The sequence below is a fragment of the Macaca fascicularis genome, chromosome 15, assembly GCF_037993035.2.
Source record: "Macaca fascicularis isolate 582-1 chromosome 15, T2T-MFA8v1.1".
Lineage (NCBI taxonomy): Eukaryota > Metazoa > Chordata > Mammalia > Primates > Cercopithecidae > Macaca > Macaca fascicularis.
In genome coordinates, this window is record NC_088389.1 from 100,403,840 (window position 1) to 100,475,928 (window position 72,089).

The 72,089-nt window shown below is 36.9% G+C and overlaps 1 protein-coding gene across 16 annotated transcripts; it reads right to left on the reverse strand.

Annotated features, from left to right (window-relative positions):
* Window positions 1–342: 342 nt before the first annotated feature.
* Window positions 343–49,847, reverse strand: PTAR1 (protein prenyltransferase alpha subunit repeat containing 1). Of its 16 annotated transcripts, none has more exons than XM_074017630.1 (9): window positions 49,747–49,847; window positions 40,739–40,908; window positions 31,765–31,831; window positions 30,690–30,745; window positions 25,408–25,512; window positions 23,400–23,613; window positions 14,509–14,813; window positions 9,535–9,569; window positions 343–9,450 (listed from the first exon to the last, which is right to left on the reverse strand). In XM_074017630.1, the coding sequence occupies exons 2-9, from the start codon at window positions 40,753–40,755 to the stop codon at window positions 9,227–9,229; spliced, it is 1,023 nt and encodes a 340-aa protein (XP_073873731.1). In that variant the 5' UTR covers window positions 40,756–40,908; window positions 49,747–49,847; the 3' UTR covers window positions 343–9,226. The 16 variants fall into 16 exon arrangements, with proteins under 16 accessions (XP_073873731.1, XP_005581949.1, XP_005581948.1 ...); XM_074017629.1 differs by having other exon boundaries at window positions 9,012–9,453; XM_005581892.4 differs by lacking the exon at window positions 30,690–30,745.
* Window positions 49,848–72,089: the final 22,242 nt, after the last annotated feature.

Sequence of the window (72,089 nt, forward strand, 5' to 3'; positions counted from 1 at the left end):
AACCGAGTAATTCTGTGTGCTCTACAGTTTCATTTGAAATAGGTGGGAAAAAGCACATCTAGTCATAATAACTTTCACAAGGCAATTAGTCACTGTTAATGCAATTTAAAAACAACTGTGGCAATTTCTCTAATTTGTTTTTGACATTTCTTTTATGTTCTAGACATAGTGGCATTTTTATTCTTTCTACAAATGTAGGTCATAAAGTTATTGGTTTCATTTACACAACAGTTCACACCTCCACCTCCCTACCACCATCAAAGCAAATAAAATGGAAAGCTTGGTAGACTAGATTCAAGTTTAAAGCACCAAAAGTAAAAACAAAATCACACTTAACACTCATTTTAGGAGATGAAAGGTTTACTTAGAAATTGCAAACATTTAGCAAAGGTAAGACAAACACTATTTTCCATATTCTACAGAAATACAATAATTTATATCTGGCTTGGTACATGGTCACATAAGAACAAATCTAATGGAAAAAGAATATTTTATTCTACTTTTCTGACACTTATCACAATGTGGTAAGTGCCAGTAAGTCCTGGAAGACAGCTGCAGAGGAAGATTAGAATCCCAGGGCTGTTTGTTAATATACATGATTATATTGTAAGAATAATATAAAAACAAAATAGGTAAGATATACAATTAACATGCAATTTAAGCTATATTATTTTGAAGAAACAGGACAGAATTTAGTGAACGCAACTTGAAAATTTGTTAATAATGTATTATAATCAGCATATCACAGTATTTTACATGGTATGGAATTATTCCTCCTTAAATAATGCTTGGCAAATTGGAACAGGTTGATCCTACTTCTAGAGCATATTAAAATGAAGATGAAGGAAAACAAGCGGATAATTCTATTAGATGCTTTTCTAACTATTTTGAATTTTTAAAGTACCATAAATACATGCCTACCTCACCATCTCCAAAGTTAAAATAAAGTCATACTTTGTACTCTATGAATCTGTACTGTCCGGTATAGTAGCCCTTAGCCATATGTGACTATTGAGCACTTAAAATGCGGCCAGTCAGAATTGAGATGTGCTGTGAGTACAAAATACACTCAAATCTAAGACTCAGTATGGAAGAAAAAGAAGATAAGGTGTTTCATTAATAATCTTTTATATTGATTACATGTTGAAATGATATTTTTAATATACTGGGTTAAATAAAATGTTATTAAAATTAATTTTGCGTGTTTCTTTTTTAATATGGCTACTAGAAAATTAAAAATTATGTTGTGGTTCACATTATATTTCTATTGAACAGTGTGGATATAGAAAATCTATAGTCATTATATTAGCCTTAGAATTTAGCATCATACTTTAAGCACTCTGGGGTACTAACTCGAACTCCCAGAAACCCATAAGCACACTCTGCATATAAATTATTGCAAAATTCACTCTTATGTCTCTGCAAGATATGCATTTTAAGTGAAAAAAGAATTCACAAAATATTGAATCCTTAACAAATGTCAATTAGTATATGGAGAGAGCTAAAGGACTTCAATGTAGACTGTTATACTGGGGAAAAATAGATCAAGAAACATAGCAGTGCAACAGAGGGAAGACCATTAGTCTCTTCAGTAAAGTAAGTTAGCCAAACTTACCTTTAATGGCCAAGGCCTGACCCTGCACCACAGATTATATACATAACTTTTCCATTTAAACATAAACTATAAGAAAATCTTAAAACAATACTGATGGCAGCTAACTTAAATTTTCAAGCAATGTAAAATTAACAGGCATGGTGAATTCTAATGGCAGAATATAGTAGCTGAGAACTTCTTTTAAATGAAAGCTCCTCCATGTTAAATTATGCAATTGACTAGTGTCCAAAAAATTTGAGTAAAAAAAAAAATTAGACGCTATTAAAAATCATAACTGGCCTTTGATATTTTTTCTTCCTCTCCTTTTTAAATATTTTGTAGTGTAAAAGTATTTGGCATACTTATAATACCTTGTCTTTTATTTTTTCTAACTCAAAAACAGTAAGTTAATCTAAGAATGCATTCCATTATTTTCCTAAAAACAACATATGCCAAAATACAATACTCACAGTGCTCACCTCAGTCAGCAGCCAGCATCATAGTCATGCATCAAGAACCTCGCCAGGAGGCAATGCCTAATTACATTTGTATTATACACTCTGTTCCTCACAGTTCAGGTAGGAATGTTTATTTGTGTTTTATAAAACTGTTTAATCTTTTTACATTAGGTAAACTCTGTCAAAAATGCTTTGAAAACCACAAATTAACAGATGCTGAAACTACTGTATCATTCATAAAAAGTTCTCCCTCATGCCAAAGATGTTCGGAGAAAACAAGCAGAAGTTTATTGTAACTTCACATTTTACCAGTACCACTCTTAAGACGCTAGAAACAAGTAAGATTTAAGGAAAAATAAAAAGAACCTAAACCCCGATAGTACTGGATATACCAATACAGAGACTGATTGCAGAAGACTACAGTAGTTCTCTCTAGAGTTCAGCGAACTGCTTAAGACATTTAATTACATTTATTAATATGCCTTGCATAAGAAAATACTACTTAAACTTTCACATCTCCTATCTTTCAACTATGTTGTGTATAAATAATATTTTTATTACATGTTACTAACTCCAGCCTAAATAAGCCTCATAAATCATGTCAAATGATATAATTTTAAAATTCCACACATATATTACTCTACAAATATACTCCTTGGTGGAAAGATGTCAACAGTCTCCTTTCTGAAAGCTGTTAGTTTGCTGTTAGATCAATCACTGACTAAGCATTTATTGAGCATCTACTATAACTGTACCCAGTCTTCAACTAATAAGAAAAAAATACCTGCTCCAAATGCAAGATGAAATAGTATTTGTAAGGGAGGATAATTTACAAACTTTTCTAATAGAATGCTCTTTGAATCAACATCTGAACATATGAAATTATGTGACAAATAAACCTAAATTTATTACGTATCACTTTATAAAGATAAATAAGCAATCGAAAGTGTGCTGCATAGTACCTTGAGGAAAGTGACTGCCATACATAAAATTAAGGCTGATTCCTTAAAGGTATGGAAGAAAAGCCAGAATGTTATTGTTTGTAAATGACTAAAGACTTAATATGAAAAGTTTACATAACTATCTCGTTAATTTGGGCAAATGAGCACTTATGTTAGGTTTCTAACTTTGCTGGAAGATGTTGCTCTAATAAAGAAAACTGCTTTAAATAGGAGCACTTTAAATAGGAGCATACACAAAAATAAAAATCCTTTGTAAATTTCACTTGCAATGTTGTGCAACTGTATATCTTTGCCTTGTGCATTTGAAACTGATTATGTATTTTATGCAAAATGGTATATTTTTCCCAAAGCTAAGAATATGGACAATGATGATAAGACAGCTAAGCTAGTTTTATCTTTCTAGCTTTTATAAACTCTGACTTGTTGAATTCCTACAATGTGCAAGGCAGTATGCAATGTGTTGAACATATATGAAGTCTACACATAAAACAGAGGGAAACTGAAGTCTTTGGAAGCAAAATAGTTGTCAATTTGAAAACCAACAGTAATCATTTTCCTCAACAGTATTTCTAAAAGTTGAGAATGATGTCAACGAAAACAAAATACAATTATTCCCACCTCTACCAAAGATGGAACTGTAATACAGAAATCATTTCCACAGAAGACACAAGAATGTTCATACTAGAGCCATAGGGACCAAAGCAGCAAGATGAACAACGAGGCAGTCACAGAATATCTACTAGCTACTGTACTGGTAATAGTTTATAAAAAATACGATCTATACTAAAATTTAAGAGCTAATAATATATTTAGCATATTTTTGCCTTTGCTTTTTGCCACTGAATATAAAATTTGTCCTAAATTTACTAAATCTTCTACACCCTGAGGAATAACAACAGACTAATAAAAGTAATGTCAGGGTTAGCCTTCTGGACCATTCTATTGTCCAGAAAGCACAAATTATATATAGCTAATATTCTTGGAAGCACAAAGTTTCATCAGCAGACTAAACTACTGCCCTGTATTGTTCTTAGCAAAGAGTTTGGTTTTACAGTGTTAACATGGCCTGGTGAGAGTAGAGAAGTCAAAGTTGGGAGCCTGAGGTTTCCTCTCCCACCTAAGATCCACAACTGATACACTGGTTTTCTGTCTTCACCATGAACATGGCATATTGCTGCCCTTTAGGAATATATTATTCAACAGTTCTCTGTAAAAGCACTTTGGAATCTTTAGCTATATATTTCTATGAAATTATAGTTGCTATCTTGAAATATGGAATTCCTATCCCTCCCTTCTCCAGATACAAACAGATAAAATGATACATTTAAAATTTCATCTATGCATTTACTTCTTTTCCTCCAGTATCTGAAAGAAAGCAAGTACTGTTTTCACCCTTTCAACTATATTACATTATGCCTGAATTTGAGAGGGAAGGAAGGTCCTAAAGTAAGGCAAAGGATTCATTTAGGACAACATTCTGGCCTTTATTTTAGGGCAGAGTGCCACTGTTTCCCGTTGGACACAGGTTTCAGACTAATCTATTTGTGCACACACCATCCTCTAAATGGGATGCCTCCAACCCCCAAAACATTAGTTGCCAGAAAGAAAGAACTAAATATTGGTAGGGTCCTTAAAATGATAACTAATGGAATAATCAAAGCATCCTGCCTGCTTATATCAGTCTCTCACTGAAGGATAAAATACCCTATGGGGCCATGCCTAGCGATGGGAATAAATAAAACAATGGGCCACAATCAACTGTTTGATAAAACTTCCATCCTGTTTTCTTAAACATTAAATATAATCTTGCTCCCAAAAAAGTAAGAAAGGCACTCAAATTAACACAGTCCTATAGCTATTTTTTAAAAGACACTATGTGACAATAAGGAATTCTTGGGGTTGATTTTTCTTCTTCATTAACTTCCCAGTGCCTCTACACATCTCTCCATTAACTGGGAGCTTATTACAGAGCATACCTAGGTGTGGGGAGGCAGCAACACATAAAGTGCTAGGGTTTGCAAGTTCTATTTGAGAAATTTATTCAAGACAAAAGGTTCAGTTGTTATCAGGTTCAAATTTTCTAGCACACTTTAAATATCTTTAAGTTTTAAAATATAATTTTCCAATAGCAAGATAATAGTTAGCTTAAAACAGCTTTTTAGAAAAAAAAATCATGTTACTTCCCTTTACAACTAAATCTTTAGCATCTTCTATAACTCAGGGGAACTAGGGTAGGGATTATTAGATTGTTATACAGTAGGTGGTATCTGCCATCTTGTGCTATATAACAGAAAATTATTAAACTGATAATTTGTTTGCTTCAATATTAAAAATTCTTTTTACACGCACATACATGTGTGTGTGGCCTAACAAGAATAAATTGGCATGACCTGAACATACCTAAGTGGCATATGATCTACTATGTATTTGCTTTCCTGCAAACTACTGCATAAAAATCCAAAAACTTTTGTTTCCATATCTTGTATCACATAAGCCCTTATTTGAAAACTTAAGTACTTTTAGAGATAACCTGTATGTATTTAACCCTACTAATAATTAAGCCTTTAAGTGAGAACTGTACCATAGGAATAAGAAATATGACTGAAAGTCTGGGCCCAGAGTTTCTTAAGACGTAATAAAATGCTAAAACCTAGAGAAGACAAAGGGGACATTAATATGTATCAAATCCCTAAGCTTACAAAGTACTCACACAGATTTAAGAAATACCTGAAAGAGTCACAGTTCAAGTTGTGGGGAAACAAGGAAAAGCATAAAATGATGATACGTGCACAGGTACAGATCAGTAAGTCACTGAAATCAAAGAATTTCTTCAGATGACCAAAAGCAGTTCTGCCTCTGTGTGCAGGATCTGTCCTCTAATACCGCAAATGAACAGAAAGTGGTGTTCTTAATGCAAGTGGGTTCTTCAGCTCTACAATTTTTAGTATATGTTATAGTACAGTTAATTGACAATTACAGAGCTGCATTTCTTGGCTGGGATTTAACAAGTTTAAACAAGGTAATGAAATGAAGAAAAAAAAGTCTAAATCAACTTATTCTATAGGCGATAGCACTTCCCACGTATTATGAAACTAGAAAGCATCATTCATTCACAATCCATTGCACTAATCCATCAATTTCTCAATCATCACTCATTCTTATCACTCCCAAACAATCTTTCTCTTCTTCTGTTAGTCATTCATTAATTTAATAAATATTTAATGACTCCTCACAATGTGCAGGGCACAAGTAGAATCTGAAAAACACCATATTGCCAAAACAGGTACACTAAAGTACACTAAGGTACACTAAAAGTGGGGTGAAGGTGGTGGTGGAGACAGTTACAGAGCTTAATGCTTTTTGCTTGTCAGTAGTATTCTTAATCCACAGTATGGTACGATGACCCACTGTTCTTTCAGTGAAAGTTTAATAAAATACATGTCAATAAGCCATCTTTTCCTTTTAACAATTAGTTATAGAAAAATAAGTGAAGACTAACAAGTCCCAGAAAATAGACACATCCTTTCTACTACATGAGCTCAGTCAAAGACATTATCATGCTACAGCTAGCGGGTTTAAATATTAACCACTTAGGAAAAAAAACAACCATATAGGGCAATATTAGGATTTTCTGTGAATGAACAATTAAAAAATGCAAACTCTAGAAATAAAGCAGCACACAAAAGTTACATACTAACAGTATCCTTTGGGTATTTGTATTTTTGCTCTCTACTTAAAACTTTTAGGAAGAAACCAAGACATATTAAAGGACTGCACGGCTTCAAAAGAGTGGGTTAAGAGCCTTAGAAGATATGAAAATAGTTAACACCAAAGATGGGCAAGATCATCAGTGGAAGGTACACAAAGGCATGGAGCACTATAAAAATTTAGCTAGTGTTTCATAGGGTATTGTCACTCATTTCCTGATATTTTTTCACATCAAAGCATAATAAGCCCTATTACTCAAAATGTGAAAAATGATTTTTAGGAAAAAAGGTAATACTGAGTTCGGCCAGAATCTGGCGACATATTTTAGTGGAATGGGTTGAACCACCCATGTCTTTTCTGTGTAGTTTGCCCCCAAACCCTCACAGGAGCTAAAAATCATAAACTTATGATTTTATCCATAGAGGTCTAGGTGGACCTTGAGGTATTTGATTCAAAATATGTTTTGTACACAAAGGACCATGGAATTATGTTCTTAATGGCATTTTTTCATCTAAATAATATAAAAGCTACAAAAAGGTAATTTTCGACTTGAGAGAAGAACAAATTCTGTCTACTGGGGCCAGGCTAGACAACGTTTCTGGCATTCTTAAGTCTCACTCACTTAAACAGTCTGCCACTCAACAAAACCAGGATGCCCAAGAAAAGGACATATTTCTGCTTTTTTAAGGCGATGTACCTAACTCAAGTCCAGGCTTTCTATAACAGTGAGACAGAGAGGTTTACTTTCCCTACATCTTTATCCCCACTTTGCAAATCACCTAGCCAGTAAAAAGCACAACAGGCAAAGCATGGTTGTCACACTTATTTCTGCCACTGTGACTCCCATTCTGCACAGAGACAGGACAACTGACAGCTTCCATCATTAGGGAAACTTTTGGAAGGGCCACTCTTGTTGATATTTCTGGTATATCAATGTATTTTAGATGAGGTATGAAATTCATTGCAAATAGGGGGTAGAAATCTTGAAGACACACCCCTGAAGTAAGAAAGGAAAGATATACAAAAATGACACATGGAAGTGACAAAAAATATGTAATGGATTGGCAAAACAGAAAGTATATGAAAAGAAGAAACACAGACCATTTACAAAAGGGCAAATATAAGAAAGCAGACATTACACGGCCCATTCCCCACCCTCACCCCACCTACCTGAAAAACTCAGCCCTTGTTATTGAAAACATAAGATACAGCTATAATGTGGATACTTTGGTACCTCATCCCTGATTAAGTTCAGTATAAAAGTGTTTTGTTTTGCACATACTATTCCTTCCCCTGGCATTTGCCAGTAAACTTTAATAGTCACTTCATGATAATTTTGTAGTCTCCATAGTGTATCCTCAATAATTTAGATTTTTAAAAAGGAAGATTTTTATGGATATATTTCTTTATATATTTCTCCCATTTGTTATAAGTAAATTTGAAATTAAAAAGTAGTAATAGCTAAAAACAGCATTCCAGGTTTTCAGAAAGAAAAAAAAAATCAACTGTATAAGGACTGACGTGTTTTGGCATATACCAAATTTGAGGTAAAAATAATCTATCAAAACTAGCAATAAAAATAATTTTCCTTTACTGCAATTACATAAACTCTTAAATTAGTTTTTTTTTTTTTTAAATAACCATTTAAAAAATGGATTACATTGGAAGCATTTTTTTCATATAAATTCCAATACTTCTGACTTTGGTAATTGGGTAGAACAGGCTAGAGAAAGAGAACTAGTTTATATTTTTACACATTCACCCATCTAGCCATTTGATTCTTAAAACAATTACATCAAGTTATTCAGCATTCATACCAACATTTCAGCATTCATACCAACATTCTTAAGTTGAACTGCAACATAAATGTTTATTTTCAACTTGTTTTAGAGACAGGGTCTCAACTCTGTTGCCCAGGCTGAGTACAGTGGTGCAATCATGGCTCACTATAGCCACAAACACCTGGGGCTCAAGCAATCCTTCTGCCTCAGCTTCCTGCGTAGTTAGGAACACAGGTGCATAGCACTATGCCTAGCTATTTTTTTTTTTTTAACTTTTTGTAGAGATGGGGTCTTGCTATGTTGCCCAGGTTGGTCTCAAAGTCCTGGGCTCAGGAGATCCTCCTGCCTAGGCCTTAACTTTTTAATTTTTAAAATAATTTGCCTATGCAGCAATTGGACTGAGGTGGGTAGAGGTGTGTATGTGAACCAATCAGGAAAACCAAATGAGAAGCCCCACTTACAGAAATACAAAGGGTGAGAAGTTCAACAGAAAATTTAAGACACGTTGTTTAGCACGAAGGAACTATACAACTATTTTATCCCCACAGGAATGCCAGTTATTAACAAAATAAATAAAATGAAAGATTTACTATGGACTTTCAACCTAAAGATGAAGAACATATGGTTAGCCAATAATAGTAAATAGTTCATGCAACTATGTAAATAATAAAAGAAAGCAATATTGCACTAAAAGGGGAACCTTGTAGGACTAATTCACCTCTTTCATTGACTCAAAGTAACCAGCCATTTCCTGTATGCACTGGCAAACCTGGCTTGCTCCACGTTCCGACAGGTGGACAATATTTGATCAATGAACCTGTGCTCCATTTCTAGGCCTAGAGAGTCTGGAGCTGGTGTCCGCTTCAGGCGTTTGGTTTCCTGGGAATAGCCTTGCTTGCTAGAGTCATTCAGTCCATCCACTTCCATTGCCTGAGACAGTTGGGAGCCTGCTGGGATAAGGTGCAAGTCACTCAAAGTCCCCCCAGGGCTGTCTGCAGGTGACAACTGGGTCATGCTGTGAGGAAACCTACCATTTAAGTGATGCTGAAGGTAGAAAATATGCCGCCTGCGATAGAGAGGGGAAGGAAGAGAATAAAGAAAATCACATTTTTTTCACATTCCGGAAAAAAAAGTTTGCAATTTCAAAACATACAGTATTCAGTTCACTGTCCACTTCATAACCAAGTTATACAGGGGAAGGAGGAAAAACAGCAATGATGTTCCAGGATATTTGGACAAAGAAAGTCTTATAACCCCAGCTTACAGGTTTGTTTGTGAGAAAGAATACGGTCCTAAGGTTTTTCATAAGCATTTACTGAGATGACAATGACTTGGAGATGGTGCTCTATGGTAACTATAACATAAAACTAGAAATATGTGATAGTCTTATTTCTGCTACAAATTATAAATATAAAACAAAACCAAAAACGAACCTCATTGATATCCTGGAAGAAAAGTGATTCAGAAATAAGGGGATTGAACAGTTCCTTTAGAGGCTGAATCTGTGGCCTCTATCAAATACTTTAATAAAAATAACGTATCTGTTGTAGGGGGTCTTATTCCCTAAAAGTCAACTGAACTTTACCCTAAATCCATCACCAACTACAGTTTTAAACATCCACATGCACTGGGGATGTGCTGAGCTCTGAGCACAACATGTTAAAAGATACAGTTCCTGTTCTCCCTTTGAGAAGAGCAATTCTCCTGCCCTTAGAACCACCTAGAATTGTTTGTTAAAAATGAAGATTCCCGTGCCTAATCTCCAAAAATTTCAATTCAGTGGGGGCACATCTATGTACAATGAACTGTATAAGCTCTAGGTTGTTATATCTCATCATTCACATTGGCAACTCTAAGCCCTTAAAAGAGAATTCTATTCATTTTCCTTGCATATTCTGAAGCAGACAGGGAGCATATAATGTACCAGTTTTACAAGGGGTAAAACTTAAAGGCCAGATAAGCTGCCTAATGACAATGAGTCAGCAGTAGAAAACTGGCCTATGGCACAACTAGTTTATATTATGCTTTGCTCTAATGTGCTTTGCAGATATTGTTTTTTTTTTTTTTTTTTTGAGACAGTCTCGCTCTGTCACCCAGGTTGGAGGGCAGTGTGGCACAATCTTGACTCACTGCAAGCTCCACCTCCCGGGTTCACACCATTCTCCTGCCTCAGCCTCCTGAGTAGCTGGGACTACAGGCGCACACCACCATGCCCAGCTAATTTTTTGTATTTTTACTACAGACGGGGTTTCACTGTGTTAACCAGGATGGTCTAGATCTGACCTTGTGCTCCACCCTCCTGGGCCTCCCAAAGTGCTGAGATTACAGGCCAGATATTGTATTTTTTACAAACCGAAGGTTTGGCAATCTTATGTCAAGCAAGTCTATCAGCACAATTTTTCCAACTAAATGTGGTCACTTTTTGTCTGTGTCACATTTTGGTAACATTCCTAATATTTCAAACTTTTTCAAGATTATTATATCTGTTATGTGATCTGTGATCAGTGATCTTTGATGTTACTACTATAACTATTTTGGGGTGTCACAAACACACCCATGTAAGATGGTAAACTGAACCAATAAATGTGTGTGTTCTGACTGCTCCACCAACCAGCTCTTCCCCCATCTCTCTCCCTCACCCTAGGCCTCCCTGTTCCCTGAGATACAACAATATTGAAATTAGGCCAATCAATAACCCTACAATGAACTCTAAGTGTTCAAGTGAAAGGAAGAGTCACAGATCTCTCACTTTAAATCAAAAGCTAGAAATGATTAAGCTAAATGAGGAAGGCATGTCCAAAGCTGAGACAGGCTGAAAGGTAGGCCTCTCATGCCAAGTTGTCAATGCAAAGGAAAGTTTTTGAAGGAAATTAAAAGTGGTACCCCAGTGAACACACAAATGATAAGCAAAACACAGTCTTACTGCTGATATGGAGAACGTTTTAGTGTTCTGGATAGAAGAGCAGATCAGCCACAACATTCCCTTAAGGCAAAACCTAATCCAGACTAAGGCTCTAATGCTCTTTAATTCTAAGACTGAGAGAGGTGAGGAAGTTGGAGAAAAAGAGTTTGGAGTTAGCAGAGATTGGATCATGAGGTTTAACGAAAGAAGCCATCTCTATAACATAAAAGTACAAAGTGAAGTAGCAAATGCTGATGTAGAAGCTGCAGCAAGGTATCCAGAAGACCTAGCTAAGATCCCTGATGAGGGCAGCTATACTGACAAGAGATTTTCAATGTAGATGAAATACCCTTCTATTGAAAGATGCCGTCTAGGACTTTCATAGCTAGAGAGAAATCCATGCCAAGTTTCAAAGGACAGTCTGACTCTTGGTAAGGGCTAATGTAGCTGGTGACTTTAGGTTGAAGCCAGGGCTCATTTACCATTCCAATAATCTTAGGGCCCTTAAGAATTATGCTAAGCCTACTCTGCCTGTGTTCTATCAACAGAATAACGAAGCCTGGATGAAAAGACATATGTTGACAGCACGTCCATTTAAAGAATGGTTAACTGAATATTATGAGCCCACTGTTGAGAACTGCTGCTCAGAAAAAAAGGATTCCTTCCAAAATATTACTGCACACTAACTATGCACCTAGTCATGTGAGAGCTCTGATTGAGATGTACAAAAAGATTCATGTTGCTTTCATGACTGCTAACACAGCATTCATTCTATAGCCCATGGATCAAGGAAAAACTTCAACTTTCAAGTCTTGTTAAGAAATACATTTCATAAGGCTGTAGCTGCCACAGATAGTGATTCCTCTGATGGATCTGGGCAAAGTAAATTGAAAACCTTCTGAAAATGGTTCACCATTTTAGATACCAATTAAGAACGTTTGTGATTCATGGGAGAAAGTCAAAATATCAACATGAACAAAACTCTGAGAGAAGGTGATTCCAACCCTCATGGATGACTTTGAGGAGTTCAAGACTTCAGTGTAGTAAGTCACTGCAAATGTGGTAGAAATTACAAGAGAACTAGAATTGGAAGTGGGGCCTGAAGATGTGACTGAATTGCTTACAATCTCATGATAAAACTTGGATGGATGAGGAGTTGCTTTCTACGGATGAACCAAAATAAAAAGTGTTTTGTTGAAATAGAATCTACTCCTGGTGAAGATGCTGTGAAATGAACATTGTTGAAATGACAACAAAGGATTTAGAATATGACACAAACTTATTTGATAAAGCAGCAGCAAGGTTTAAGAGGACTCCAATTTTGAAAGAAGTTCTACTGTGGGCAAAATGCTGTCAAACAGCATCACATACTACAGAGAAATCTTTCATGAAAGAAGAGTCAAACTTCATTGCGATCTTATTTTAGGAAATTGCCACAGCCACCCCAACCTTCAGCAACCACCACTCTGATCAATCATCAGCCACCAACACTGAGGCAATACCTTTCACCAGGAAAATACTGCAACTTGCCGAAGGGTTGGATGATCGTGAGCATTTTTTAGCAATCTAGTATTTTAATTAAGATACATAGTTTTTTTTTTTTAGACATACTGCTGTTGCACACTTCTTAGACTACAGTGTAATGTAAAAGTAACTTTTATATGCACTGGGAAACAAAAAAATTGTGTGGCTTACTTTATTGCTTTATTCACTTTATTGCAGTGGTCTGGAACTGAACCTGTGGTATCTCTGAGGTGTGCCAGTAGCTTAAAAGATCTATCTTCTCTCTTGAAAACATGAAATAAGTGACTTGGTTTTAAGAGAAAAAGAGCATTCTCTACTAATGAAGGTGCCAAAGAGGGGAGATAATCTTTTGTTATGAATATATTTAGTAAGGAAAAGCAGCTGACCAGGTCTCCTCAAATAACCTACAAGATAGACTAGACTGAAGAAAGAAAGAAAATCTCAATAACTTTAGAAATAGGCAATTTTAAAGAATGCCTACCTCCTTCCTGCCTAGTGCAGGCAAGTCTTTCATTTACAAATACAATGCTATGGCCTAAAGTAGAATCTGTATTTATGAAGATGAAGACGCCTCCAAATAAAGGAAGATCCAAAAGAAATGAAGCTGGGAAGGGATCACATACGTGACTTCATTCCAACATACTGTCAAATGTACTCACAACTGAAGTGGATAGATTGCTAACCCTTTTTCACTTTTTGCTACCAGACTTTCCCCTCTCTCAAAGATAAATTCTCTTACACTTTAAACAAAAAGTGTCAAGAGATTATACTTCAGGTAAGTTAATTTGCAGACCATCAGGGTTGGAAAAATGATAAAGCATACCTTATTCTCGGGGTCTAATCAAATCTCAATCCTGACTGTGCATCAATATTATGTGTTGAGTTTTTTCTCAAAAAAAAAAAAAAAAAAGGCCAGACATGGTGGCTCACGCCTGTAATCCCAGCACTTTGGGAGGCTGAGGCAGGTGGATCACCTGAGGTCAGAAGTTCAAGACCAGCCTGGCCAACATGGTGAAACTCCATCTCTACTAAAAATACAAAACTAGCCAGGTGTGGTGGTGAGCGCCTATAATCCCGGCTACTCGGGAGGCTGAGGCAGGAGAATCTCTTGAACCTGGGAGGCTGAGATTGCAGTGAGCCGAGATTGTGCTATTGCACTCCAGCCTGGGCAAGAAGAGCGAAACTCTGTCTCAAAAAAAAAAAAAAAAAAAAAGAGAGAGAGAGAGAGAGATGGCAGCAATTCATCCTAGATATGCTAAGTATTAGTATCTCCAAGGAAGGAGTCCAAAAACTTTTGATTCTGTTTTATTTTGGAACTAACACAGGTTATTCTACTGCACAGTCAAGGCTGACTATCACCATCCTAAGCTGCAGGCAGAGATCTACATGAGCAATCTCTTATTAATGATGATGATGATGATGATGACCCAAAACCTCTTGTATTCACTCAGGCAAAGCTCAACAATCAGATGACCATGTTTACCCAAGCAGGCAGGAATCAGGTGTAACTAACACCTTCTGCAGCTCTCATGAGGACACGCATAGTTTTGTGTAGAAAATAGATTTTCCCTTTTCTTACCTATGACACCAAAGGGTTTCATGTCCTGGGTAGGAATCAATAAGATCAGTGCTGAATTCAACTTCTTCTTCTAGAAGATGGTGAAGATTAATCCTTGGTTCCTCTGTTGAAACTGCTGCTTCTTCATCTTTTGGAAGAACTAGCGCTGGCTCACTTCTCAAAGGATTTTGCTCCATCACAGAACTGTCTATCACAGTTTGGCTAATCAAAGACTTTAGCAAAAACTGGCGGTAGTGAAATCCACTGTGGTCTGAAACGTGCATAGATGCCCAATGTTTAGTAGAAGACAGTTCATCAAGAAGAATCTTGTAAGAAGAAAAAAGGGAAGTAAGAAGAAGAGTTCCGAAAGGTTCTTCTTTCTCCATTATTGCCTCTGATTTCTCTTTGATTTGTTCCTTTTTTGACAAGACCATTCTTACCAATATTTTGTACACAATGTCCAGCACAGTGCTCTCACTTAGTGGAAGTTTAATACATGCAAATTTTCTCTTCCCCATATAAAAGTGATAGATTTTTTTTTTTTAAGATTAAAGAATTTAAGAACTCATTTGTCATCCTTGCCTTAGACCTTGACTACTCACATTCTGATTGATACACACAGAGAAGGAAAGACAAATTCTAAAATAATGATGAGCATTAGGGTATTCATTTACAAGTAATGCTGATGTAAAAGGAAAAATATAAACTCAGATTACTTTCATATAAACTTTATTTTACATTTAATAAATGTGTATAATATCTAACTTATTCTGTCTTCAACAATAGGCTCAGTGAAATTATTTGTTCTTCAGTATAAGTGCCATGAGGGCAGAGACCATGTTTGTCTTGTTCACTACTTAATTATAAGGGATTAGTAGAAAAACATGATGCACTAATAATAAGAATGTTTCAAGAGCTCGTGACTTTAACTATTTGTCTCAAACTTATTTAACAATAATAAATGGGTTTTAAAAGAAATGAAATAAAATTCAGCAGTAAATTGTTTAAATCTTTGTGATACCAATATCTTGCAAACTGAAGAATTTCAAATGAAATGCTTTTTTAAAAAGCAGCACTTATGCAAAAATAATTTATTTGAGAGTGTCTTGGACAGGTAGCAAACATAAATCAGTGAAAGGTATATCAAGTGCCTACCACGTTCCATCAGAGGATTTTCAGACCAGCTAAGGAAAAAAGATACACATTTGTGAACAGTTAACAATATAGACAGCATAATGCTGAATGCCACCTTTACCTGTCTGTCAAAGGTCCCAGACAAATGCCTTCTCCTGTACCATGATCTTTTTTCCATTTCTTATACCATTTTTCTTCCCCGGGAATCTTTCCTTTTCCTGAACCCCCACAGTACTTATGTATTGCATCACATTTATTAAAGAATTTCAGTGCATCTCTTCATTCCCATTAAACTCAGTGAGTGAGGGCTTTAAGATATTTATTCATTCCTATTTGATACTTCAATCCTCCTATACCTACTGACATCAGAGTGGATACATAAATATTTTATGAAATGAATGAATGAACAATTTAATAAATAAGGCAAATAGTATAATGGAGTAAGATTACTTCCAGCCAAGACAGTCAAGTTGTATCAGTGATATGTTTTAAACATCTCCTTTAAGTTCCAATGAGTTTATTCACAGCCACCTAAATTTATTACAGAGGTTAGAGCTGGCAAGTCTCTGAGAAATGGAAAACAGTATCTTTATTTGATTTTAAAAGGCAAGCAAAAAATAGTACCAGATAAACTCCTACCTGAAATAAAAACTAATCTTACGTTTATTACATTTTTGAAAAGTAAACCTGTAGAACATTCTGGCTATAATACAGCAGCTTTTTTATTTTGGCATGGCTTCTTAGTATGGATTGAAAAGAGTACTCTACTTATTTAAAGTGAACTTATATAATATGAAAAACATTTAGATTATTTCTAACTGGATATTTCTATGTATAAAATTGCAGTTTATTATTTAATTTTGAGGCAAAAATGGCACATAAATAAAAGATGTTCTGGCTGGGTGCGGTGGCTCATGCCTGTAATCCCAGCACTCTGGGAGGCTGGCGGATCACCTGAGGTCAGGAGTTGGAGACCAGCCTGGCCAACATGGTGAAACCCTGTCTCTACTAAAAATACAAAACTTATCAGGGCGCAGTGGTGCATGCCTGTAGTCCCTGTTACTTGGGAGGCTGAGGCAGGAGAATAACTCGAACCTGGGAGGCAGAGGTTGCAGTGAGCCAAGATTGCTCGACTGTACTCCAGCCTGGGTGACAAAACGAGACTCCATCTCAAAAAGGAAAAAAATATACATATATTTTCAACAAAATCACTTTCTTAAAAAAATTATTAGGCTTTTAAAGAGAAAATTCACTATATTCTTTTCCCTAAGACATAAAGATGCATATTAAATGAAAGAAGAAACTTTAACTGGAATTTCAGGGCATTTTCTTGTTAGAATAAAAAGATATAAAGATATAGGGAATGATTTTTTTTTAAAAAGACAGCAATTACTTTTAAGTGATCCAATTAACTTTTAAGTGATCTAAAGATACTATATAAAGATATGGCTTTAATGTACGGTACTGATGGGATAAATGACCTTTATGTGATATACCTTAAATATCTTCCTTTTCCTATTTCCATATGAAAACATGAGTAAGTGAGTAAATAAACTACAAGAAAACTGCAGATGCAGGGCTATGAAAAAGAGGGATAACATGTTAAAAATGAAAGACTACTAAAAATACATATGCTGTAGGTCCTGTAAACTTTTAAAAATAACATTTGGGCTTTCTTCTGATTATAAAAGTGATACAAAATGATCAATATAGAAAATTCCAATAATACGGAAAAATATAAAAAAGCAAACAAAAATCCATTATTTTGCTGGCCAGAGATCACTACTTGTAACATTCTGGCATAAAACAATCTTTCAGGTTTTCTTCTATGTATGCACATGCACAGAGTTTATTTTTAACAAAAATCTGGGATATTCTTTTGTACTAATTTTATTCCACTTCAATTATAAATATATTCCTATGGCATTAAATATTATTTTATAATTTTTAACTCATAAAATATTTCACCCTCAGGATTATCAGAATTTAACCATTCCCCTGTTTGTTTCTACTCTTGTTTAAGTAACACTCATATATAAATCTATGTACATATCTAATTATTTAGGAGAAATTTCTAGAAATATACTTGCTGGAACAAAGAAAAAAACTTTATAAGGTTCTTAGCACATACTGTCAAAGTGCCCTGCAGAAAGGCCATATAATTTATACTCCTATTGGAAGTACATGTTAATGCTTATTTCCTAAATTCATCATCAATACTTTAATCTTCACTAATTTAATAAGAATCACGTTTCATTTTAATTTACATTTCCTTAATTATCATTAAGGCTAAATATCTTTTCTTGTGTGATTACTTTTCCTTTGTTTCTTCATTTATGAACTGCCTATTTTGCCTAATTCCCTACTTTTATGAATTGTCTAATTTACTATTTGTGATAGTCATTATTTTTCTTATGAGTTTGTAAGAGGTCTTTACATATTAAAGATACTAAGTCTCTATTTGTCATATGTGTTGTAAATATTATTTCAGTATATTACTGCAACTGATTTTTAAAATTCTTTTCTTTTTTTTAAAGATTTGGAGTCAAGTAAAATTCTTTTTTTTCTTTTCTCCCTCAGGTCTATTGAAGTGTAAATGACAAATTAAAATTGTGTGTGTGTGTGTGTGTGTGTATATGTATATGTGTGTGTATATATGTATATATGTGTGTATGTCACATATATACACACATATACATACATATATACACACACACACACACACATATATATGATGTACGGCATATTGTTTTTATGTATACACTGTGAAATGATTACCACAATCAAGTGAATTAACATATCCATCACCTCACATAGGTTATTTTATTTTTTGTGATAAGAACATTTAAGATAACGCTCTTAGAAATCTTTAGGTATACATTATTAACAGTAATTACCATGTTCTACCATTAGACCTCCAGAACTTACTCATCCTAACTGAAACTTTGTACCCTTTAACCAGCAACTCCCTATTCCCTACCATAACCCTACTCCTGCAATCACCATTCTACTCTCTACTTCCATGAGTTCAACTTGTTTAGAGTCCACCTATGGGTGACACCATGCAATATTCATCCTTCTGCGCTTGGCTTATTTCACTTAGCATAATGTGAGTCTCTTTTTTCTTCATATGTTTTTATTCCATTTAAAGTTCAATTTGGTATTTTAGATTAAAAAAAAAAAAACCTAACTTTCTATTTTCTAAAAAGTCAATCAATTTTACCAGCATCACAAATTGAACAAGGAATCCTTTCTCTAATTATGTGAAATGCCATATTCATCATTAATGAATATGTACATATTATGTACTGGAATTTGTTTCTGGACTTTATATTCTGTTCCATTACTGAGTCTATTTTTGAAATAGCATCACAATTTTAATTATTCTGTCTTATTAAACATTTAAGTATCTAATGGTAGAGTGTTCCTTATCATTTTTCCTAACAATTTCTCAGGTATTCTTTAAGCTTTATTCTCTCTAATGTACTTTAGAATCATTTCTGAAGTAAAAAAAAAATCAGTGTTTTTTAATATATTCACAGAATTGTGCAATCATTGCTGTTATCTAATTTCAAACGTTTTTACCACCCCACAAAACCCTGTTCCTATTAGAAGTTATACCCCATTCCCTCCTCCCCAGCCTCTGGTACCCACTAATCTGTTTTGCCTATTCTGAACATGTTATATAAATGAAATCATACAATATGTGGCCTTGAATCTGACTGCTTTCAATCAGCATGTTTTCAAGGTTCATCCACATTACAGCATGTATCAATAGTTCCTTCCTTTTTTATGGCCAATATTCCATTGCATGGATATTCCACATTTTGTTTTCCATTCCTCAGGTGAGGTGTTACTTTTTGGCTATTATAAATAATGTGGCTATTAATGTTCTCATACAAGATTTGGTATGGAATGTGTTTTCACCTCTCTTGGGTATATACCTAGGAGTAGAATTACAGTGTCATATATGGTAATGCATGTTTTTCTCCAAGAATATGATATATATAAACTGTAGTTTTATTAATATATAGTAATTCTATGTTTAATTATTTGAGGAAATGCCAAACTGCTTTCCACAGTGGCTATACCATTTTACATTCTTACTAGCCATAAAGAAGGGTTTCAGTTTCTCCACATCCTAACCAACATTTATTATTGTCCATATTTTGCTGTGAAGTGGTATCTCACTCCCTGTGGTTTTGATTTGCATTTCCCTAATAGTAAAGATGTTGAATATCTTTTCCTGTCCTTATTGGTGACGTGGGTATGTTTTTTTTGGAGAAATGACTATATGTGCTTTTTTTATGTGAAGCCCTATATTAACTTGTAATTTGCCAGTAGTAATAAACTACCTGACTATGAGTCTTTCCTGCCACACTACCCTCAAATATAAATATTTTAAAATTTACTTAAATGTCTGTTTAAGCATGCAGACATCAGAGAGAACATAAAATAGAAAATTAGTGTCATAATTCCACCCCATACTACTTTTAATCAATCTTTATTCTTTAACTTTTTTCTGACTAGAAAATGCTTTTATAAAAAATACAAGAAAAAAATCTATAATATTGTTGTGTGTATGTATAAATACCTGTTGAGCATTTATCATGTGCCAAGCACTGTTCCAAACACTTTAAAGTATTTGCAGTCTCATTCAATGCTAATAAATACATTAAAAATTGTATTAGGCTACTGGGTGCGGTGGCTCATGCCTGTAATTCCAGCACTTTGGGAGGCAGAGGCAGGTGGATTGCTTGAAGTTAGGAGTTCAAGACCAGCCTGACCCACATGGCAAAACCCCATCTCTGCTAAAAATTAAAAAATTAGCCGGGCGTGGTGGTGGGTGCCTGTAATCCCAACTACTTGGGAGGCTGAGGCAGGAGAAGTGCTTCAACCTGGGAAGTGGAGGCTGCAGTGAGCTGAGACTGTGCCACTGCCCTCCAGCCTGGGCGACAGAGCAAGACCCTGTCTCAAAAATAAATAAATAAATAATAATATTAGGCCTACCCTAATATAATCTATTGTGAATATTTTCCTTTAAATCATCTTCTAAAATATAATTTTTAGTCATAACAAAATATTCCAAAGTGATGGACTGTAATGTAACAACTCCCTCATTATTGAAGGGCTACAGATTTTCTAGTTTTTCACTACTATAAATGCTACTTTTATACATCAAACTTCTATATTTAATAGCCAGTGTTTATTGAGCACTTAGTTAAGGCACTTTGATAGCCACTTTATATGAATCCTCCAATTCAATTTGCATCACTCAGTGAGATGGGAATTATCGTCACCCTCTTTTTCCGGATGAGAAAACTGAAGGTATAAGAGGCTAAGCAACTTCCTCAAGGCTGCACAGCAAATTGGTGGTAAAGCCAGAATGCAAAGCAGGTCTACATGACCACTGAGTGAAGCCTCTAATCATTCTACCATACTTCATTTTCCATTATTTCTTTATGATGAATTCCTGGAAGCAGAACTCTAAAAATAACACCCTATTTTAAAAAGTGTGATAAGTGCTGCCATGTTGCCCTTCAGTAAGATTATAACAATTTGAATAATGCTTATTTTCATACTCTTACTAATACTTGAGGCCAGCACTTTAAAAAGTCATTTTCAATTTTTTAAGTTAAAAAATGCCCGCTCATTTCATATATATTTTTAAGCTGATCTAGACTACTGGTATTTTTGTGATTACTTCCTGTAATAGACAAAGCATAGCAGTAAATGTTCTAGGTGGGCCCAATGGCTTATAACAACAGAAAGGGGATTTGGTAAATTTAGGACTCCTTACTGATAACAAGAGCAAGAGATGTTGCAGTGGCAAGTGGGGAATGGAAGAATGGTAAGTCCTCCTCCAAGGGCAGGTCAAGGAAGGGTGATGACATCTGAGCCCAAGAGTGGACCCTGGCAGCTGAGCTCACCATTAATGAGTTATCCTTACCACCAGATAGTCTCAAGTAACCAAGAATTTCACTTTGGCCCCTTGTTCCTGATTTTATGGAAATGCCACTTGAAAAGGTTCACATCACGGCAGAAAAATTTCCAAAGACTTCTCAGTCAACCTGTGCCTTCCTTTTTATCTCCAAGCCTCCTCATATCTTTTTCCTCTTCCCACACACCATCAAGTCATAGATCTGAGATGACCACCAAGCACTCCATATCCCTGACTACCCACCAAACAACTTGTAATCACGCCTCCCGACTCAATATATCTTCCTTCCCCCGGCAGCTATTTCCAACAAGCCCATCCTAGATGAAGAACCATTTTTCTGTGCTCCCATTGTATTCTGATGTTTTGTAATTGCTGGTCTACTTTCTCCACTAGATTTTCAATTTGTTGAGAGCAAACACTTTTGTCTTACTGCCATACCCAGTATACAGGACAGTTGGTGGGTATGATGGGTTTTATACTTTTTCATGAATAAACTGCACTGAGTTGATCAAGCAAACTGGCAGCCAATTTTCTATCTCTAGAGGAACAGAGAAAGGAACTAAAATTGAGTGAACCTCTATTAGATGCCCAGTAATTTACATCCATTAACTCAATTAACTCTCACCATAATACACTGAGGCAGACAGTAGAGTCCCTATCTTATAAATGAAAACAATAAAACCTTGCTTTCCACATATAGCTGGTGGGGCCAAAATCTGAACCTAGGTTGATGTGATTTGAAGCCTTTGCTCTTTCTATTCCATTAGGCGGCCACCCCTCCTGAAACTCAAAGCCACATAAACTGGAAGTGGAAGGCTTCTCTTCCAGAATTATTGGCTTAAAATCCTCTGGAAGTAAAAAGTCTCCTATTTGTCCTCGCCAGGAAACAAAGAGGGAAATGGGAGCATGGGAAGAGGGATGTAGGAAGAAGAGGGTGGTAAGTTAAAATTATGTAACACTTCCCCACTTATCTGAAAGCACCAGCTGGGGCACTTCGATCTTCAACTTGACCTCTTTTAACTGTCTCAAGCCTGAGAAGCTTTTTAGATGAGCACCCTAGATTCTTATGGCACTGTGACACCATCAGAAAAGAAAAACCTGAGACACTGTAGTATATTAAGAAGGAGCAAAAGGGACACCTGGCTCTCATTCTGATGAATAATAAGTGGTACAACTGTAGCTAAGTCTAAGCCATTAAAATTCTCTGGAAATCTCCATCTCCTCATTTCTAAACTGAAAGGATTAGGCTGTGAGAGTTTGCAAACTGGCTCTGCATTCAAATAACCCTGAGTCAGTGGAAAATACTGATCTCTAGATCGACCCTCATTCTGTCTTAGTAGGCTTGGAGTGGGACTTAGGAATCCCCAGGTAATTTACAGGCTCAGCCAATTTTAAAAACACCTGGGTGAGATCGTCTATTCCCTGCCCTCCTCTCCCTCTTTTCAGAGGACGAAAGTGTGAAAAGACAGCCAGCTGACTTAGTATATTGTCACATAACCAAACACTACCAAGAAATAGCAATTCCAGTTCTATAAGGCTTAATAATCCCTTCCTGTTTCAGGATAAATTGAGTTATGCTCAATCTTCCTCAATTGGTTAAACCTGCCTTTGCTTTACCACTGCACTAGCCTTAAGACTGCCAAAAACAGCACTGGTGGGGAATGCAAGATTTTCATTTAATTACAGGGTTTCTCCAGAGGTAGCAGCTGTCACGATTCTCTCAAGTTGCCAGACCATCAGTTTCTCTACTCCTTCAAAGCTCTTCTGAGGATGAACTACTACCAGAAGATTTTAAGGGCAGACAGGCAGTCTGCCCAGGAGACAATAATATCCCTACCTTGACATCTAGCTTGGCCAAGTGCTGTAAAACCCAGATGCGATGGGACCAAGCATTATAGTTGCTTGGGTATCTCCCTGCTGCTTCACCACAGACCTCCATCTCTTCTTGTATGAGTCGCTGTGCCCTTTCTGTGGGAATTGTTCCCAAGTTTCCTTTGGTCATAAAGGAAGGCAAGGAGGTTTCCTGAATTAGCTGTTGTAGCACCCATCGCCTGTTAAGGTAGCATGTGGGAAAGAGAACACAGAAAGAACATAAACCAGAGAGAAAAAGAACCAGTTTTCATTGTCCCTAATTTAATTTCCATTCAGAGACAATGCAAAATAATACCTGTTTATAAGTCCAGATTTTTGGAGATGGGGAGGGGTTGTTTTGTTTACGATGATATTAAATTTAGCAGTATGGATGAAGGGTGGAAAATGGATAAACAGGAAAATTAAAAAAAACTTTAAAATCTGTAATACAGAGAATGTCATTACTTCTAAAATGACAATCCCAAAACTCCACTTGGCCAGGACAGGTAAAGGCAATTGGTGTGTGTGTGTGGTGGTGGTGGTAAGAGGTTATAAATTAATGGCTGATAAATACTACAAGGAGTCATGATTCACATCTTTAATTATATATGCATGCCTCACCCTATGTGCATTTGTTTGCAAACAAGAAGTTGCATTCTGATAGCTTTCACTCAGCAAAATTCTGTATTTATAGTATAAAATCTGGAAAGTAACAAATACAATTCATTAAACCATTAAGGAGGTGTCAAAATATCCTTAACCACAAATTCTCCCTTTGTCTATTTAAGATTTGCATTAGCATGTATTTACATAAAAAACACTAAATAGTGTTTCAAGCTACTTAATGGGTTTCGTTTGTACCAATAATTTACTGATACAAAAGCATTTTTTAGACTAAAGATTTCAAACCCAAAGGTACAGGAAACTGAGTAAGAAAACTCATTTTGTCATTTTAAAATAATGGAATTTCTTATTTAACAAAACATTGCTTGATAAAAAAATTAGACAAGGCAATAAACTGATGGATGCATATTTGACAGTTCCTTTCCTCTGCCACCATCCCTTTCCAAACCCCCATACACACAGTCATACACCTTTCTGTGGTATACTACCTCAATTTCTAGTCATGAAGAAAATACAACTGACTATGTGGTTTGGAAGAAGCTGACCTGCAATGTTAACTAAAGGCATGATTACCACTAAAACACCTTGCACTGACATAAGATCCTAAAAATGCCCAGGATTTAAGAAAAATTAGAGTGGCTTAATAAACTGAGAATTTCAGAGTAACTTCTTTATTGGTATTGACCAGCAAGCCCACACCATCCCACTTTGATCAAATAAGAGTAGTTACACAGGATTCATCAGGAAGATGCTTCCAGGTGGCCAGGATTTTGAGAGACCTAAATTGCATTCTGGTTATCTGTCCCAGGCTTTTAACCTAAAAATGTTCTTTGCATGTATGGTTTTTAGCAACTTTAGCGCAGCGTACACAGCATTCACCTCAGTTGCCCTTAGCTTTCTCTGTAAGTTAATTTTAATAACCACAACCATCACCACCACCATCTTTACCAGGAAAATAACCAAATGCTTTTAAAATCCATGTTGCTCATTACAGTTGAGTATCTATAAATGCAATCTCCACAACTGCTTCAAAGAGTTAATAATAGCTAATATTTATTATTTAATATGTGCCAGGCACTGTGGGAGTGTTACATGCATTAACTCATGTAAACTTGACTGTTAACTATATGAGACAGGTGTAACTATTATTCTCATTTTACACACGAGAAAACTGAGGCTTGGTGAGTTAAGTAATTTCCCATGAACACTTAGGTAGCAAGTTATATAGCGCCTAGATTTAAACTTAGGTAACCTGACTTCAGAATTCATGCTCTGGAACCAATATGTAACCTTGCCTCTCACATGTCATGTTTCTTTCTCCAGCCATTCTGAATCCTAAGTAAGAGTACTATGTTTTAAGTTAACCACACCTGTGAATCCAAGTTTCTGGACTCTTTGGAAACTTAGTTAAGGCGAGTTTTCCCAGATGTAAATCCTTAATTGGATTTAAAGTGCCAGAGAGGATTAGCTCTTTCCTGTAAAAAAAAAAAAAAAAAAAAAAAAAAATTAAACATTACTTTTTTCTTACAGCCAAAGGTTCTACATGGCTTTTAATATAGCCTCATTGTGAAGTGAATGTCTAAGAATTTTAAAACAAAAAAAGAAAGAAAAAAAGCCCAAGCCACTCTGGGATACAAAACACTCATAAATGTGACATGCAGTAATCAAGAATGTATTCTCATAATCCCAATATAACAAATTAATAAGCAGAAAGAGAAGGTCTTAAATCAACAGGTGAAATGTTAGCTATTTGTGTGAGGGCAAAGGGGTTTTCTGGCCTATCTCATTTCCGAAAGTTATGAGACCTGATAGTCGTATCTACAGGGCAAATCCAATACCAATCAAGAATTGGTCTAGTTTCCTAAATAGGACTTGACATCATCTATTTCATTACAAAACCACACATACAAGAAACACAATATGGTTGGGGAATCACTATTCTAACCAAATTACCATTTTTTATTTTTGAATTTTCCCTATCACACATACATTTTAACATATAATTGTATATCCTGCTCTCATTATATCTTAAGAATTTTCCCATGATTCTATATAATTTTTGTAATGAACATTTTAAATGATCAAATAGTTTTCATTCAGTAGCTATGCTTTTCCCTTATTGTTAGACATTCAGGTTGCTTCAAACTTTTTGTTATTTTAAAACAAATCGGGGGGCGTGGGGGGGAAAAGCTTTGTGCTTATGACTTCTTTCTTTTGTATTCTTACTTTGGATAAGTTTCCAAAAGAGCTAACAACAGGGTAAAATACTTACATGGCCCTTGATATACTAGGCCATTCCTTTTAAAAATATTAATATAAGCAGAAGTAAAAGCAATGTAATGTTTTGGTTGTTTTTAAAACTGTTCAAGCCCAACTAAAGCTTCAATGTAATCAGTTGTCCCTTGGTATCTTGTTGGGGCTTAGTTCCAGGACCTCCCACGGATACCAAAATCTGCGAATGCTCAAGTCCTTGATATAAAATGTGTTGCTATATAACCTACATACATCCTCCCATATACTTCATATCATCTCTAGGTTATTTATAATACCTAACACAATGTAAATGCTATATAAATAGTTCTTATATTGTTCAGGGACTAATGACAGAAAAACAAAGTCTGAATATGTTCACTACAGAAAGCAATAGTTTTCCCAAATATTTTCTATCTGCAGTTGGTTGAATCCATGGATGCAGAACCTACGGATACAGAGGACCAACTATATAAAGAATGTCATACAAGAGCTTTCCAGGCCGGGCGCGGTGGCTCAAGCCTGTAATCCCAGCACTTTGGGAGGCCGAGGCGGGTGGATCACGAGGTCAGGAGATCGAGACCATCCTGGCTAACATGGTGAAACCCCGTCTCTACTAAAAATTCAAAAAAAAAAAACTAGCTGGGCGTGGTGGCGGGCGCCTGTAGTCCCAGCTACTCGGAGGCTGAGGCGGGAGAATGGCGTGAACCCGGGAGGTGGAGCTTGCAGTGAGCCGAGATCGCGCCACTGCACTCCAGCCTGGGCGACAGAGCGAGACTCCGTCTCACAAAAAAAAAAAAAAAAAAAAAAAGAGCTTTCCATACCTGTTTCTCAGGTAAATACAATTTACGTTTAATTTCTCAGGTAAGTTTTTGATAAGTGCTGACATTACACTCTCACTGAATTCTCAATGTATCTACAATTTTATAATAAAATCAGATCATTTGTTATTATTTATTAATCTTAAAATGTCCTTCCTGTGGTAGGGCTGATAATTCGTTTATTTTAGAGAAGTTTAAGCCAGAGAAAACCAGAATCCAGCTCTTACACCATATCTACTTAGATGAATTTAATTTCTAAATACCACAATACATTTTCTTTCCAACAGTGACATACTATTTATAAAGTTTTATATCATAAAGAAAACAACTATTTTCCTTCAATGTTCAGGAAACCAATTTGTCATTATGTATATAAAATATATATATATATATAAAATACATTTTTTTTCTTGGAACAGCCAATTGCTTTTGCAGTCTTGGATTCTTTTCCTTCTGAAATCAGTAACATTTTGTTCATACAGTAAGTCAGGATATCTATAAAGTAAAAGGAGGAAAATATTGCTCTATGTAATTTTAACCACTTTTGAGAGCAATGTTTCTCAAAGTGAACCCTGACTGCAACATCAGCATCATCTGGAACTTACGTGAAATGCAGAACTCAGGCCTCAGCCCAGACCCCACTGAGTCAGAAACTCAGGTGGGCACAGCAATACACGTTTTAAAACAAGCTCTTTAGATGATGCCCATTGACTGGGCATGGTGGCTCACGCCTGTAATCCCAGCACTTTGGGAGGCTGAGGCGGGTGGATCACGAGGTCAAGAGATTGAGGCCATTCTGGCCAACATGGTGAAACCTTGTCTCTACTAAAAATAAAAAAATTAGCTGGGCATGGTGGCGTGCACCTATAGTCCCAACTACTTGGGAGGCTGAGGCAGGAGAATCACTCGAACCCAGGAGGAAGAGGTTGCAGTGAGCCGAGATCGTGACACTGCACTCCAGCCTGGCGATAGAGTGCCACTCCATCTCAAAAAAAAAAAGATGCCCATTAAAGTTTAAAAAACAACTACTATAATGAATTGATTGTATTAGGCTTAATTTCCATTTGCTAAATTTAAGACCTCTTATTTATAACTGCCTACCTTTATTCCCATATATAAAGGGAGATAATCAAAATTTTCTTCAAAAAAGAGGCACTTACCCTATAACTGAGTTTTGACAAAGTTTCTTAACTTATGGGCACTCCCTTGGGCGACCACTGAGGTATAGAATTTAAAAAAAAGAAAAAGAAAAAAAATATGGGCACTCTGGTAATATCTTTATTTTGAATTAAGCAGCATTTTTGGGAAGACATCTTAGCTTGAAACAACCTCAATCAATGTTAATATATGGACACTGAAAAAGATCACCCGATGGCATCAAGCAAAATTTTTATATCAATGTGATAAACATTGCTAGGGGTAGTACTGAACATTTGTAGGTGTTGGATATTGATGAAACAAGTTTTTCAAAAACCATTTAATTCTAGCACCCACATTTTGGTTTCTAATACCATTCTTTAATGATGTTAGAAATGGCTGATTCTAGGACCAGGACAGGAAGTACACAAGATGAGCCTGGAGCATCTTATAGAGCCAGAAAGTAAGGAAGTGCTCAAAAATACATGGTGGGATATGAAAAAGGGACATGGGGAGCAACCGAAAGAGCTTCCAGTGGCCACAGCTGGAATGATTTCAGCAACAAAATAAATAACATAGTATTGGATTATGCCCCAGAGTATCAAATGGCTATCCATCAGCCCACTGAAATGAATGAATATATAAATAGGAGACAATAGACAAATATGATAGGTGGTAAAGTTAATAGCAATCACATAATCGTTTTTTATCTATAAAAAAATTTTCCCTAATACCTCAATTTTTTTTTTTTTTTTTTGAGACGGAGTCTTGCTCTGTTGCCAGGCTGGAGTGCAGTGGCACGATCTTGGCTCACTGCAACTTCTGCCTCCTGGGTTCAAGCGATTCCCCTTCCTCAGCCTCCCAAGTGGCTGGGACTACACGTGAGCGCCGCCACACATGGCTAATTTTTTGTATTTTAATAGAGGTGGGGTTTCCCCATGTTGGCCAGGATGGTCTTGATCTCCTGACCTGGTGATCTGCCCACCTCAGCCTCCCAAAGTGCTGGGATTACAGGTGTGAGCCACCACGCCTGGCCAAATACCTCAATTTTACAGACGAGGAAACTGAACCCTGGAGAAGTTCAGTAACTTGCTCAGGTTTCTTAGCTCAAAATGTCAGAACCAAACATCAAATCTGCATTAAATAAAGTTACCAATTTAAACCAATAGGCTATGAGTACAGAACATGAATCACTGGAGTTTGGCATCAACTATTCTAGTTGCTCAAAGGTGTTTTGCTTACTCTAAGTACAGAGACTGATGAAGAAAATAGGACATTATTACTAAGTCAATCTCTTTCATCAGGTAAATCACCAATTTTCAAAGCAAAAAAAAAAAGTAGCAGTCTTCTTTCTTTAAAAAAAAATAACCAGCTAAAATTTTAAATTATGTGTATCACTCACTGTAATCACAGGAGGTTAGTTCAGAAACTTATTTTTGCCTCTATTTCCTTCCCCTAAGATTGCAATATCCACAAATTGAACTAGACGTCTATTGCATTATCCTTTAGCAGTTTGAAAAATGCAGTCAAAAATCACTCAATGCCTTCCAGGATTAATATAGAAGAGATCCACTAACAATTAAAAATAAAGTTCTGTGTATTTGATATGCAATAGAGACCGTACAGGGTTAGAGAAGTTTCCTATGAAGTTAGCAGTTTGTTGTTCAGAATGTACCTATGATTCGATGTCTTTATATGTCAATCAATCTTACTAATACATATTAAAATTTACTAAAAATATCCACAAAGGATTTTTAAAAAATCAAGATTCCCTTTCTACTCATCTAGCACAAAACCTTACTAATCATCTAACTAGAGTAATTTTCAGGATGAACCATCATAAACACCCCTCAAGTTCGATTTATGGAGCAACTTCCCTTCATAAGAACAAACCACACATATTTTTTTTTAAGTTTAATAGAATCATAAAAAAATTCACCTAATTCAAATCTTTTATTTCACAGATAAAAAAACAAAACTCTTGAGAATCAGAAGTTATACTCAAAGTCGGCTGCTAGTTAACTGATGAAACAGGACTAAGTTCCATGAATCTTAAGACCAGGTTTTTTCCTCCTATGCTCAACTGGTTTATAGGATATACAATGAATAACATGTGTGTATACACATAGGTATACAGGTGTGTGTGTGTGTGTGTATGTACCTATCTATGCATACATGCTATGCTAGTGAGAATTTTTTTGTTGAAGGAATTTTGAATTCCTCTCTATAGGTGAGGAATATAAGAACATGAATAAAAATGGCATTCCTACTTCCCTATTACTCTGATTTTTTTTTCACTGAATTTGATTTCTGTGCCCAATTTGCAAACTGCATATCTATTATGTACAGGCACTAGAGTTAGATGCTAAGGAAACAAAGGGGGAAAAAAAAAAAAGACATGGTCCCTACCCTTAAAAAAGCTCTGAATTTTAAGTTCATGGTACCTTCCTAAAAGTCTCCTTTGCTGATTCTTCCTCATCTTGCAAATGCTAGAACGGTGCTGTCCAATAGAAATATAATGTGAGTCACAAATGCGAGTCATATATGATTTAAAATGTTCTAACAGCTATATTAAACACAAGTATAAATATATTTAATTCAATATATCCAAAATATTATAATTTCAACAAGTAATCAATATAAAAATTATTAATGAGATATTTCCATTTTTTGCTAGTCTTCAAAACATGATGTGCAGTTTATCACTTGTGGCACATCTCAGTTGAGACTAATCACATTTCAAGGGCTCAATAGCCACATATGGCTTTGTGGCTACTGTCCTGGATTGTGCAACCCTAGAAAACTAGAATGTCTCAGGGCTCAGTCTTTGAACTGGTTCTTGTCTCTAGCTATGCCCACTCTTTTAGTGATCTTAAAACAGTTTCATGGCTTTAAAACCATCTATATGTTGGTAACTGCCAAGTTTACATCTGGCCCAGACCTTTTTCCTGAACTTTAAATTAATATACAACTACTTGGACACAAATCTAACATGTCCCAATCTGAACTGTTGACCTATAACAAGCACCCCCTACCTAAATCTACTCTTCCAGACATTGCCATTTCAGTAAATGGCAATTCCATCCTTTCAGCTACTCAGGGAAAAAGCCAGAGTCAAGCATGACTCCCTTCTTTCTCATCCCATACACTTTCCACTACACTGCAGTGCTTCTCAAATACCAGTGATATAATGTTATATGCCTCACAAGCCAACCAGTTATGCCGACTGCCCATTACTCGCCCACCCCAAAAAATGAAGGAAAAATAAAAGCATGTAACAAACAGTATACTGTAACTCAACATGACAATTTATATTTCAGGCAAGAAAGTTTATGAAGACATCACTACACAAAAAGGGGCAAAATGCATATTTAGAATTGTCACAGATATAAAGAATAGGTAGAAGAAATAAGTGTAAGATGTTTTATATTTCGTTTTCAAAAGCTAACAACTTATGGGGCTAATATGTCTTCAGAAATTTGGACAAACTTTATCATATCACTAATGAAAATGACATACCTCACGTTCCATGCAGTGGTAAAGTCTGGGTTTAGAAGCAGCAGGGTACATGTGACATCTATCAATTCTAAAATAAAGAGAAGTCATATTAAAAACAAATAGTCCTACCTTTGAAAGCTTGGCTTCTCATTCTTTAAGGTTCTCTTTCTCTCTCTCACATTATACTAATATATATCTCATGTCATACTAACTTTAATAATAAATACGCTCTTCTAAGCTGTCAGGGATATGAAGATTACCCTCAAGACCCTCTCCTACTTTTGGTAAGTGTAACTCTCTTAAAAGCTGACACAAACAATTTTACAATATGCCTATAAGGAATAATCTAATTAACCTCTTCCTTTTTTTGGTGCTTTTTGGTACTAATTTAATATTTACCAAGGAAAGAAACAAAATTTCTATGCCACTATTCATTTAACTTCACAAATATCTCAAGTATTGATGGTGTGCGTGAATTTTCAAAAGGAAAAAAAAAATCACTCAGAATCCAACCCACTTAACATAATTCATTTACAATCTCCTGCAAAAATTATCCTTTCTTGCACGTATTTTTACATAGGTATAGCAACGACAAATGTACAACTTTGTTCTATATATTTCACTATTATTTCATATGTATCCTCCTATATTACTACAGTATGTATTTTTAACAGTTGCGTAACAATCCCTTAGTCCTATGTACTATCAATTACCTTACTCTTTAGGCTGTTTCCTGTTTGTTTCTAATGTTATAAATAATACTACTATAAACATTTTTAAACAAACTTTTTGTCTTGTAGGCTATTTTCTTGGGATATATTTCCTGAAGCAGAACTACTATGTCAAAACAACATAAAACTCAGTATGACTCCTACTAAGCATTTCCAGATTGTCTTTAAAATGGACTGTATCTATTTATACTGCCAAAAGGAACATGAGTGTACTTATGTCCCTATAACTGACCTATATATATTTTTAGAAATGAATGTGACAGATAAAAAATTACAAATTCATTTATTTTAATTTACATTTGCTAATAGGAACATTTTCATTGCTTATTACATATAGTTCATCTTATGAACTGGCTATTCACATTCATTAGCTATTTATTTACCATGGTTTGACAGAATTCCTATATATTCAAATAAGCACCATAAGCCTGTATTTGAAAGAACAAAATTAGCAAAGTTTAGACATATTGTCTTTGTCTTACTAAAACTGAAAAGAATTCTAGGATTAAGGTTATCTATCTAGGGGCACAGTACTAAATTAAGGCAACCCTATCAAGCTCTTATTAAATGCCATGTAATAAAATAATAAAAATAATTATTACCATTTACTTAGCATTACTGTGTATGAGGCATCGTAGTAAGCACTTCATTTTATATTATTTCACTAAATCCTCATAATCACAATCCAAAATATTCTTATCCCACTTTACAGATAGGGAAACTGAAATTCTGCAATTTAAGCAATTTGCCCGTAGTCACCCAATTAGCATGTGGCCAAGTCAACATCAAAATTGTTTCCAACAAGTCAATTATGCTGCAAACAAAATGTCTACCCATAATAATTGGGACATTTTCAGTGTTTAAGTAAAATATAAACTTTTTAATATCTAAGAGCAAATACACATAAACACATCCAATAGTCATTTTAAAATACTCTAGTTAACAATAAAATCAATTATTTTATTCTATCTTAATAGGAGATTAACATTTACTTGGGGCCCATGATTTCATTCCTAGTGAGCATACTGAAATATTCAATTCCAACTAGCAACAAACAGTAGGATCAGCACACATTTATTTTGACCTCTAGGTCATTACATACATTACAACACGTTATGCCTATGAAGAATAATTAACCTCTTCATTTTTTTACTTTTAGTAGTTTTTGGCACTAAATGTTTATCAAGAAAAAGAAATACAATATTCTATGTCACTATTTAGTTTAAATCCATAAATATTCCAAGTATTGACTATGGACAAAGATTAAAGTAGGCCCTTAGGACTGAGTGCTTGAATGTAATGATAAATAAGACCTAATTTTGCCTCTAGGTTATCCTCAAGTTGGAGAAACTATATAAACAAATAATTATATAAGGCAAAATAATTATGAAGTAGAAACATAAACCACATTTTGGGGCCCACCAAAAAAGCTGCAATTAATTCTTAGTGGAATTATACATGGAAGACTAAATAAATAAAGTGGTCATGGCACCACCTTACCATACTGGAAAAAGTATGAGCAAAGATAAAAATGCATGGAACTTCACACACAGTTTGCTCTCCAAGAGATTATGGATACCAGAGCATGACTACAACACAAGGTAGTGGTAAAATGTACCAGGAAATGAAGCCTTCTGAAACCTGGTCTCAATCTCCTGATCAGCTTGGCCTTCCATTACTTTCCCTCACAGGTTACATTCCACCTGAGTCAAACCCCACTATCCTATGAACACACCTCCTACCCGCCTACCTTCTTTTCTCTGAACAGAATTCAGATTTACCTGCTTGCTATTCTTTCTGCCTCATGTCTTCCCATCTCCTAATATTTAACAAAAAAAATGTTTAAAGCCTTTCCTAACCTACCTAGTTGGAAAAAATCTTTCATCTCTTTTTTTTTTTTTTCCTTAGAGATGGAGGCTCACTTTGTAGCACAAGTTGGAGTGCAGTGGGACAATCTCGGCTCACTGCAACCTCTGCCTCCCATGCTCAAGCAATTCTCATGCCTCAGCCTCCCCAGTAGCTGGGACTACAGGCGCGTGCTACCACGTCCAGATAATTTTTTGTATTTTAGTAAAGACGGGGTTTCACCATGTTGCCCAGGGTGGTCTTGAACTCCTGAGCTCAGGTGATCTGCCTGCGTCAGTCTCCCAAAGTGCTGGCATTACAGGTGTGAGCCACTGCACCTGGCCTCATCTCTGTTTTGTGTGTATCTTACTTTTGTTACTTACATAAATACTGTCCTCTTAATTGGACCATAAATTTTTTGCAGGCAGGTCCTCTCTAATACATCTTCAAATTATTCATTCACTCAACAAATTTTGTAAGCATCTACAATAAGCCAGGTATTGAGCTGGCTGAAGATGAGTAAGCACAGTCCCTGGTCAAAAGCAGCTCCATGTCTGACCACAGCTCAAAGGAGTGGTAAGAGGATAAGCCTTCCTTAAAGCCATACTACCTGGGTTTGAATCCCAGCTTCTCCACTTACTACCTACATAACCTAACCTCTTGGAACCTCAGTGAAACAAGGATGGTAACATCAACCTCATGGTGTTGAGAGCAATGAAATTCATTCCACTTCTCCACAGCTTTTTGACACATAGTGAGTATTCAATATATTGTTCACTTAAACGCCATCACTAACTGACCAAGAAATGAGTATTTTCAAAATAAGTAAGGAAGTCTGGAATAATGAGGAGGTTGTTCCCTTAGTAAAACTGTCTAAATTTCCAAACTTGTAAAATAGGCAGCAATAACAAAAAAACCCTTCAGAGTCAAGTAGTTACATGGAAAGGTTTGTAAATGATGGGAAAGCCTCTGGAATTTCTTTTGACATCTACAATTTTCTAAAAAGTGATTATTCTACCTAGGTAAATTGGCATAGTCCCTTGGAATCTCCCTTTTTACATTAAAGAAAATATGTCTGACCAATGGTAGTTGCTGTTTGTTTGTACTTCTAACACAATTCCCCTCCTCCCTCCATCATAAGACAAGAAGTTCATCCTCCATGAGAGACTTCTGTACAGCAGCACAAGGCAAAAACTGACACAGCAAGTACTTAAGTCCCCGCTTTTCATTTTATGGTTATGTGAAGATACAGGAAGACTTATCAAAGTAACATTTCCTCTACTGGCAGGTCCCTCCCTAATAGAACAACAGCAGCTACCGGGTTCAGACACAGCCCAGCTCCATTACTTACTGGGAATTCTTGGGCAAATCACTTAATCTCTCTAGGCCTTACTGTCCTTCTCATATGTAAGATGGAGCTATCATGGGGATATTAGATGACTAAACCCTTGAAGTGTTAGTACAGTCTCTGACATACAGTAAGGACTGAATGGTAATTCCTGTTACAAAGCCTGTACTTCCTAGTCCAGTTCCACAAATGATATTGGGACTGGATGCCTCCAGAGGGAGCAAAAGAACCTCCTAAGCTGGATAAGCAGTGACTGCTGAGCAGAGGGATACTTTTTGACTTTTAAGAGTCTTGGAATTTAAAACATCAACAGCCTTGACCACCATCAGTGGTACCTAGTAACATATACAACCACAAGCCGTTCTCTTCTCCTCTTTCACAAACTGCTAAAACTTCCTCATTCAGGACTTAGGTTCAGACAAGACTTCCTTCAGTAAAGATTCTAGTCTGATATAAAAGATAGGGGTAAAGTGCAATGACAGAAATGAGAAAGGACTAGGAGAAGTAACTAGATTAGAAGTATCAGACATAATTAAAGAATGAGATCCTCACAACAACCCTCTGAGGTCTTGATTAGTATTTCCTTCTTTTGGTGTGCAAATAGGAAGAAAGAGGTTAAGTAATTTGCTAAGTCATTGTTAAGTGACTTCAGTGTGCTGACGAGTTCAATTTAAATCCAGGTCTGCTGTCCTGCAAAGCAGATGCTCTTTCACTCTACCACACTACAGGCAATTACTTTGCCTTCTGCAGATCAGGACTGAAACAAAGACCTGAAAAAGAACATGTATAATCAATGGTTGTAACTATTTCACTCTCTCAATTTCATCAACAATATACCATTTCCTCTGCAGTTTCACCAAAAAGATATGAGCTATTGAAATCTCGAAAGTCTCTTGAAATTAAACAGGTCTCTCTCCAAACACTAGAACATATACCAGCAAATAAATGTTTCTTTGTTACACACACTACAATATATGCCTAACCCATCGTCATGTCACAGGGAGAAAAAGAATCGGGGCACATTATACATAGAAAAGTAGCTAAATTTCAGCTATAACAGGGAGAAGATAAAAGGATGCTACAGAAGTTGGAGAAAAATCAATATGCTTTTCTTGCTGCACTGCATTCTAGAAATGGCCCAAGGCCAGTAGTCACCTGGTAATGGTCACTGGATTTGACAACTGTCTCTAACAGAGAAAGGTTTTCGTGCATCTAGAAATAAATTCAAGGCCAACTTGAATCAGTAATTCTTTTCCTCCAAAATACATTCAGGTTACCACAAGAAGTGAAGCTTGAGGTAAAGCTATATGGTAAACACCAGAGAGGCCTTGTTTATTATAGCACACAGTCACGGAATCAATAGCCAGATTAAGCTAAAACCTCTTGCTTACAAACTCTTATTACTCATTTGACAAATGTCTGTTGAACACGTAAAGGTTCTGAGTAAACAAAAATGATCCACAATCCCTTTTCCTATAAACTCACATTCCAGCCAGGAAAAAGGTTGTTTAAATAATCAGCTAAAATACAGTGTGACAAGGGATACTATTATGCAAGCCATCTGAATAAAGGGCTCCCATAAGAGAGCAGAGAATAATTTTTGCTTCCTGAAGCAGTCAAAAAGGCTTCACAGTGTTAAGTGTGTGCATGTGCATGCACGTGCATGTGCTGGCAACCACACTGATAATGCCAACATTAAGACATGAGCCTGGCCTCAGCAAAGGCATGGAAGTAAGGCAGTAGTACACATAGAGTCAAAGAATGGAAGAATGTTGCTTGTGGCTGCAATGAACATATGTATCAAATAGCTGCTAACATAAATGCTTCTAGGGTTCAAATGAATGTCAAAAAAGCACCAAAGGAAATTTGACAAGAAGTGTCAACTAACACTCTGCCACAGTGTCTCAAGAGCTTGAAAAGGCTGTGATAAACTGGAACAGACGTGCCCAGTTAAGAAGAGTAGAGGCTATATGTCCCAGCCAATTGTTGCCAGGTAGAAAGTCGTATACTCAACCAAGCCTTATGATTTTTCAAATGAAGACAGAAATCAGATTTATCCAACTAATAAAAAGTAATTTTTAAGACATTATACAAGCCACACCAAGTTGAGAATCTGCAACCTCTGATGCTGAATATAAACTGGAGGAAAGACTGGGGACAGACTGTGAAGGGCCTTGAATACCATGCTAAGGAGTTTCAACTCTACATTGATCCTGTGTGTATCATGAAATAAGATGAGCATATAATGTATTCCAGAAAAGCGTCGGTCAAACTGTTTTTAAGAAACGCTGTTCAAGCATGTCTGAAATGACTGGCTATTGGCATGATGGACATGGGTCACAAAAGAGCCTGGAAATTGGGTAGACCGGTTATGAGGTAATAAAATTTGTCTGGATGAGAAATAACGAAGGCCTGGTCAGCCAAAGAAATGGAGCGCAAAAGATAGCTTTTAAAGAGAGAGCTCAGATACAGACTAAGTGAGGGCTGTGGAAAAGAGAGAGGAGCAAGAAAAGATGGCAGGAGGCACATCTGAAGAGTTGCACCAGAGAGCTCTGTCCAGAAAGAACTCCAATGCTGTGGTCTTCCCTCCTGCTTCTTATTTCTGTTATGGATTTCTCAAACATCAGAATTACAGAATCAGTCCTCTCCCAAACTGAATGTGGGTATTACTATCGCAGACTTAAAAAACAAACAAACAAAAGTCAATCTCTAACTAACTAAACAGGGATAATTCTTAAACATCTAAGGAATTCAGCAGGTTAATGAAAACAAGAATTCAGTTTGGTTAGGAAGAAAAAAGTCTATCCCAGGAGTAAAGGTCACCTTCATTTGCAGAATACATTTTTAGGTAGATGCCTAGGATTCTGGCATGATTGATCACACAGACAGACATTCAAAAACTGTTACTGAAATTGTCAGCTTTCTTCACTTGGGCCTTCTTATATGTATATTCTCTATAACAGTTTTAAAGGTGTAGCATTTTAATGAAATAATTGGTTTTTCCTAACATTTTTGACATGTTTTTCTTAGCAAGATTCACCTCTGTGCTCTAATTGCTTCAGTTCATAAGTCTGGCAGAATACTCTTTTATTTTCAGCATTTTCAGATATATTTTTCTGTCAAACCCAAAATTCACTTCCTTATATTTACTGATAATACAATATATAACCTGAGTAGTATGTGATACCATACTATCCATCCCCCTCAAAATAGTGAAATCAAAAACTGCTTCCATGAGGACACAGGCTAGGATCAAATCAAAAGCTGCTTTCGTACACATGCACAGTTGCATCTGAATTCAAAGTTTAGATGCCAGCTATTTGTGTGAGTGAGCTTAACCATTTGATCTTCTGCAATGTTCCTCTTGAGCCTATTAAAACTACGTGGTAAGAAGACACAGCAAAGCCTGCAATACAGCGTCCAGAAAGACAAAAACAAGAGAAATGAAGAGGACTTGGAAGACCACAGAAAGAGGGTAGGTTCAGCTAGCATACATAAATGGGCAACTATAGCCTCTCACTTTTTAAAATTCAGTTTCTTTTCTATAAGATAATCATTCTATCCCCCAACTAAAGTTAGTTATACATTGGTTCGATTACACATTTCTGTGCACCAGAACATAAACAATACGGCTTTGACAAAAAATAACTTGATGGCACCATATGGTGTTACTTTTTACCTCAGTGTCATTGAAAACTACAGCACGGTGATGGAATGCAGAATTAAAGAGGGTCTAACAACAGATAAACTTGCTTACCTTTAAGTTTATCCCTAAACCCATGCCTTAAAAGTTTATGCCATAAATTTGGGCTATGACTAAACTTAGGCACGGCCTTCTAATAAGAAAATATATAACAAAGGATTGAGTGAAACAGTCACACAGAAAATAGAAACCACTGCTCATTAAACCTTCAGAGTCTTTTTCTATGGTCTAAAAAGGGAAAAGTGTTATTAACCAATTAATGACAGTATGTTACAGATAGTGTGAGAGAAATTCAAGGAAATCAGTATGTCATACAATAGGCAACACTCTTCTCTACATCTCTCACTCCCAAAGAGATTGTTTGTCACTCAACTGTTAGCTTCTTGAATAAAGCGACCATGTATTTATTCATCTTTTTATCCCCCACAGTACTCAGGACACCATCTGGCATAAGTAGACCCTTGGTAATGGCTACCAAACTGGCAACTAAAATTCTCAAGGAAACAAAGTTCTTATTCAAAATCAGCCTCCAGGCATACTGAGCGCTTTTGAAGGTACTGTCGGACGAGGGAAGGGGAAGAAGCTTTACAAAAACAGTAAAGGATGTGGTGTTAAATGAGTCTTCTCCCAAAAAGTGAGACCTGAGGTGGGCATACAACGATAAACAGAATTTGTACACATGGAGGCTAAATATGGCAGAACACCAAGAAAAGAGACCAGATGGAATGATTAGGGATTGTCTGATGCAGTAAAAAAAAAAAAAAAAACTGTCTGAGAGAAATGGAAGAAGCAAATGCTGGATAGTTTTGTTTTGCTCATTTCAGCACAAGAACAGTACACAAAGGGCCAGAGCTCAGTTGGAATTTGCAGCGGAATGGCGCATCCATAAATCACTGGGCTGGTTCACAATACCACTACCATCCCATCATGCCTACATTATCTCATCTGGACTGCTATGGAAATGAGTTTTGCTGCCTATAAAATACTAAAGGTTTAGAAACCAGAGACTGAGCCTGTAGGGACTAGAGTCTTCTTCAGTGACATTCAGATTATTTTCCTTCAAATTAAATCTTACAAATGACCCCAATAAATAAACAGATAAAATCTGAACTGCTCTTGTTACAGGAGGTGCCCTGAAATTCTGCTTGAGGGCTTCCATATAATCACTGTGGTTGTAAAATTTGTACAGGTGAGTCCAAACTACTCACTTGACAGAAAGGTTAGCACCCACCGAGACAGTGAACAGAAGAGCCAGAACTAGAATCCAGGAATGCCAACCTGGATTGGCATTGATCAGACAAGGGCTCTTCCTAGTATATTCCGTGTCGCTTTTAAAAACTAAAAGAAGAAAATATGATTCATACTTACCGTCTCTGTTCAGCCATTGCTTTCTTGTTCTGTACAAAAGGAGCTTGTTGTGGACATATGGTAAAAGGAACTTGACACACCAGCTCTCCACACCCAGTTTGTTTTCAACCAGGACTATGGGACTCCGGTTATACCTAGCTTCAGGACATGGGATCAGGCCAATTTCATCTCTTAATATGTAAAACATAAAAAAGAATTAAAAATAAGAATACTAACCTTTTCAACATTTTTCTAATTTCAGAGTATTTTAAAAACCCCACATATTTCCCCCTTCCTTGAAAATATTATTTAGCTCACTTACTGGGATTGGTAGATGTTAATAGTGGCAAGGGTATGGGAAAACGAGTATGCTGTACTCTCTGTAGACAGGAGTGAAAACTGGTCTTGCCTTTGGATGGTAACTTAAAAAAAAAAGTCTTTCAAAATTTTGAATGAACATACCTTTGATCCAGCAATTCAATTGCTCAGAAATTATCCCATACCAAAATACATGAATCAGATGTTCACTGCAATGTTGCAACAAAACTAGAAACAATCTAAATGTTTATCAATACAAGACTAGTAAAATAAATATGGCCCATCCACATAATCAAGCCATTAAAAAACAATAAGGTAGATCTGCATATGCTGATATTAAAAAAGTTGCCAAGATATATTAAAAGAAAAACAAAAAAGCAAAATGCTGAACACAGTGTACAGCACAAATTCTTTTGTATAATTTCTTTAGAAGATATATAAATGCATTAAAAATTGTCTTGGAAGGATAACAAGACATTTTTGGAGAGAGAAAGGTGTTAAGGAAGGATTTTATTTTTATACAGTTTCAATTATCTAATAACTTGTATGTATTTCTATTTTTTTAATGTTAACAAATGTGTTTATGCTTGCTTGCTAATAAATGCATATGGACCAGAAACAAAGAATCAAAAAAAGTTATTTTATCAGTGAGATTTTGGGCCATTTTTTCTTCTTTATACTTTCCTGAATTAAAATATCACCCAAATGTTAAAACACAAAATACATTTCAGAATTCAATCATTTTCATTTGTGGTAGCATCTATATCCCTCAATCCACTTCAACTTAAGCTGAAAATCTGCATTAAAGGCAGAGATTTAATAAACAACATGTGGGGCATTTGACTTACTTAGTAAATGAACCAGCAAACATAAAAAATGTGTGCAAAACACACTCACATGCCTTTCAACTCTAAAGGAAGTTATAATTCTTGCCTACACACAGGATCCTTTCTCAATCAGAATGTCCTCTGTTTAATTAATGAATAACGAGAAACTTTTTAACAATTAGAGTAGTTGAAATAAATGTTTTTACAGTGTCTATATAGATATTTTAAACATGTCTTTAAAAAGCAGAATGATGAACTGGTTTTCGGAATTTGTGTGTGATATTATGTATTATGTCCCTGGCATCCCCTTACCAAAACCACAGTGGTTTGATAGACCTAAAAAGAGGGAAACTGGTTCAACTACAAAGTAGGAGAAACACCCTGTCTTTTTGTTCGGCCACTATCACAAATTGGTAGGAGGCTGTGGATTTAAAATCAAACCCCTCCTGGAAACTAAACTGGATAGCTTAGAGGTAATCTACTTTCTACTGATCACTTCATTAGTGACACAGGGATTTACCAATAAAAAGGGTATCTTAGGGGTTGCAAGACACTAACAATTCTTTCAAGCTAATTTAACTCTCAAGAAGGCTGTGCGATCTATGGGTTTTTATCCTTACAATTGGCTCAGTTGACTCAAAAGTGTTTTGATATACTATATCAATACTATCATAAGTTTTCTGATTAACTACAATGTACTGGGTACTTTGTTAGGTTTTAAAATTCAAAAAGAATAAAGCAAAGTGGTCTCAGACTTCAAAGAGCTAAAGTCTTGCTGGGGAGCTGTGTCAATATCCATAATAAAATGTTACCACTTTACCACTCCAATAATATAAACAAAGTCCTATAGGAAGAATATGGACAAAGCTGAAAGAGTACGTGAGGTCAATGCCCAGTATTTCAAAATATATTTTTGCATCTCTATTTGGTGGTATCCTGAAATCTACCTAATTCATTATTATGACCCCTAGCCATATCTGGCTATATTTGACTAATATATGACTGAATCTCTGGTATTTTCTGATGTTTGTGTTTTACTACATGAAGAATATTAAAAAATAAAGTAAAAATAAATAAGTAAATAAGTAAATAAACTCAATGTGATTATTTCAGGAAATTCTGTTCTCTGAGATATAATAATCTACTTACAACACTTCAAAGAACTGCAAGATTCAACAATATAAATGTTAAAGTAACAAGAATAAAAGAATCCTGTTTCCAGGTATGGTTTGTTTTTTGGGGGGATTTTTTTTAACTTAAATTCACAATATAAAAACCTATCTTGCTCACTAATTAAACTAGGATTAAAATGCCCAAGTAATAATTTGGTATCTAAACTACAGAAAAGAGCCATCTGGCACAATAAAAAAACACACTGCTTTGACTGTCTGTTCTTTCAAGAAATACTTTATAAAATAAGAATGGCTTGGATATAGCAGGTAGGTACCCAATAACTGCTTCCTGAAAAGCTGATTATCCTTGTACTTTAGTGATAATATTCAAATTAATAGTTTTCACTTCTTGACCCTCTAAAAAAACATTATCTCTGATTTTCTCCTAATAAAGTATACTGAAAACAGCATGTGTCCAAGTCCTGGATGGAAATAGGTATATATACACATACACACATATACATACATATCAATATCATGTCATTTTGGCTTCTATAGACTTCAGTTTCCTCATCTGTAAAATGGTAGAATTGTATTATATCTCCAGTAAGGAAAATGGGCTAGATTTCACCCAGCTTTCAAATTTTATGACTGAGAAACTTAGCAGCTATTTTCATGTAAGGAGAATAAAAACAGTCTTAACAGATAATGTAGAGCACTAGGGGGAAAACACACGAAAAGAGGTAGTAGGGTGTAAAGACAAATATACTTGATTGGAAGTCCAGAGTTCTAGTTAGTTTCCATGCTATCTACTGACAAGCAATGAGAATTTGGCAAGTCACTTGCCATCAGTACCCTCATCTGAAATACAGGAATACTATGTTCCCTGCCTGTTATGGAAACCAAATAATGTCACGTGAAGAAAGTGGCAAACTACAAAATGCTAGGCAAAGATGAAATACAGTACCATTAATCCATTTAAGAGCCTTTAGTCCACCAGTAGAGTGTGTTGGTTAATAGATAATGGAAAGCCGAGGCAAAGAATTTAAGCCTTTGTCAACTTATGTGACCCTAAGATACAGTGTTATGTTGCTTCCTAAAACACATTACATGTACTTTGTAAAGACAGATAGGTCAGTAAGCTTCCAAATAATAGTGTGTTTGACTTCAGACCTCTGTGTCTCATCCCATAAGTCACAGTCCACTTTTTTCTAGCCAAATTCGAATAGGATTCCTTCCAGAATCATTTTAAAGTTGGAAGGGACTGCATTTCTCTGTCATTTAATCTGATGAGGAAACTGAGGTCCAGTGAGGTTTATGAGGATTACCTAAGGTCATATTGCTAGTGGCTAAGTTAAGAATCGGGGCCTCCTAATTCTTAGCCTAAACCCACGAAACTAGAACGAAGAGCAAAACAGGATTTAGATCAATTCCTTCTATTTTTCTGTAAATTTAAGTTCTAATTCTATACTCAAGAAACAGTGGGAAAACTCAGGAAAAACAAAAACAAAAACTGAAAGTTACTTGCAATCCCTCTTTAGCTATTAACATGTTTGGGTATATATCTTTTTTTTTTTTTTTTGAGACAGGATCTTGCTCTGTCGTCCAGGCTGGAGTGACGTGGTACAATCCTCACTCACTGCAGCCTCCAACTCCTGGGCTCAAGAAGTTTATATATATATACATATATATGGAGAGAGAGAGAGAGAGAGAGAGAGAGAGAGAGAGAGAGAGACCCACTATGTTAACCAGGCTGATCTCAAACTCCTGGCCTCAAGTGATCCTCCCACCTCAGCTTCCCAAAGTGTCAGGATTACAGGTGTGAGTCACTGTGCCCAGCTGGGTATACATCCTTTTTTCCTAAGTATTTTCAAAAACTGGGATCATATTGAACATATTCTATAATCCTTTAGGGAAAAACTGAGCAATCCGCATTAAATATTTTCCCACATAATCAATTTTGATATTTTTAATGGTTGCAATGAATGTGCTATAAATATCAAACGTATCTCTAGTTATTTCTTTACAAAATAGTCTTATGAGAGCAATGTTTGCACTCTTTCACTACCAATAAATTTCACTCTTTTACATTGTGAGGTTTCTGGCCATTTATATTCCTAGTATTTAACAAGGTATTCGATTACCTGCATAACTAAGAAGATCGTAGGATTTTTAAAGATATAATGGTTTGGGACGGCAATCAAGTTCTAATGGTACTCACTTTTTAGGTTACCTTCATCACAGGCTGCTCCAAAGGCAGAGCAATGTGGAATAAACCAGCACATTTACTTAAGATCACACTATGATACATCTCTCTGAGTGCCTCACATCACAATGGGGATCCATTCACTGGCTTCCAGATGATGTTCACAGTTCATGTAACACTGATACTGACTTTGTTCCTCATGTTTAGATAGCTTGTCCTATCTATACTTCTCAGAAACACCACCAACTAGAATACAGCCACTTATCCACAAAAGTTGTATCAACCGGCTTACCTTCTGGGAGAGATGGATGGTACCCAAATACTAAAACTGAATCCTGTAATGTGGAGCAACCAAACAGAAAACAGTCCAAGGATTCAGGAAATGGTAAAAACATTTTAAATCTAAACAGTAGTTATTTTGGTTTTGTTCTGCTCCCACCCCCCAAAAGAAATGGAATTCTTTCCAGCATGACCAAAAAGGAAAGCTAGTAAAACATCTAAATGAACTGACCCTTGCATATTGATAATTAAAATTCTCCTGGTGATTTAGATACTTCAGAAACCTTATCGGCTTTCTCATTAATTCCAAAGATTATCAACTTAATGTTTCACTGAAATTATATTACTGACCTTATTTAGAAAAAGCTACACAAATTACTACTGTTTATTGTTTGTTATTTGCCATGCACGGTTAGGTTTTACATATACTATTTTATTCTGCACAATAATCTCATAAAGTAGGAATTCTGATCCCATTTTACAGATGAAGAGTCTTGTCTGTCTACTCAGTTAATAAATGACAAGCAAAGATTCAAATCCAGTTTGACAGCTTAGACTGTCACACTCTAAACTCAAATTTTTACACTATACTACACTATTATTTAAATAAATAAAAATCAGATACAAGAAGCCCAGTAGACTCTGGCTTTCTATTCTTCAGTTCACCTTGCAGACAATCTAAAACTGCCTTTCATTATTCTTTATTAAATAATGTTCACTGGTGCCTACCCATTGCCTTAGAAGTGTGCATCCATGAGCCAGCTTTTCTTCACCCCTCATGTCTCATTCAGTTTAAATGCTATTGCCTCAGAAAGAACTATCTTGACCTCATACTCTAAATTAGGCCTCCATGTTGTTAATCTAAGTACCCTTCTTACTTTTTCTGACTCTTTTCATAATCTGTATGTTGACTGCTTAACATCCCATTAGGACAGGGACCATGTCTGGTTTGTTCATTAAGCCACCCAGCTTTGAACCCTGTATACCCAGAGACCAGCATTGTGCCTGTCAAACAGACACAATGATTCTGTAATCTTTTGCAGAATGTATAAATGGAATGAAAGAAATTAAATGAGAGTCAAGGATTTCCATAATCTGGCCCTACTGTACCTTCTCAGTCACAGTTTGCTTAAGTCAATTCACTGTTCCCTATGGAGGTCTCTGGCTCCCGCTGAGACTACAAATCCTACCCAGACTTTAATATTCGGCTTAAAACCCATTTCCACTTAGAGCCCTATCCCAGACATAACCAGCCTCCTCTCCACTTCTATTAGACTCCTATAGCACTTGCTCACCATGCTGCTATCCAGCTTTTATTATAAACTACTTTGGAGTGTTAATTTACTATTCATGCGGTTGGTCTTAGGTCTCATCTACACCTGCACTACACATCACAGTAGTCACTGGGCACATGGAGCCACTACGTACAAATCAATTTAAATTACATAAAATTTAAAATTTGGTTCCTGTCCATATTAGGGACATTTCAATTGCTCAATAGCTACCATGGCTAGTGGCTACCATAGGGAACAGCACAAACATAGAAAATTTCCACCATTACATAAATTTCTGTTAGTGCCTTGGGTTCAAGAACTGTATTTTAAACTTGTTTCACATAGTAAAGATGGTACCCACAACACCTCATAAACAGGGAGAGTTCAATATTTAATAGAAAAAACAGTAACTTGCTGAATAAGATAATTTTAACATGACTATTTACATTGTAAACTGTTGTCTTCTACACTAGCACAGGGTCCATACACTAAGTTAAAGACTATCCCTAGGTCAAGTTTACCGTTTTAGAGAATCCGATATGATTATCTAAGAGTCAACCATAAAAACAGCATTTATATAGTATTATCCAGTTTATAAAGTGCTTCATATTCACCAATTATTTGGCCAATATATTTTTGGTGAGGAACAGAGATTCAGGGAAGGTCTAATATTTATTGAGTGGCAACTAAGTACCACTGTGTGAGGTGATTTTCCTGTGTTCTCATCAGCCTCACAAGATCAAGAGGACACTGAGGCTGAGAAGGTACCTATTCACATCATACAGTAACAACACCCATATCTCACCACTGCATCCTCAACTCCTTCTGGCTAAATATTTCTACATAAACAAACAGTGTATTTAATGAAGTAGATGTTGGCTAATAAAATTACAACCGACCTTAAGTTTGGAGAAGGAAACTTTTATAATACTGAATTAGATACAGTAAAGTTAGATACAAATGTCACAGATAAACAATGCTTTTTTTTTAAAAAGAAAAGAAACACAGCCTCTTTATTTTGGGAGTAAATGGGCTAAATTAAGGGAAGAAAGTGCAGGCAATTTTCAAAAACCCAAATTATAAAGCACTTAAAAAGATGCATAGTAATATTATTGAAAATAGTTTTACTGTGGGGAATATGTACTCAAATATAGCTGATGACTAGTATTAAACAGTGAGGTAAGCTATTCAAATGTTTAAGATCCATATTACAAATCATTTCATTATTCCGAATATCCAACTTATCTCAAAGTTTTAAATCTCGAATGAGCCAAACCCTTATTACTAATAAATTATACATTGAGAATATATTGATGAGGTTTCACAGTAGAAAAAGGATTAGGGAGGGGCATTAAAGTCCTTTAAGAGTTTCCGTAAATGTGATCCACAAGAACTGGGACGTGTTCCAAACTGCACTGTTAAACTGCCAAGCCAATGAACATTCAATCTTGGTTTCTTCAAATATAATGATGCTCTTTTAGTCTACCTCAAAGAAGAGAACATAAGATGATTACGATATTTTTTATTAGACTTCTAATCTCTGCTGTAATTTCTTCTAGAAAAATAATACCAGTGATGAGAAAATACACTCTTGATTTGTCCAACTTTTTTTTTTTTTTTTTGAGGTTGTCTCTTACTTGCACTAAGGCTCCCATTCTCAAAAAGAAATCGAAAGACTGATATACAGCAAGGCATCAAAGCATTCTTTAGAAGGCTCAGCAACCACTATGGATACTGCCAGGAAATCATTCCAAACACTCTCATTTTGAAAAAGGCAGCAGTCATAAGGGGGAGGGAAGTGGATGCTGTCAGAGGTGGCAGGTGTGTTTTGAGGCCAGCAGTGTTTTGTTTTTAATGTGGCACAGTTGCACGTCTCCAATTCTGTGCCACAAGGGAGCAAACATCCGAGAGCTTCTTAACTCTTTTACAATCATCTCCTTGGAGGAAAAGAACACTTTGGTAAGATACAAGTTTGGCAACTTTTTTAGGCAGAAAAGCTGAACCTGTTAGAATACTTAAAAAAAAAAAAATTGAGTTCCAGTCTAAAGAATAAAAGTAAAAATAAACTCCAAAAACAACTAAAGTGAAAATAATGCAGAACTGAATGCCATGTTTCTTTTCTTTGAGGAGGAAGAGGTATGGGAAAGGAGGTACACTGTTGCTTCTTCCCTACACCTTTGTATAATGGAGATCTCTCTCTCTAATAGTTTTCTTTTCACTTGTTACACAAAAGCAAAGTGTTACAAAAAGTAGACTCTTGTGGTATCTTCCAAGAGTACTTCAAGTAAAGCGGAAGAGATACATGTGTCAGTTCTGCAGTGTCCCGTTAAAGAGGGCAGCAGTGCTGGGATAAAAATGAGTTAACATGCTCCTTGTAACTATGAATCCGCTTATGCTAAAAAGTATCGAGGTTTCATTTGCATTATCCCAGACTCCACACCGCGCCCACAGACGCTTCTCTTGAGAATGCTCCGTTCACCTTCAAAACACAATGTTTTATCGGAGTCAATTTACAATTTTGTGGCAAGTAAGGCGAAAGTCAAAAGCAGCCTCAAACCACCTTTAGTTAGTAAACTGAGGGGTTTAGGGCTCATTAAGACAAAGACGATCGGTTACCCCCTTGCCAATGACCGGGATGAATCTCAAGAGTTGTGTTTACAAGGTATGCACAGACCCACATTGTTGCGTGCGCCCGTGTACCTTAAACAGAGGAAGGATGTGGACCTACGGGGGAAGTCTTTGGAGTTTCGTGAACTCCTATGAAAAGGTGGGAAGGGAGAGAGAAAGTCGTTCCGTTTCGATTTTTCGAGGTCACTTCTAGGGACTCGTCCGCCAGCGCGTCCCGGTAGCGGAAAGCCCGGCCAGCGGCGCCCGACACGGCTCTGCCTCCTCCCTAGAAGGGCGCGTGGGCCAGGACCCGTGGTCAGCCCGCCGCCCGAGGTCGGGTGGACGCTTGGCCCCGCCCCCGCCCGCTCCCGACGACCCTCGGAGGTGGCGGAGGCGCGCGACTCACATGTGCGGGTTCCTCCTGAAGGCGTTAGTGATGTCCTTCACTACCCGCTGCACCAGCACCGCCACTTCCTCGCTGGTCTCGGCCATGTTGGCGGCGGCCGCGACTGTTCGGGCGCGCCTCCGCGTGAGCCTGGCCGCCAGCAGGAGTTCCGCGGAGAGCGCGCGCGCGGGTGCGCCGGCTAGGCCGCGCCCCCGTCGCCGCAGCCGCCGCCGAGCACTTCCGGGTCAGCCTGTCGGCGGCCTGGGCGTGGCGTTAGGTAGGGCTGGTGGCCTCCCAGTGAGTGGAGGGGTTCGCCTCCGCGCGAGTAACGGACTTTCTAAGCGTCAGAGAAGATGCTGCACGTGTGTTTGCAAAGTTCTCACAGGCCGCCGATTTTCTTATTTTAATTTTTAGGCCACTCGGGACCGAGGAGAAAGGGAACCTCAAGACACACTCCACGAGAGTCAGACACCTGCCTGAACACCCCTGGCCAGGTCCGCGGGCACTCTTGAAGGAATGTTCAACTGAGGGTGCAGGGCCTCTTAACAGTTAGTCTAGTCCTGGGCGTTTTTCAGAGCTTGTCCGCTTTATTTTCCCAGCCAGAGAGATGAAGAGGTCCAGAGGCGTTGCGGCGGAGCGAGTCCCTATTTGACCGCATTGGTGACCTCCTTTCTAACTGTGCCAATTTTGGTCTCTGAACCTGAAAGCAGCCCTTTTTAAAAACATTAATTAAAATTCTTAAATTTATTAAAGGAAGACAAAGGAAAGTGAAGGAAAAGTTATTTGCCATCTGGATGTAGGAAGTAGAAATGAAATCGTTTTTAAATTTTTCGATTTCATTTTCTACTACATTTGGTAGCCTTTGCGTCAATTTTGGAATTTAAAAAAAAGTATCAAGACTCTGACAGGGTTTGCTCATAACAGCAAAAATAAATTTTTGTAGGAAAAACGAGCTTTCTAGTTTATTTAGGATTTTGAAATGCCATAACTAAAATTTGTGTGTATCCGGTTTTCTTTTGCTCCTCTGTGGTAGAAAAATCTGGCTGCCTTTAGTTCAGTTTTATTCTTCCACCCGTGAAATCTGCATCTTTGGCCGGGTGCGGTGGCTCACGCCTGTAATCCCAGCACTTTGGGAGGCCATGGCGGGCGGATCACGAGGTCAGGAGATCGAGACCATCCTGGTTAACACGGTGAAACCCCGTCTCTACTAAAAATACAAAAAAAAAAAAAAATTGGCTGGGCGCGGTGGCTCAAGCCTGTAATCCCAACACTTTGGGAGGCTGAGACGGGCGGATCACGAGGTCAGGAGATCGAGACCATCCTGGCTAACACGGTGAAACCCCGTCTCTACTAAAAATACAAAAACTTAGCCGGGCGAGGTGGCAGGCGCCTGTAGTCCCAGCTACTCGGGAGGCTGAGGCAGGAGAATGGCGTGAACCCGGGAGGCGGAGCTTGCAGTGAGCTGAGATCCGGCCACTGCACTCCAGCCTGGGTGACAGAGCGAGACTCCGTCTCAAAAAAAAAAACAAAAACAAAAAGAATTAGCCAGGCGTGGCGGGCGCCTGTAGTCCCAGCTACTCTGGAGGCTGAGGCAGGAGAATGGCATAAACCCGGGAGGCGGAGCTTGCAGTGAGCCAAGATCGCGCCACTGCACTCTAGTCTGGGGGACAGAGCGAGACTCCGTCTTAAAAAAACCAAGAGAAAAAAAAAGAAATCTGTATCTTAAAAAACTTAAAAAAAAAAAAAAAAAAAAGAACAAGTTCATGGTGTGTTTAATGTGAACATATGCGGAGCATTTGTGGTCGTTTTTATGATTGTAAAACTAAAAACTATCCATTGCATGTAAAGTGAATGAGAAATATAAACGAAAAATATAAATTTACTATACTCAGTGGTCAGTATTTCCTGTGGGTATGTTTATAAAGGCTGAACTTGGCCTTCTAGTTGCAAAAGAAGTGAGATAGGATCAGGCGCAGTGGCTCACACCTGTAATCCCAGCACTTTGGGAGGCAGAGGCGGGAGGATCACGAGATCAGGAGATCGAGACCATCCTGGCCAAGACAGTGAAACCCCATCTCTGCTAAAAATACAAAATTAGCTGGGCATGGTGGCACATGCTTGTAATCCCAGCTACTTGGGAGGCTGAGGCAGGAGAAGCGCTTGAACCCGGAAGGAGGAGGTTGCAGTAAGTGGTGATCGCGCCACTGCACTCCAGCCTGGCAACAGAGCAAGACTCCATCTTAAAAAAAAAGAAAAAAAAAAGGAGATAGAAGTTTCACAAAATTGTAGCCAGTGAGGTGGGACAGATTTAAGAATTAGTAAAATCGGCCAGGCCCGGTGTCTCATGCCTGTAATCCCAGCACTTTGGGAGGCCGAGGTGGGTGGATCACCTGTCAGGAGTTCGAGACCAGCCTGGCCAGAACGGTGAAACCCCATCTCTACTAAAAATACAAAATTAGCCGGGCGTCGTGGTGCATGCCTGTAGCTCCAGCTACTTGGGAGGCTGAGGCAGGAGAATCGCTTGAACCCCGGGAGATGGAAGTTGCAGCAAGCCAAGATTGCACCCTGCACTCCAGCCTGGGCAACAAAAGCAAAATTCCATCTCAAAGAAAAAAAAAAAAAAAAGAGAAGAAAAAGAAAAGAGTTAGTAAAACCAAACAAACTTTAACCAATAACAAGTTCTGGAGTGAAACAGTGAAAAGAGTGGAATGTGTGTGTTTAGATTCCAAGGCAAAAGGCAACTTTAAATATCCTGTTTAAGAATGTAAGACCAGTTCTTAAATTAAAATTCTTAAACTTAGTAAGTTTTCTTAATCAGGATCTTGCATCCTAATGGCAGTGGGAAATAAATCCCAATTTCTGGAGGCAGAGATCAAAGCAGCACACTCAGAAATAATGATTTTCCCCCAAAGACTTTATTTAACAGGGAAAAAAGCAAAGTTTGTCCCCAAATTTTGATGTAAAACAGGTATTTCAGAAACAGAATTCCTCTGTATGATTCTGTGTATGCCCTCTCCACATGAAAACTCTTTATAGTAATTTTTTTTAAAAGAAAGGGAGCATAATTAGAACTCTGAACCAACTCTCTAATTTTACAGATAAGAAAACTGAAGTCCAAAGAAGTTAAGATTTGAAATTCATGAATCCTCAATAATGATATATATATGTATACAAGAATAGGGTATAATAAATTTAGCGTGATTTTGTCAAAGAACAAGATTTATGTTCATTTATTGATAATAAAATACAGTAAATAAATGCCCAATGAAAGGGGATTGATTAAATTATGAATTTATATGGTAAGATGCTATTTAGATGATTGAAAATCACATTATAAATAGAAGAATATATACCAAAGTGTTAGAGGTATTTTCATAGGACAATTTGACTATGCAATGTAAAGAGCAAAGTAACACTTGTAATTTAAGATTTTTTTTTTTTTTTTTTTTTTTTTGAGATGGAGTCTCACTCTGTTATGCAGGCTGCAGTGCAGTGGTGCAGGTTCAAGCAATTCCCCTGTGCCAGCCTCCTGAGTAGTTGGGATTATACACACACGCCACCACACCTGGCTAATTGTTCTTAGTAGAGACTGAGTTTCACCATGTTGGCCAGGCTGGTCTCGAATTCCTGACCTCAACTGCTGACCACCCACCTTGGCCTCCCAAAGTGCTGGGATTACAGGCTTGAGCTACTGCACTTGGCCTAAGAAAAGTTTTTTAAAGTATATATTAATAAGGAGCTGATATATTTGTTAATTAGCCAGCTATCTCATGTGCATACTAATTTTCTTACAGATATATTGATTTTTTTAAGTGATCATATCTATTATTATCATTTACATGGTTGTGAATATATTTTGACAGTCTTCCTACCCACTCCCAAAAACCACACGTTTGTTATTTTAGAAGACTAATTGATGATAGAGGAAAATGTGGATATGTAATGACCAAAACAAGTACCAAATACAAATACGATACAATATAATCCTAATTTCACACATACAGTATAATTTGTACATAATATAGATATAATTGTACATATATATAAAATAGATGGGGGGCTACAAACTAAAATGTTAACAATGATTAGCTCCGTATGATAGAATTGAGATAATTAAGACCAATAAATATATATTGTTTATACTTTTCTGGATATCCCAAACTTTTACAATGAAAAACCTAATGTATGTCTTGAGGGCCCTGGAGGGAAGGAGGACAGTGAAGTAGTTTTAATGACTTTTGTGAAGAAATTAAGATGTCTTGTCATCCGTTTCCATCTTTGCTTTGTATTATTCTGCTTACATTACTGACATGTTGTTTATCACTCCATTTATTTTTATTTGAATCCCATTTTCTGATAACATCTTACAAAATAGAATTCAAATAGTACTACATATGTTCTACCATATGCTAGCTATTATTACAGAAAGAACAGCCTTATTTCCTCCGTTACAAAAATTAAGTAGCCAAGTGCAGAGGCACACTTCTGTAGTCCTAGCTACTCTGGAGGCTGAGAGGATTGCTTGAATCCAGGGGTGTGAAGATCAGCCAGAGCAACAAAGCGAGACCGCATCTCAAAAAAGTAATGCTCAATTTTGAATGGCTTATTATATTGTCATTGTGGTTACCTATATCTTAAATTTTGCCAGACCTCAGCCCTATCCACTATCTTAAAATCTAAAATTTAAGAACTTACTAGCAAAGAAATAGGAGAAGGGTAACAAAATATTAACCAAGAAGCCACAGTATTGATGTATTTTATGAATTCTTAAGAAAAATCAACAGAAATGATGATCATCTTTAAAAATTTTGTTAGGCCAGGCATGGTGGCTCACGCCTGTAATCCCAGCACTTTGGGAGGCCAAGGCGGGCAGATCACGAGGTCAGAAGATCAAGACCATCCTGGCCAACACGGTGAAACCCTGCTGTACTAAAAATACAAAAAATTAGCCAGGCGTGATGGCAGACGCCTGTAGTCCCAGCTACTTGGGAGACTGAGGCAGGAGAATGGCGTGAACCCGGGAGGCGGAGCTTGCAGTGAGCTGAGATCGCACCACTGCACTCCAGCCTGGGCGACAGAGTGAGACTCTGTCTCAAAAAAAAAAAAAAAAAAAAAAAAAAAAATTCTTAAAGATTATTTCAAGAAAAGTAATAGAATTTAATAAATATACTTTAAAAGATATGTACATTAAATTTAGGACATTTGTATACTCTTCACTTTGGTGTGTTGGTTTATTTCCCCAAGTATGACTTACTATATATTCAAGAACTATTGAAAAATATACAAAACCACTCATGCGTGGTAGTGCATCTATTGTTATAATTAGTTGATATTTCTAGCTCTTTATTATTCCAGTTGTTGGGATAAAAATGAGAAAATACATGTGATAGCATCTTTAAACTGAGAAGCACTGTTCAAGTTATTATTCATTTCTATGAATAAAGTGTCATTACTAGTAAATCCATATTAAAACATAATAGTAAACTAAGGCTAAGCTAGATAATTTCAATAGGAAACTTGTTTAACACTTTTAAAGAGAATTTTTGTACTGCAATTATAATTAATCTAGTTAAAGCATGAACTTTTTCTGTGCTGACAAAGTACGTAATGTTATCAAGATGATAATAATGAAGATGACTTTAAATGACCAGTTTATGCTGATGTTAGAACCCATGAAGATACAGGGATGAGGATATCAGTTACATAAATGGTTTTTGTTGCTAAGTGATGTTTTATTTTATTTGATAGTTCCAAAATATCATCCTTTTCCTTTGCCCTGTTCTTCCTTCCTACCACAGAGGCCCAGGAGACTCATTATGTCATCTTTAGAAAAGAACAGGAGAAAATGTCTAGAGAGAAAGCGCCATTCCAGGATCTGCATATAGAAACAGCTAAGGAGATGGGTATCTCAATGATGCGATTAGTTTCTCATGTACAGTACTGAAGATGTCAGACTGTCGTAAGAATTTTCTTAGTAATAATGCCTTTTAATGGATGACTAAATTTTTAAAGTATACAAATATGAGTACATCCTTAAGTTTTTTTCCTGTATATTTTTCAATGTAACTGTGACAGAGGTGAAAGCCATAGACAGGTTCCAACATAACTGGAAATTTAGAAAAAGAGTAGGAACTTCATTTTGGCCACAGTAGAGGTTCAGTCTGAAGCCTCTTCAGCAACTATCTAAAAGCAAGACAAGGCTATACCTCCTTTTATCTCCCTTCTAAAGTTAATTTTTCCATTCAGGAATTTTCTAATATACCTTACATTTCAGTTTCTTTCTGTTTCTATGTTTTAAGCTACGTCTGCAAAATATTAACACCAGGTCAAAATTACCCATAGGAAATGATGAGCTTTTTTTGTTATTTGACTTATGCTCTTAACTTGCAGTATAATATTTATAGAGACTGATAGTCTGAATTTTAAGAAGGAATGTCAAAGAATAAGACTCCAAATGATGTCTTCTGACTTTAAGCACTTTAATTTCTATGATAAGTCCTCTGAGTCATCCATGTGCAAAAAGGGCAGTACAAAAGATAATCTCTTGGGTTTATAGGAGGAACAGGCTAAACACTATCCCTGAGAAGACAAGACGCCAAACAATTTGATTTATTCCATAAATTTTAATGAGTGATACTGTGTGTTAGACATTGTGCTAGCTGCTGAGTATTCAATGGTGAGGAAACAGACATGGTTCATGCCTTCTGTGGGACTTACAGTCTGATAGAAGAGATAGACAATATTCAAGTAAACAGACAAATATATAATGAAAAATTGTAATAAATGGCACAAAAGGAGAAAGCAGGGTACCGTGATAGATGATAAAAGTGTCAGGGTAAGGACATAGCTTTGGAGGCTGTGGTCAGAGAAGCCTGCTCTGGGTGGTGATGTTTAAGCTGAAACCTGAAAGATGAGAAGAAACCAGCCCTGTGAAAAGCAGGGAAAGAACTCACCAGTGGTGAAACATTAGGGTGAAGGCCTAAGAACAGAAGAGCTAACTTAGCATGTCTGAGGAATTGAAAGAAGGCCAAATTAATAACTTTTACCAACCTTACAACGTTTGTAAAGTGATTTCAGATTCAGGATGGTGGTTACCCAAATGACAACAATGAACGTGACTGCCTAGTTACAATTTTTTCCCATTCTGTATACTCTGTGTTCTTTATTGTACTACATGAACAGTTTTTTGGGCTGAATGTTAAATATATTTGCAGAATAAAAACTTAAGTGTTATGAAGTATATCAGTTAAGGTCCTGTCAGGAAAACAAGTCACACTCTGTATTCTAAGTAAAAGAGGTTTAATATAAGTCATTCGAGGCTTACATACCTGTTGGAAGGGTGAGGTAGAAAGTCAGGGGAACTGTCATCAAATATCTCAGTCTTCAGCAATAAAACAGGTGGCTATACCTTGTCCAGAAGTTACTGCAAGTCTCAAGAACCTCTAGGAAGCTCCTACCAGCCCTTTTTATAGCACCTACTCAAGTGTTTCTCAAGAAACTCAGCCAGAAGTGTGTCAAACCTCATGTTGGTTCTCTGTACATGCTTCTCCTTGAAACTGTCTCTGAAGAATAATGGTCTCTTCTTTCTGCTTTCCAAATCTTGTGTTCTTACTAGCAAACTCTGCTACGCTATGAAGGAGAATTTAGAAAGAGGTAATGATAATGCCTGGGTGACAATCCCAAGTTGCCAACAGACAATTCAGTACAGTTCACTTATTTTGCTTTGGTGAATGAAAAAAAACTGTGAGATTCATTAGGGGTAAAGGTAAGAGAAGCCACTTGCCCTTGGTGCCTGGATATATGTATTCTGGTTATGGAAAATATGACATAAGGCACTGGATGGTGCTTCAGATTGCATATCGATCTTGTAAGACAGCACCACAACCCGCATTGAGCTGTCCAATCTAGCACTGTATTTGAGACTTCAATAGGTCATTCTACTGCCTAATTAAGTAAACTGCTTTAGAATGGTGGGGTATGTAATGGTCAGTGAATCCCATGGGTATGAACCCTATTCCTATGCTCCTTTTGTTTTAAAATGAATTCACTGGTCAAAAATTAGGTGTGCTAGTTATGTACTGTTGTGTAACAAACTTCAAGCTTAGTGACTTAAAACAACATTATTATTTCTGGCAGTTCTGTGGATTGACTGGGACCAACTGGGCAGTTGTTAGTGTTATGTGGTTATAGAAAGATAATGGCTGGGGCTGAAGTCATCAAAAGCCTTGACTGGCCTAGATTTCTGATTGTTTCTTTACTCACATGTCTGGTGCCATGGTGCTTCTTGTTCTCTCTTTTCAACTGGCATCTCGTGCTCCAGGGCTTTTCAGAGCGGAGTGAGCTCAGGAAATGATACACAGCAGCTAGCTTCCAAAAGGCAGGAAATGAGAGCTTAGGTTGGTTAAGGGCATAGCATCAGTTTTGCAATATTAAAATGGTCAAAGTGGTCACAGTACTTCCCCAGAATCAAGGGAATGGAGGAAGTCCCATGGGATAGTGTGAAGGTCATGTTGCAGAAGAGAATATGGGATAGAAGATGGTGCTTTGCCTGTCTTGAAAAGAAAACCTATCATGTGTTAAATGGGGTACTGTATTAGGCTATTCTTGCGTTGCTGAAAAGGAATACCTGAGGCTGGGTAATTTATAAAGGAAAGAGGTTTAATTCACTCGTGATTCCACAGGCTTTACAGGAAGCATGATGTTGGCATCTGCTTGGTGTCTGGGGAGGCCCCAGGGAGCTTAAAATCATGGAGAAAGCAAAAAGGGAGCAGGTGTCTCACATGGTGAGAGCAGGAGTAAGAGAGAAAAGGGGGAGGTTCCACACGCTTTTAAACAACCAGATCTCATGTGAACTCAGAGCTAGAGTTCCCTAATGAAGGGGATAGCACCAAACCATTCATGAGGGATCTGCCTCCCACAATCCAAACAACTCCCACCAGGCTCTACCGCCAACACTGAAGACAACATTTCTTTTTTGAAAAAACTGTTTTCATTTTTATTTTTGGTGAGTACATAGTAGTTACATGTATATATTAATGGGGTAGGAAATGACATTTCAACATGAGATTTAAAGGACACATATATCCAAACCATATCAGGTATCATGATAGTAAACAAGGCATTCAGTATATCTATGGATAGTAATGAAGAAGAAACTGGGGCAGGAAAACATCAAACTGCTGTCCCGATGATGGAAGAATCCATCGTAAGCAACCTGCCATCAGGTAGCTTGTTGGTTCCTTTTGGTCCCTTCTGTTGAAAGCTTGGGCACCTAGCAATGACTCTAACAAGATCAGCTTTGCATGGGGGTTGGAGGGGGAATAAAACCTGAATTATTGTGCATAGTATAATCTCTATGGCCACTATTATCATGAGCCCATAAAGCAAACATTGTCGTGGCTAGGGAAAGAGGCTGAGTATTAGCCATAGAACATTTTGTACTGATTATTGAACATTTTCTGCAATGGATGGCCTTTTTTGAGCATTCATATGGAACATAAATAACACCAGAATCTATGCCTATCCAGAAAGGTCTCTCCTCATACCTCTTCCCCAAACTTCTTTATCATCAATTACCAAATTTTGCTAATTCCTGTATAATTAGTTCATACATTGTATTAGTCAGGATTCTCTTAGAGGGACAGAACTAATAGGAGATATATATCCTATAGGATATAATACATCCTATTTATATATATATATACTGAGAGAGAGACAAGAGTTTATTAAGTATTAACTTACATGATTGCAAGCTCCCACAATAGGCTATCTGCAAGCTGAGGAGCAAGGGAGCCAGTACGAGTCCCAAAACTGAAGAACTTGGAGTTCAATGTTTGAGGTCAGGAAGCATCCAGCACCGGAGAGAGATGTAGGCTGGGAGGCTAGGCCCATCTTGTCCTTTGAGGTTTTTTCTGCCTGCTTTATATTCGCTGGCAGCTGACTAGGTTGTGTCCACCAAATTAAGGGTGGGTCTGCCTTCCCTAGCCCACAGACTCAAATATTAATCTCCTTTGGCAACACCCTCACCAACACACCCAGGGGATCAATACTTTGTATCCTTCAATCCAATCAAATTGACACGCGGTATTAACGGTCACATAAATATACCAGAGTCCCTGACTATCTAAGCAAACTGTTAGACACTGTGCATGAATCAATGTTGATCTACTCCTCTGCCATGTCTTCTTTTAGTGTAAGTGGACTGCTAGATATACAGTGTGAAGTTCTGCCTACTTGGAGAATCTCGCTTCTCAGTTATTAAAGACTATTTCTGAGTGAGACTGTCATGCTAAAGCCATCCACTTTTGGGTAGTACCAACGTATTGTGGAGAGCTGTTTGGAAACCAAACGAGGCCCAAATTTTCTCTTCCTCGGTCACATGTCATAGAGAATTCTCCATGCGGCCATACATGTAAATTGAGGGAGAGATATCAATGCAATAGGGGTAAGTACGGTTATTCCTCTGTATCTGTGGAGGATTATTTCCAGGATCCCTGTGGATACCAAAATACATACTCATGTCCTTTATATAAAATGGCACAATGTTTATATATGTCCTATGCACATCTTCCTATATACTTTGTATGTATGTATGTATTTATTTATTTATTGAGATGTAGTTTCACCCCTGTTACCCAGGTTGGAGTGCAATGGCGCGATATCGGCTCACTACAACCTCTACCTCCCAGGCCCAGGCGATTCTCCTGCCTCAGCCTCCCGAGTAGCTGGGATTACAGGCATGTGCCACCACATCTGGCTAATTTTTTGTATTTTTAGTAGAGACGGCATTTCACCATGTTGGCCAGGCTGGTCTCAAACTCCTGACCTCAGATGGTCCACCCACCTCGGCCTCCCAAAGTGCTAGCATTATAGGCGTGAGCCACTGCGCCCAGCCTATACTTTAATTCATCTCTAGACCTCTTAAAATACCTAGTAAGATGTAAATGCTATATAAATGGTTGTGATACTATATTGATTCTTTTAATCTGTATTATGTTTTTATTTTTTTCTGAATATTTTTGATCATCATTTAGTTGAACCCAGGAATGCAGAACCCACTGATACTGAGGGTGTCTGGGTCATTTACTCATGCAACTTGTGTCTTTGGGAACTGCTTGAGCATAATCTTGTATATCTCTTTACAGCATTGTGGTCCTGAGTCAGGTAATGCCGTAGCTCTCTATGGACAGTTTGTGTCACATGACTAGTTAGTGTTTCTTAGTCAGGTATTCAGTCCTGGGGGCCCCGCAGCAACCCCAGAACTGTTTCTCAAAAGTATAATGCTTATCAACAGAAAAGAGTTGGCTTTTCCCCCAAAACCCAAGGGGTATTGCCATGGCATTTTTTATTTGCTGCTGTTAGAACATTTCAATGTGCTCTTTCAGCACCATTCAGTCTGCTGAGTCATATGGCCCAAGATCAGCTTGCATAGAAGCTTAGAGCTACAACAGAAGCTTCTGTTGCTCTGGAATCCATTCAAATCTATGGGTTACTCAGTAAGTGACTCAAAGTAGAACATTCAACTAGGGTATATATCACAATCTGAATCCAAAGTGTCCCGTGTGTCTCCTTCACAGTGGTAGAGTGTGCAAGATGAAGCAACTTGCCCTTCACCTTGGTAGAAATGTTGTGCCATGCCCCAGCTAATAGACTCCTAGAAACTTCACTAAGGTGGCAGGCCTTTGAATGTTTTAAGGGTTTATCTTCCATTCACTGTGGTGCATGTGTCTAGCAAGGTATCTAGGGTACTGCCGGCTAATTCCTGCACATAAACTTAAATCCCTCAAAGTAATAAGTGAGTAAAAGCCCTCATTATACTCTCATAGACTCCTGCATATATCACATGCAATTAAACAGTTTTCTAATTAGTTCTATATGTTTATCCATCTACAGAATGTAAACTTCACAAGGGCTGGAACTGTATTTGTCCTGTTTATTTTATGTACCACTGTGTACATTGCATTGCAATATAGTGGGCTCCGAGTACTTAAATGGATGGATGGATGAAAGGAAAGGATGGGAAACAATAAGGAAGGGTAGAATAACCTACATGTATAAATGTAACAAAGAAACAGTAGGGGAAGTCACCTGGAATTTAGAGGCCTAATCATGAGGAACCTTGAGGCCATATTTTGGCAGTGCCGAGGCGGGCTGATCATGAGGCCAGGAGTTCAAGACTAGCTGGGCCAACATGGTGAAACCACATCTCTACTAAAAATACAAAAATTAGCTGGGTGTGGTGGCACGTGTCTGTAATCCCAGCTACTTGAGAGGCTCAGGCAGGAGAATCGCTTGAACCTGGGAGGCAGAGGTTGCAGTGAGCCAAAATTGCACCACTGCGCTCCAGCCTGGGTGACAGAGCAAGACTGTCTCAAAAAAAAAAAAAAAAAAAAAAAAATCTGAAGAGTTGGAGCCACTGAAAGCATTTATGCTTCTTTGTTGAAATCTACTCATTCTTCAAGAGTGCTCTTATTCACTTACACATTGTTTTAGTTACACAAAAATATATAAATGCACACACACACACATATATATGCTTCTACACTTCTGGGTTTTATCACATAACAAAATGAGATAATCCATTTCATCTTTATTGTTGTTTCCCTGGCACCTGGTACAGTTCCTGAATACAGTAAGCACTGCAAATGTAGTGCTGAGTCAGCTGAACAAACAAAGACCCAATTCCACTGCCACCTTTCCCATGAAGCCTTCATTAATCACCTCAGTTTGAAATGTTCTCCTAGAAATAGGAACACTTTTACACAGTTGGTGGGAGTGTAAATTAGTTCAACCGTTATGGAAGACAGTGTAGTGATTCCTAAAGGATCTACAATCAGAAATAGACCCAGCAATCCCATTACTGGGTATGTACCCAAAGGTTTATAAATCATTCTACTATAAAGACACATGAACACATATGTTGATTTCAGCACTATTCACAGTAGCAAAGACTTGGAACCAACCCAAATGCCCATCAATGATAGACTGGATAAAGAAAATGTAGCACATATACACCACGAATAAAGAAAATATGGCACATACACACTATGGAATACTATGCAGCCACAAAAAAAGAAAGAGTTTATGTCCTTTGCAGGGACATGGATGAAGCTGGAAGCCATCATTCTAAGCAAACTAACACAGGAACAGAAAACCAAACACCTCATTTTCTCACTCATAAGTGAGAGTTGAACAATGAGAACATATGGGCACAGGGAGGTGAACATCACACACCTGGGGCCTGTCGCAGGGTGGAGGGCAAGGGGAGGGATAGCATTCGGAGAAATACCTAATGCAGATGATGGGTTCATGGGTGTAGCAAACCACCATGGCCTGTGTATACCTATGTAACAAACCTGCACCTTCTGCACATGTGTCCCATAACTTAAAGTATAATAATTCAAAAAAAGAAAAGAAAAAGAAATGCTCTCCTATAATCTTGGACTCCACTATACTTTGTATAGCCTTTGTTTGGCACTTTTTATATATGACCTTGTTTTACAGTTATTTTTGTAAATCTCTAATATCTTTTTCTAAGTTGAAGTGGTTGTCAAATTCATTTTTGTAACCCAACAACATGGTACAGTTCCTTATATGAGGCAGATATTAAGTATATATGTATTGAATGCAAAAAATGAGACAATGTATTTACTTTTTTATTGTTCATGTTATGAGTAGCAAAGAATGTAATAAGAATCATAATTCTTAAAATGTATCAATTTTCACAATTACCATAGATATATTTTATTCTATAATTTGATGTTATTTTTCACCAATTGTGTGAGCATGGAGAATATAGGAAAACCTTCATTTTGGAAAAAGTTATAAATAATTATGTAAGTATTTTTAAAATTATTTTTTAAATTAAGATAGTCACAAAACATAAAATTCACCCTTTGAAATATATAACTTAGTGATTTTTAGTGTGTTAACAAGGTTACACAACCATTACCCTAATTCCAGAATATTTTCTTTCCTTTTTTTTTTCTGAAACAGACTCACTGTCTGTCACCCAGGCTAGAACGCAGCAGCTCGATTTTGGCTCACTGCAACCTCTGCCTCCTGGGTTCGAGTAATTCTCCTTGCCTCAGCCTCCCAAGTAGCTGGGACTACAGGCACCTGAAAACACGCCTGGCTAATTTTTGTATTTTTAGTAGAGACGGGGTTTCGCCATGTTGGCCAGGCTGGTCTCAGACTTCTGACATCAGGTGATCCACCCACCTCGGCCTCCCAAAGTGCTGGAATTACAGGCTTAAGCCTCTGCACCCAGCCAGAATATTTTCATTATTCTTCTCCTCCACTCCCCCTCCCACAGTATGTAGTTTTGATGGAGGTTCTTGCTTTGTCTCTTCAGACTGCTTTTTCTTGACCTTTAGCTTGCCTTGTAGTCTTTTGCTAAAAACTGGGTATAATGTGTGGGATAATAGAAAAGTTATAATGTGGCCAGGAGCTGGGCTGTGTTTGAAACTGTAAGTGCCAGTGGATTCAGTTTCCTCAGGTGTACTTGTATTTTTCTTCCTTGTTATCTTTAGGTTTTCCTAAGAACTTCTTAGATGGAATCTGTGTCCTGTCACTTTTTTAGTTGAAATCTATTGGTATAAACTGGAGCCTTGCAGGTGTGGTGGTAAGGTCCTGTGGGAGAGGAATCTATAATTTTATGATTAACTCTAAGTCATTTAGTGGGTCTGAGTCCTTGGACTTTGACCTTCAGTAGTGCTTCTTAGCCTTTTACATTTATCCTGTTAGGTGAGATAAGGAAGCTAAGGGGGCTGGGATTGGGTACTTGCCCTTTCTTTTGTCAAAAGACCTGGTAGCATCATTTCACTTGGAGCACTGGTTCTTATTATGAAGATTGCTTTGGGTATGTTTCAACATGCCCCTCCCCTTGACTAAAATGTGAGGGTGTTGTTCTGGGGTCATCTCTATGAAAGCCTGGTATGGTTCCTGGAAGTAAGATACATAAAAGTATGGGAGACCGCTAAGACTGGGCCCCCAGGGATTTTCTCAGTTTAGAGCAAGTCCACACTCAGACTCCAGCAGCTGGTCAAGATTACCACTAAATGTTCATACCAGTTTATGGATTCAATGTCTTCTGCTCCAGGCAAGCTGATATCAGCTGTATTTTCTTCTCTCTAGATTTCTGGGTGGCATTTTGTTCTGTGACCTTAATTTTTTAACAGGTCTCAGAAAAGTAATTTATTTTCAGTTTCACCTTTTGTCTTATTGTAAGGATGAGAGTGAAGACTTTGAAGCTTTTACATGTTGGAGCAGAAACCAGAATTCTTCCAAACCTTTTATTAAAGGGCTAGATAGGACATATTTTAGACTTTGTGAGTCATATGCTCTGTTCCAATTACTCACATCTACTGTAATAGCATGAATGCAGCCCTAGCAATGCAGAATGAATAACAGGCTCTCTATTTTGCTGCTGTTTCATTTATTTCTGTTCAATCTTTACTATTCCCTTCCTTTCATTTACTTTGGATTTAGTTTCCACTACTTTTTCTAGTTTCTTCTTTTTGGCTACTTTTCGTTTCAAAAATTTTTATTTCAATAGTTTTGGGGGCACAGGTGGTTGCATGGAAAGGTTCTTTAGTGGTGATTTCTGAGATTTTGGTGCACCCATCACTGGAGCAGTGTACACTGTACCCAATGTGTTGTCTTTTATCCATCACCCCTCTTCAACCCTTTCCCCCAAGACCCCAAAGTTCATTGTATCATTCTTATGCCTTTGCATCCTCATAGCTTAGCTCCCACCTATAAGTGAGAACACACCATGTTTAATTTTCCATTCCTGAATTACTTCACTTAGAATAATGGCCTCCAACTCCATCCAGTTTGCTGCAAATGTCATTATTTCATTCCTTTTTATGGTTGAGTAGTATTCCATGGTGTGTGTGTGTGTATATATATATAATACATATATATAAATATATGTGGTATTTTCTTTATACATACACACATATATACACACAGATATATATAATACATATATATAAATATATGTGGTATTTTCTTTATTTACTCATTGGTTGATGGGCATTTAGGCTGGTTCCATATTTTTGCAATTGTTAATTGTACCGCTGTAAACATGCATGTGCAAGAGTCTTTTTCATATAATGACTTATTTTCCTCTGGGTAGATACCTAGTAGTAGGATTGCTGGATCAAGTGATAGTTCTACTTTTGGTTACTTAGGGAATCTCCATACTGTTTTTGATAGTGGTTGTATAATTTATATTCCCACCAGCAGTGTGGAAGTGTTCCCTTTGTACCACATTCACGCAATATCTGTTTTTTTTTTAAATTTTTTAATGATGGGCATTCTTGCAGGAGTAAGGTAGTATCTCACTGTGTTTTTGACTTGTATTTCCCTGATAATTAGTGTGTTGAGCATTTTTTCATGTTTGTTAGCCATTTGTCTAACTTCCTTTGAGAGTTGTCTATTCATGTCCTTTGCCTACTTTTTTGATGGGATTTTTTTTTTCTTGCTGTTTTGTTTGTGTTCCTTGTAGATTCTGGAATTAGTCTTTTATTGAATGCATAGTTTGCAAAGATTTTCTCCCACTCTGTGGGTTTTCTGTTTACTGTGCTTATTATTATTATCATTAATATTATTATTTTGCTGTGCAGAAGCTTTTTAGGTTAATTAGGTCCCATTTATTTATCTTTGTTTTTGTTGCATTTGCTTTTGGATTCTTGGTCATGAACTCCTTCTCCAAACCAATTTCTAGAATAATTTTCCTGATATTATCTTCCAGAATTTTTATGGTTTCAGGTCTTAGATTTAACTTTCTGATATATCTTGAGTGGATTTTTGTATAAGATAAGAGATGAGGATCCAGCTTCATTCTCTGCATGTGGCTTGCCAATTATTCCAGCACTATTTGTTGAATAGGGTATCCTTTTCCCACTTTATGTTTTTCTTTACTGTTGGCTGTATTTGGCTTTATTTCTGAGTTATCTGTTCTGTTCCATCGGTCTACATGCCTTGTTTTCACCAGTACCATGCTGCTTTGGTAACCATAGGCTTGTAGTATAGTTTGAAGTTGGGTAATGTGATGCCTCCAGATTTGTTCCTTTGGCTTAGTCTTGCTTTGGCTATGCAGATTCTTTTTTGGTTTCATATGAATTTTAGGATTGCTTTTTCTAGTTCTGTGAAGAATGATGGTATTCTGATGGGAATTACATTGAATCTGTAGATTGCTTTTGGCAGTTGGTTATTTTCACAATGTTGATTCTCACAATATTCATCCATCCCATCCATGAGCATGGAATGTGTTTACAACTGTTTGTGTCATCTCTGATTTCTTTCAGCAGTGTTTTGCAATTTTTCTTGTAGAGATCTTGCACCTCCTTGGTTCGGTATATTCCTAAGCATTTTTTTTCAACTATTGTAAAAGGAGTTGAGTTCTTGATTTGATTCTCAGCTTGGTCATTGTTGGCATATAGCTACTGATTTATGTATATCAACTTTGTATCCCGAACCTTTACTGAATTTATTTATTAGATCTAGAAACTTTTTGGACGAGTCTTTAGGGTTTTCTAGGTATACAATCATATCATCAGTGAACAGCAACAGTGTGACTTCCCCTTTACCAATTTGGATGCTCTTTGTTTCTTTCTCTTGTCTGATTGCTCTGGCTAGGACTTCCAGTACTGTGTTGAATAGAAGTGGTAAAAGTGGGCATCCTTGTTCCGTTTCTCAAGGGGAATGCTTTCAAATTTTCCCCATTCAGTATAATGTTGGCTGTGGGTTTTTCACAGATGGCTTTTATATGTTCCTTCTGTGCCAACTTTGCTGAGGGTTTTAATCAAAAAGGGATGCTAGATTATATCAAATGCTTTTTCTGAATCTATTAAGATGATCATATGATTTTTGTGTTTAATTCTGTTTATGTGATATATTACATTTATTGACTTTTGTGTGTTAAACCATCCCGGTATCCCTGGTATGAAACCCACTTGAAAATGGTATATTATTTTTTTGACATGCTGTTGGATTTGGTTAGCTAGTATTTTGTTGAGGATATTTGCAGCTATGTTCATCAGGGATATTAGTCTGTAGTTTTCTTTTTCTTTTCTTTTCTTTTCTTTCTTTCTTTTTTTTTTTTTGAGATGGAGCTTCACTCTTGTTGCCCACACTGGAATGCAATGGCGCGATCTTGGCTCATGGAAACCTCCACCTCCCGAGTTCAAGCCATTCTCTGCCTCAGCGTCCGGAGTAGCTGGGATTACAGGCATGCGCCACCCTGCCTGGCTAATTCTGTATTTTTAGTAGAGACGGGGTTTCTCCATGTTGTTCAGGCTGGTCTCTGTAGTTTTCTTTTTTTATATCCTTTCCTAGTTTTGGTATTAGGGTGATGCTGACTTCATAGAATGATTTAGGGAAGATTCCTTCTTTCTCTATCTTTTGGAATAGTTTCTTTAAGATTGGTACTAATTCTTCTTTGACTGCCAGAATTCAGCTGTGAATCCATCTGGTCCTGGACTTTTTTTGTTGGCAGTTTTTAAATTACTGTTCTAATGTCACTACTTATTATTTGTTTGTTCAGAGTTTCTATTTCTTCCTGATTTAATCTAGGAGGGTTTTATATTTTCAAGAATTTATTAATCTCCTCTAGATTTTCTAGTTTATGTACATAAAGGAGTTCATAGTAGACTTGAATGATCTTTTGTATTTCTGTGGTATTGGTTGTAATATCTCCTGTCTTGTTTCTAATTGAGCTTATTTGGTCCTATTTTCTTGGTTAATCTTGTGAATGGTCTATCAAATTTGTTTATCTTTTCAAAGAACCAGCTTTTGTTTCATTTATCTTTTGTATTTTTTTGTTTCAATTTTCTTTAATTCTGCTTTGATCTTTGTTATTTCTTTTCTTCTGCTGAGTTTGGGTTTGGTTCATTCTTGTTTCTCTAGTTCCTGGAGGTGTGACATTAGATTGTCTAATTATGCTCTTTCAGACTTTTTGATGTAGGCATTTAATGCTATGAACTTTTCCGTTAGCACAGCTTTTCCCATGTCTCAGAAGTCTTGATTTTATTGTTGATCCAAATATCATTCAGGAGCAGATTGTTTAATTTCCATGTATTTGTATAGTTTTGAGGGTTCCTCTTGGAGTTTGGAACTCCAAATGATATTCCATGCAAATGGAAACCCAAACCAAGCAGGAGTAGCTATTCTTATATTAGACAAAACAGACTTTAAAGCAACAACAGTTAAAAAACACAATGCGGGACATTACATAATGATAAAACAATCAGTCTAACAGAATATATCATAATCCTTAATATATATGCAACAAACACTTCTATGTCCAGATGTGTTATTCCATTTGCGTAGAATATTATTCCACTGTGGTTTGAGAGTGTACTTGATATAATTTCAATTTTCTTAAATTTATTTAGACTTATTTTGTGGCCTATCAGATGATCTATCTTGGAGAATGTTCCATGCACTGGTGAATAGAATGTATATCCTGCAGTTGTTGGGTAGAATGTTCTGCAAGTATCTGTTAAGTCCATTTGTTCTGGGGTACAGTTTAAGTACATTGTTTCTTTGTTTACTTTCTGTCTTGATTACCTGTCCAGTGCCGTCAATGGAATATTGAAGTCCTGTACTATTATTGTTTTGCCATCTATCTCATTTCTTATGTCTAGCAATAATTGTCTTATAAATGTAGGAGTTCCTGTGTTAGATGCATATATATTCAGGATTGTGATATTTTCCATTGGACTGATCCTTTTTATCATCATATAATGTCCCTCTTTGGGTTTTTTAACTGTTATTGCTTTAAAGCATGTTTTGTCTGATATAAGAATAGCTACTCCTGCTTGCTTTGGGTTTCCATTTGCATGGACTACCTTTATCACCCCTTTACCTTAAGTTTATGTGAGTCCTTATGTGTTAGGTAAGTCTCTTGCAGACAGCAGATAGTTGGTTGGTGGATTTTTGTACATTCTGCCATTCCGTATCTTTTAAGTGGAGCATTTAGGCCATTTACATTCAATGTTAGTATTGAGATGTGAGGTACTGTTATATTCACTGTGCTAGTTGTTGCTGAATACCTTGTTTGTGTGTATGTATGTGTTATTGTTTTATAGGCTCTGTGAGATTTACGCTCTAAGGAGATTCTATTTGGTTTTTGAAGTTTTGTTTCAAGATTTAGAACTCCTTTTAGCATTTCTTATAGTGCTGGCTTGGTAGTGGTGAATTCCTTCTAAATATTTGTTTGTCTGAAAAAGAGTTTATCTCTCCTTCATTTATGAAGCTTAGTTCTTAGCTGGCAATTATTTTGTTTGAGGAGACTAAAGATAGGACCCCAGTCCCTTCTGACTTGTAGGGTTTCTGCTGAAAAATCTGCTGTTAATCTGATAGGTTTTCCTTTATAGGTTACCTGATGCTTTTGCTTTTAAGATTCTTTCCTTTGTCTTGACTTTAGATAACCTAATGACTATGTGCCTGGGTGATGATCGTTTTGAGATGAATTTCCCAGGTGTTCTTTGAGCTTCTTGTATTTGGATGTCTAGATCTCTAGCAAGGCCAGGGAAGTTTTCCTTGATTATTCCCTCAAATATGTCTTCCAAACTTTTAGATTTCTCTTCTTTCTCAGAAATGCCAATAATTCTTAGGTTTGGTTGTTTAACATAATCCCAGATTTCTTGGAGGCTTTGTTCACTTTTAAAAATTCGTTTTTTTCCTTCATCTGATTGGCTTAATTCAAAATCCCTGTGTTTGATCTCCAGCGTTCTTTCTTCTACTTGTTTGACTATATTTCTCTAAGTGTGTTCTTCATTTCCTGAAGTTTTGATTGTTTTTCCTTTATGATACCTCTTTATCTGGAGCATTTTTCATTCATATCTTGTATTTTTTAAAAAATTTCTTTAAGTTGGTTTTCACCTTTCCTGGGTATCTCCTTGAGTAGTTTAATAATCAACCATCTGAATTCTTTATCTGATAATTCAGAGATAGCTTTTTGGATTGGATCCATTGCTGGGGAGCTACTGTAGTCTTTTGAGGGTGTTTTAGAACCTTGTTTTGTCATATTACCAGAACTACTTTTCTGATTTCTTCTCATTTGGGTAGACTATTTCAGTGAAAACATCTGGACTCCAAGGGCTGCTGTTCAGGTTCTTTTGTTCCATGGGGTGGTCCCTTGATATGGTACACTCCCCTTCTCCTAAGGATGGGGCTTCCTGCAAGCCAAACTGCAGTGTGTGTAATCCCTAGGACAGCCATCAAGAATATAACTCAAACAATAAATACAGTAGGGCTGGGTGTGGTGGCTCACACCTGTAATCTCAGCACTTTGGAGGCCAAGGTGGGTGGATCACATGAGGTTAGGAGTTCGAGATCAGCCTGGCCAACATGGCAAAATCCTGTCTCTACTAAAAATACAAAAAAAAAAAAAAAAGTTAGCCAGGCGTGGTGGCACATGCCTGTAATCCCAGATACTCGGGAGGCTGAGGCAGGAGAATCACATGAACCTGGGAGGTGGAGGTTGCAGTGAGCTGCGATCGCACCACTGCACTCCAGCCTGGGCGACAGAGTGAGACTCCATCTTAATAAATAAATACAGTAAAAGAAATGACAAGGTAATTTAAATGGTACACTATAAAATATCTATTTAACACAAACAAAGGCAGTAATGGGGGACTAGAGGAACAAAAAGACATAAGGCATAGAAAACGAATAGCAAAATGTGGCAAACATAAATCATTCCTTATCAGTAATTACATTAAATGTACATAGAAGAAACTCTCCAATTAAAGAACAGAGATTGAAAGAAAAGACTTAAAAAATGATCCAATTGTCTACAAGATAATTTATAGCGTACCATTTAAATTACCTTGACATTTCTTTTACTGTATTTATTTTTTGAGTTATATCCTTGGTGATTGTCCTAGGGATTACAATTGAAATTTAATTTTATAACAATCTATTTAAAATAGTAACAACATAATTACAATCACATTAAGAAAACTTTGCTCCTATAGATCCTCATCTCCTCCTCCCTCCTTTGTGTTGTTATCGTCATACAAATTACATCTTTATACATTATCTGTCCAACAACACTAATTATAATCATTCCTTTATAGAGCTGTTTTGAAAATTAGATAGATTTTATAAAAAATAGTTACAAACCAAAAAATACATGCATGTAGCCTTTTATATTTATTTAGTTACCTTGACTGGTGCTCTTTATTTTTTCATGTGGATTGTGCTGCTATCTAGTGTTCTTTCATTTTCTGCCACAGGATTCCCGTTAGTATTTTTTGTATGGCAGGTGGGCTTCTGACAAATTCTCTCAGTTTTGTTTATCTGGAAAGTTCCTAATTTTTTCTTCATTTTTGAAGGATAATTTTGCT

What these genes read in the sequence shown, in the direction of transcription:
- PTAR1 (XM_005581890.4), bottom strand. Translation starts at nt 49,832, where the DNA reads ATGGCCGAGACCAGCGAGGAAGTGGCGGTGCTGGTGCAGCGGGTAGTG. An exon ending in TTCAGGAGGAACCCGCACAT is followed by an intron (nt 40,909 to 49,746) that starts GTGAGTCGCGCG and finishes TTACATATTAAG; the next exon opens with AGATGAAATTGGCCTGATCC. An exon ending in TGGCCAAGCTAGATGTCAAG is followed by an intron (nt 14,814 to 23,399) that starts GTAGGGATATTA and finishes TCTTCTTACAAG; the next exon opens with ATTCTTCTTGATGAACTGTC.